The sequence below is a fragment of the Arachis hypogaea genome, chromosome 10 (genome assembly GCF_003086295.3).
Source record: "Arachis hypogaea cultivar Tifrunner chromosome 10, arahy.Tifrunner.gnm2.J5K5, whole genome shotgun sequence".
In the NCBI taxonomy this organism is placed as follows: domain Eukaryota; kingdom Viridiplantae; phylum Streptophyta; class Magnoliopsida; order Fabales; family Fabaceae; genus Arachis; species Arachis hypogaea.
The window spans coordinates 4,177,241-4,249,329 of NC_092045.1; the positions used below are offsets into that span (position 1 = coordinate 4,177,241).

At 32.0% G+C, this 72,089-nt stretch overlaps 7 protein-coding genes across 22 annotated transcripts; 3 read left to right on the top strand and 4 right to left on the bottom strand.

Moving 5' to 3' along the window:
* Positions 1–3,816: 3,816 nt before the first annotated feature.
* LOC112717205 (probably inactive leucine-rich repeat receptor-like protein kinase At5g48380) lies at positions 3,817–6,426 on the bottom strand. The gene is made up of 2 exons (XM_025769300.3): positions 5,490–6,426; positions 3,817–4,753 (listed from the first exon to the last, which is right to left on the bottom strand). Exons 1-2 carry the CDS (start codon positions 6,387–6,389, stop codon positions 3,854–3,856), a joined length of 1,800 nt encoding a protein of 599 aa, XP_025625085.2. The 5' UTR covers positions 6,390–6,426; the 3' UTR covers positions 3,817–3,853.
* Positions 6,427–19,291: 12,865 nt separating this feature from the next.
* On the bottom strand, positions 19,292–20,340 carry LOC112714739 (pathogenesis-related protein 1-like). The gene has a single exon (XM_025766396.3). The coding sequence runs from the start codon at positions 20,082–20,084 to the stop codon at positions 19,575–19,577; it is 510 nt and encodes a 169-aa protein (XP_025622181.1). The 5' UTR covers positions 20,085–20,340; the 3' UTR covers positions 19,292–19,574.
* A 1,557-nt stretch (positions 20,341–21,897) lies between these two features.
* On the top strand, positions 21,898–28,383 carry LOC112714740 (uncharacterized). Of its 16 annotated transcripts, none has more exons than XM_072204464.1 (15): positions 21,905–22,203; positions 22,519–22,732; positions 22,835–23,550; positions 23,636–23,715; positions 23,872–23,918; positions 24,038–24,161; positions 24,978–25,113; positions 25,384–25,479; positions 25,614–25,708; positions 27,078–27,120; positions 27,260–27,364; positions 27,466–27,552; positions 27,720–27,773; positions 27,894–27,975; positions 28,063–28,383. In XM_072204464.1, the coding sequence occupies exons 5-13, from the start codon at positions 23,879–23,881 to the stop codon at positions 27,723–27,725; spliced, it is 732 nt and encodes a 243-aa protein (XP_072060565.1). In that variant the 5' UTR covers positions 21,905–22,203; positions 22,519–22,732; positions 22,835–23,550; positions 23,636–23,715; positions 23,872–23,878; the 3' UTR covers positions 27,726–27,773; positions 27,894–27,975; positions 28,063–28,383. The 16 variants fall into 16 exon arrangements, with proteins under 16 accessions (XP_072060556.1, XP_072060555.1, XP_072060554.1 ...); XM_072204465.1 differs by having other exon boundaries at positions 21,929–22,203; positions 22,841–23,550; XM_072204457.1 differs by having other exon boundaries at positions 21,930–22,203; positions 23,846–23,918.
* A 3,461-nt stretch (positions 28,384–31,844) lies between these two features.
* On the bottom strand, positions 31,845–32,586 carry LOC112714742 (pathogenesis-related protein 1). Its single transcript, XM_025766409.3, has one exon. The coding sequence runs from the start codon at positions 32,496–32,498 to the stop codon at positions 31,989–31,991; it is 510 nt and encodes a 169-aa protein (XP_025622194.1). The 5' UTR covers positions 32,499–32,586; the 3' UTR covers positions 31,845–31,988.
* Positions 32,587–49,516: 16,930 nt separating this feature from the next.
* On the top strand, positions 49,517–50,268 carry LOC112718136 (pathogenesis-related protein 1A-like). The gene has a single exon (XM_025770033.3). It carries the CDS (start codon positions 49,566–49,568, stop codon positions 50,058–50,060), a length of 495 nt encoding a protein of 164 aa, XP_025625818.1. The 5' UTR covers positions 49,517–49,565; the 3' UTR covers positions 50,061–50,268.
* Positions 50,269–57,683: 7,415 nt separating this feature from the next.
* On the top strand, positions 57,684–58,133 carry LOC140175543 (pathogenesis-related protein 1A-like). Its single transcript, XM_072204048.1, has one exon. The coding sequence runs from the start codon at positions 57,684–57,686 to the stop codon at positions 58,131–58,133; it is 450 nt and encodes a 149-aa protein (XP_072060149.1).
* A 6,779-nt stretch (positions 58,134–64,912) lies between these two features.
* On the bottom strand, positions 64,913–67,999 carry LOC140175544 (uncharacterized). The gene is made up of 3 exons (XM_072204049.1): positions 66,899–67,999; positions 65,480–66,793; positions 64,913–65,314 (listed from the first exon to the last, which is right to left on the bottom strand). Exons 1-3 carry the CDS (start codon positions 67,997–67,999, stop codon positions 64,913–64,915), a joined length of 2,817 nt encoding a protein of 938 aa, XP_072060150.1.
* Between the last annotated feature and the right edge of the window lie 4,090 nt (positions 68,000–72,089).

A 72,089-nucleotide genomic window follows, 5' to 3' on the forward strand; every position in this document is an offset into this window, starting at 1 on the left:
CCAATTTTCGAAAATTTCTTTTTCATTCTTTTTACAGTCTAAGTCGAGCATTCTTTCTCCTTCCATTTCCTGGATTTTAGGAACGTATTTTGATGGTATTTTTGTATATTTTGAATCTTTATTTATAAACCCTTTTTTAAAGGCATAATTATCAAAACTTGTTTCCCATTTAAATTGAGATTGATTATCCTTAGATGTTCCAGCTTCATTTTTTACTTGTATTGGAATTGCTGGTTCTTCGTCACTTGAATAATCTAGAATGTGTTCTTCATTTTTTATGTTTTCAGAATTTACTAATTCTTCTTCTATTTGAAAACCACGTTCCATAATATTATTTTCTTGAGCCATTTTTAATTGTTTAAAAAGCATTGTAACTTCTTCTAATTTTTCTTCAATATTCATAATTTCAATGGTGGTTTTATTTTTAAGTCTGTTATGTTGATTATATTTTGAAATTTTTCTTCTTTGGGATTCTCTTTTTCCTTATTTCTTTGAAATTTTATGGATACTAATATTTCTTCAAGCATATCTACTATAGAATTTAATTGTGGGTTAAAAGTATGATGAAGATGTGGGGAATCATTTCCATGGTAGCATTTTTTAGAAATTCCATGTGAACAATAAGTTTTTTCAGGTTTTTGAAGTCCTTCAATAAAACTTATAGTAAAATAAAGATTTTGAGAAAAATCATTTTGTATTGATTTTAAGAATTCAGTATCATTACAATTAACATTGGTTAAAATCATTAATTTTTGATCTATTAGTTTTGATAATTTAATTATTTCTTCTCTTAAATCTTCTAATTTACTTTTTTCTATTAGGTGACGCTTTTCTATGTGAAGAGTTACGGTTTTAAGTTAAAAGTGTGATTTTAGAATGTGTGGTTTAGATTTTGCCACATAAACACATCTTTAAAACAACATCTTTACCATATATTTCTCCTAATAATAATAGACTAGCAGCGTTAGTATAGGACCATGCAATTGGAATTCTGCAATTGCAATCAGTAGGTCCCACATATTTTTAATTTATGTTTAATGAGATTTATTAAATATTTAAATTTGCTAGTGATTACAATTAAAAACGGAAAGTTATTTATGCATAAAAATACAAAGAATCTTTTAAAAAAGTTATAAAATTTTAAATAAATTTTACTATACCATTTATAGCTAATAAAAACTTACAAATAGAAATTATTAGTTTTTTTTATCCCTGTTAATGATAACGAAATGTAAACTCTTTAAAATAAATATATTATATATAAACGATATACTTATTATCAAATTCTAAGAAAAATATACACTAAATAATTTATTTTAGAGACATAAAAATATACGAAAAATAAAATATATTTATTATCATATTTTATAAATAAAAATATATAATTTTTTAATTAGGGCTAACACTATATACATTATCTACAGGTACATAATCCTACCAAATTCGATTAGTAAAGTTGTTTATTCGATCTGCTGCGAATAAGATATAATGCAAGTAGAATTTATTTGTAGGTAGGATCAAATGCGAGTTCATAGTATATCCTACCCTCTTCTATCCGTACTTCTCATATATTAGATAATATATATTTAAATTTAAAAATTATATATGTAGTGAATGATTATTAAACCCACAAATTTTTTCTTGTACAAACTTAAGAGAATTACTAAGTTAATAATTTAAATTATTAATTTAATATATTTATTATTTAAAGAATAATGCTGTGAGAACTTAAAATTAAAAAAAGAGTGATGAGACATTTATTTTTATTTGAGCTATTTTAATTTTATTAAGAATTTAATGATCATATTATTCGTAATTTTATTTTAATTTTTTTAACATTTTATTATTTTTATTTTTAATTTTAATTTTAATTTAATTTTTTATTTTTTTATTAATATGTATGAAATATGAAATGATTAAATTTTATATTTGTTTAAAAAAAATTTATTTTTCTGCGAATAGGGTCAGGTAGGATAGGATTGAAAACTTTAGAATGCAGGTAAGATTAGAGTTAAGTTTTAAGAAAGTTTTTAACTCGCGGATAGAGTTAGGGTAGAGTTTGAATATAATTAGGGTAGAGTCTAAATCCTATTCTATTATATCCATTGATAGTCCTACTTCTAATATATATGTATTTTTTTTAATTAGCATAATATTTTTTTTAAATTTATAGTGATGAATGAATTAAAACACTAAAGTCTTCTTTGATTAAAAAAGATTATTAAGAACTACAAATAATTAAAAATTAATTAAAATTTAAGGATTTTCATCATCCATTTTCTTTTACTTTTTTTTACTAAAAAATAATATTCTCAAAAAGACCTAATGTTGACAAATAAAAATATTATCTCTCAAATTCGATCACAACATGTTATATTATCCAAAAGTCTTCTTAATTAGATAAATGTAAAAATAAGATACACTTAATTTTTTAAACAATAAAAAATTCAAATGCATTTGTATGAAAAAGCCCTTTTTTTCACAAAATAATAAAATAATTTAAATATAATCTACTATTCTCTTCCTTCATTTCAAATTCATTATTTCTTTTTATTTTATTGTGGTTGGAAATTAAATGTCTTTCTTTAATACTAGAAATATTTTTGTCTTTCTTTTCTGATTGATTACATTTTCAATAATTTAAAAATTAACTCGGTCCAATATTTTCATCAATTAATCCTCAATCAGGTTCCAAAACTCAAACTAATTAAATAGTTATTATCTGTTAATAAAGTCACCAAATCATATTAATTCACACTATTCATTATGAATCTATATATTCCTAGGCTGCAGATTTTATGTCTAATAGACTACAACTTTCAATCAATAACTGTCAAGATGAATGACGATAAAATGATGAACATTAGCTACATAATCAACACGTGATTCTATATGTGTAGAATCATATGACTATCTATAGAATACATGTTTCATTTATTTACTAGATAATCTGCCTCTGATCATTCATAATAACTTGGGGTCAAATTCTAAAAGCTTGTAAATGGCTGAATGAAATGACTCACTAATCAAGTATATATGCTGGCTAAACCTTCTTCATTTATATAGCAAAACTTCTTGCAATAACCCATCAAAATAGAGGTGGCAACACTACTCGAACCCGCGGGTATCCACCCCACCCCTATCCGTTCGGGGTGGGTAATTACCCGCACCCGCACCGGAGCAGATTTTAGCGGAGTGGTTTTTTGGGCAGGACGGGACGGGGCCGGATTTAGGTTAAATCCGCCCTACCCGCCCCGATATATATAATAGATATATAAATATATATATTTTTAATATATAATATATGTAATATATATAAAATAATTAGTAAAATGATTAATAATATTGTATCATATTTAAATTTTTACTTTAATTTATATTATGAATGTAAATAATAGTTATATAATTTTTAAAATTTTATTTTATTTTTTGGATTTAATAATTATTGAGGCGGGTAGGGACGGGACGGGTACCCACAGGGACGGGTTAGGATTTAACATTTTACTACCCGCGGATAGAAGTAGGGCGGGTTCGATGCAGGTTTTTGTTGAGCGGAACGGGGTCGGGTAGAGCAAAAACCCGCCCCGTTGCCACCCCTATATCAAAACACATCCAATCATCCATAAATTCATGTTTTGTAAAATATGTTTTGTTCTTTTTTCTAACTGGTGTGAAACTTTTGCATATATTACTATAGTTATTAAATTTGATGGGAAATAATTTTAAATTAAAAGTACTTATATACATCCTATGGTTAATTTTGTTTTATATCATATAAGATAGGATAAAATATAAAATATATACTACAATTCACCAAATCAAATACAGTCTATTATATCGTTGCTGCATAGGTTCAACCTTTCCACAAGGCTGTAATAGTTCTATACACATCATCCATCTTTGGCCTCTGTTCCATAGAAGGTTTAACACATTTGCATGCAACTTCTAGGAGGCCATGAATTTTATCATCAAACCCTTTCCCAGTTATGCATTTGTCAGTGGCATAATAAAAATCACTAGGATCAGTGAACAACCTATTGCTAATATAGCTCCTCAAAGAGCTATTATCAACACCAATGTCATCATCATAATTAGTAGAACAAGAATCACTACTTATGCTTAATTTTTGTCCTGTTATAAGCTCAAAAAGGATTATTCCAAAGTCATAGATATCCTTCTCAAAAGAACCCTTCACCCCAATGACTTCATCAACCAGAAACAGTCTCATCCTTGCATGATTCTTTTGGTTCATGATGAACTTTGCTTTGCCGAAATTCGAAATTTTTGGCTCGAAATTCTTGTCTAGCAAGACACATTCAGAAGATAGATTGAGGTGTATGATCTTGCACTTTTTGTGAAGCCAAGATAATCCCCTTGCTATCCCAATTGCAATGTGAATCCTCTCAGGCCATTCCAATTGAGAATTATGTAACCAGTGACATAATGTTCCATTTGAGATGTAGCTATAGACTAGTATCCTCTCCTTCTTCTCTATGCAGAATCCAAGCAGAGAGGCTATGTTTCGGTGCATGTGTCTCCCTGGAATCATTGTTTCAAGCAAGAATTGTCTCTTGTACTTGTCAGAATAATAGAATCTCTTCACTGCTATCAAACAGTTATTTGAAACCTCTGCCTTATACATTATCCCTGTTGTTCCTAACCCCATGATGTTGTTTGAGCTAAAGTAGTTAGTTGCTTTGCAAAGCTCCATGAAGCTCATTCTTGGTATCAATCTCTCCAACAATCTACAGAGCTGTAAATCATGAAATAGTAATATACTATATTAAACTACTCTTCTATATTAGCCCATGACAACAATAAAGAAGTCTTATGGTCCACAAATTCAGCCTAACAGAATACATAAATTCAGTTCTAATTTCAGTCTTTATTATTTTATCTTATCTTATCTTTATGTTATCTTCTCTTCTTATCTTATCTTTACTTTTATCTTTCATAAGACAATACTCTATATATATTTAGTTTTACCTTCATAATTTACAACACATGTTCAATTCAATCAATCAATAATCAATAAAAATTATTTCTTTGCTTTCCCTATTCTTTCACAATTTTATCATACTATACTATTAGATCCTACAATAGTGCATTTTTTTTTATTATGGTAGTTATTATAATTTTTTAATAAAAAATATTATTATATTAAAGTAAATTTTGATAAAAGTGATATGTTTTAAAGGTATTATCAATATATTTTTTATTTATAAGAACATTTTCTGAATTATAAATATTATTTTTTATTTTAAAATTTATATTTTATTATAAATATTATTATGATAAAAGTGATACTGAGTATATAATTGTTAGAATAATATCTTTTTTAACGGTATTAACACTTAAGGGTATAATTAAAACATATTTAAATTTTGAAATATAAAGATAAAATTGAAACAAATTGATATTTTAAAATTTTTAAAAAATATTGGGATAAAATAAATAAAGAAAAAATAAACAAAGCAAGAGAGAGAAACCTCTTTATTTCCTTCCTCTTGCAAAGCCAGTGGAAGCAATTGAGCTACATTAGTGGTATGCTTTTGGTTGTTCTGTTCTTTTCTCAAGGGATATATGGTGTTACTCTTCCTACTACTCTTTTTGAATTCATTCCAAGGTTGAGTATAGTCCATGAAAGTTACTATGACAGAAGTTGCTGAACAAACAAAAGCAATAACAAAACTATACCAAAAGGGTTTACCAAATAAGCTCTCTTCATCACAGCTTTCCAATGTTGTTCCCCCACAGAGTCCATTATTATTGACATAGCTCAAGGTAACATTAACATTATTGTTCACAAACACAGGCACTGGCCCTGATAACAAATTGTTTGCAACACTGAACACTGTGATCCTTGGAAGAAAGCCAAGTTCTTTTGGGATTGTTCCATTTAACTGGTTACCATCAAGTCTAAGGGTATTCAAGTAAGACAAGTTTGCAATAGCCTTTGGGATTTCACCATAAAAGTTGTTGTTTGATAGGTCAAGTGAGGTTAGATATGGAAGCTTACTTGAAATATCAGGTGGGATATTCCCAAAGAGCTTGTTGTGTGAAAGGTTCAGATTCTGCAGCCATGAGAAATTCTCAATGCAATGAGGAAATTGGCCTTCTAACCCCATGTTAGAAAGCTTGATACTTATTACTTTTTCTTCATCAATACCACTGGTCATGCATTCAATACCAGTGAATGATGAGCACAAATCTATGGTGTTGATATTGAAATTGAAATCCCATATTTGATTAGATGAGTCCGATGAGTTGTTGATTTCTCTTAGGCAATTGATGTCACCTAATTCAGCTCCATAAACAATCATGAAGAAACAGAATAATGACCACAAGAATATATGAATTGGAACAAAACTCAACATAATTTTGAGCATGGCAAAAACCAAATGAAAATGGACAAAATTGAAAGATAATGTTGGATATGATGATACTAAAGAGGGAGAGAGAATGCGCTGAAATTTTCAATTTTCATTGTGCTCGTTATTACTTAATTAATTCATAGTCAATTTTGTTGAGTTACTAGATCTTCAAACGTAGCAATAGTTGATCAAAGAGGTAACGAAATTTCGCAGAGACACAATCCGTTCCCAAGTTTCGCATAGAACGTAGATATTTCCAATTCTGCTGACCATAATAATAACAAAATTTTATGTGGTCACAGTCACAGTTAATTTGACGAAAAATATTAATTTCATTCATTGATTTTCCTCATCACTATTATTATATTAATCTAGATAAATGCCGTGCAAGACAAGGGGAAAGGATTTCGAAATTCAAACAAGCTAAGAATTTTTTTAATTTAAATCTAATTCACTTTGAGTGTGTTATTTAATACAAATCATACAAATCTAAGTATCTTAAGTGAGTTGGCTAGCCAACTAGAAGTTGATTGAATATTGTATTACTATTAATTAATATTTAACTTATAAACAGGGTGATTGATTATGAAATGACCGATCAAATATAATATATAGAGTTAATAGACAAAATCGTCCCGAAAGATATTCTGATCTTCATTTTCGTCATCGAAAGATAAGTTTAATCAAAATTATCCTCGAAAAATTTAAAATTAATCACGTTAGTCCCTTCGTCTATTCTATCACTAACAACGTTAACTTTACTGATGTGACACGTTATTTTTTTTTGTCTTTTTGGTCATCCAAAAACCAGAAACAAAACACTAACTACCCAGAACCCGATCCACCTATATCCGTCCCGAAAATCCCTCCTCAACCCATCTGAAATTATGAGTAGCTTCGAGCCTCTATTTCCGTTCCGCTGCAACACAACCCCCACAATGGTGGTTCTTCAAGATTCACGCTACGCACCGTCTCCAGTAACCACCACCGTCGTCGTCGGAATTTAAGCAAAGATAAGACCTCGTTCTATGAACAAAACCAAACATACAAAAATACAACCAAAGATAAACGAAAAAATTACTAGAATAAAAAACACAAAAACAAAAGCGCATGATCAGTGTACCATGAATGATCACACCACCACACCTGATATGCTCCAAAAGAGGTACAATCTTTAGACACAACAGCTTCAGAAAATGAAAATTTCACACGATATAAAGTAGTAGTAATAAAAGGGAGCTACAACGATGAAACATACCAGTGTGGTAAAGAAGTGAGATATAAGCTTAAGCACCAAGAGTATTTGTTAAATAACTCTAACGAAAGCGACAGAGAAAAGAAAAACCGTTTTCACAGAGACGACCTCCAAAATCCAAACTCTAAAGTAAGTCAGATCTCTCTCCAAATGTGAAAGACTTAATCTAAACCGATAGTAGAGAGAGGCAGCAGCTGTGGAGCAGGGGTTCTAAGACGCTTGATAGGTAGCGGAAGTTGCGTTGCAGCGAGATGGAAATGGAGACTTGAAGCTACTCAGATGGTTGAAGAGGGATTTTCAGGGTGGGTCGGGTTATGGGTAGTTAGCTAGAGTTCTGTTTTTGTTTTTTGGGTTTAACAGCCCATGATTAAAAAGAAAAAAAAAACTAATGTGTCAGGTCAGCAAAGTTAATGTTGTTAGTGATAGAATAGACGGAGGGACTAATGTGATTAATTTTAAATCTTTCGAGGACGATTTTGATTAAATTTATCTTTTGGAGATGAAAATGAAGATCGGAATATTTTTCGGGGACGATTTTGACTATTAACTCATAATATATACTTGTACACGATGATGAATGCTTTAATATATTTGATTAGTGCTAATTGCAAACTTTTTATTTATTTATTTTTCATTTTCACAATACATTACACAGAAAGATACACAGGACAAAATGTCTTTAACAAACTAACACCACCACAGTTTAAACCAAAATCATCATTAAAAAAACTGCAAGATTAACATATCTACCGTAGTAGCTAGAAAGTACAAATTAATTCATTATACCCAAAATATTTATTCATTATTTATTTAATTTTTTAAAGTAAAGATATTGATAAAATATTAAAGACTAAATACTTATTTTTTCATTTGACCAATAACAACACTTTTAATAGGGGGGTTTATTTGGAATGTTGGCAAGAGGACTATAGTAAAAAATAACAAGAGTGCCTTCATTATTGCGACATTTAAAAAGACAAAAAGATACTTATTTCTATCATTAGTGCAAGAGTTGGAGTTGTAATCAAAATAATTTTTTTACGGAAAAAGTCTAAGGCATCAATTATATAACAAGTCAATTAAATCAACTTCTTTTTATTTTAAAATTTAATTTGAGAAACTAAGATGGTGAGATGTTTTCTTTTTTTATAATAAATCTTGTTGAGTTTAAAAATATAAATAACAAAATTAACGATGACAAACATGTTGAATTTGGGTTAATAATCCAAGTGAGTTTGATGATATTTATTGCATGTCTAAATTATTTTTGTTATAGTCTAAATATATGAAATAAAATGATCAACAAAGCAGCTGAATGAAAAATGATTCGTTAACTCAGTTCATTATCTTCCAAAGAAAAAGAAAACAATCCTAAATTAAACTTCAGAAAAGTTCATTTCGGGTAATGCTCACACAAAAAAGAGTATTCTAACACCAAAGGAAGAAAGAAAAAAGGAAATCAAGGAAGCCATGTCAAATTAAGATCAACAAATTAAGTTAAGCAAAATCAAAGATTAAAGGTAATTAGTTTCTTTTAACATGTTAATTGCTTATTTTTTTTCTGTACTACTATTTCGAGTAAAATAAAAAAAGTGGTGGCAAAAATTTTTTTATTGTGAATCAATGGTTGAAAATGTTTTTCATAAATTTAAGGGTTTGAATTTTGCTAAGCTCTTTAAAAAAAAATAAATAATGTTGCTGCTGTGTCTGCTACGGTGCTTAGCCTTGATTCAAAATTTTTAATTTTTGGGGCTAATTGAAGAAAGAAGAAGGAAGATTTCAGCTAGTTCAAGATTCAAGAAGTTTGACTTTTTCAAAAAAATTCTAACCGTGACTCAAGGAAGATACAAAAAGAAAAAATAATTTTTATTTGAAGACAAGGTAGGGGAGAGAACTCGAGAGAGAAGAGTGAAAACCTCACAAAGAGTTTGAAGTTTTGGAAGCATTGCACCTACACTAAAGGGACACTCCGCCAAGATGAAGAACAATGTTTTGAGTTCTAAAGTTGGGTTTAGTGCATATAGTCAAGGCTGTGAATCATCATCTCCTTCATGGTTTAGTGTTTATATTTCTGTTTCAATGTTATATCTTTCTTTGTATTCAATAAGAGGTAAATGGCAAGAAAAAAGGCATTGAGAAAAAACCATTAAAAAAAAGGCTGAGAGAAACACTTGGAGAGAAAAGTCGAGAGTAATTTCAGATTTCTTTTGGTTGAATTTATGTTGTGTCATGTACCTGAAAGGTATTTTTTGCCAAGTTTAGTAAGTACTTAGTGTGTTGAGTCTAAGTAGTTATATAGCCAAGTCAAGTTTATGTTAAAGTTTGATGTGTTTCTGATAGAATTACGTTGAGTCTTTGGGATTAGTGTATGCAATACTTAGAAAGATAGTGAAAATTTTACCAATATTGTGGTGGAGATTGAATGTAGGTTGCATTACACTAGATAACTGAATCAGGATATATGACTATGTCATTTTCTTTTTTCCTGCTTTAATTCTGTTTTTTTCAAAATTCATGAGACAAAACGAAATTGTTTCTTGCATAATCCAATACACAGATCAAACAAAAACTAAATTATAAATTCTGATTTGAGACTTTATTAATCAAGTTTTTAAGAAAGTCATAGATTTAACTATTTTTCTCTAGGCCATCAAAAAATTTTAAACTTTGTTTTTCAATTAATTAATCGGAGTTAGTTTCACTCTTAATTAATTTTCTAGTAGAACTGTTGTTTATGTCCACCCAAAAAGACACCACATCTGCTCCACTTGGCGATCCTAGATTATATGCAACGTTTCGGCCAAATTTGCGAGGTTTCTGATGTGTAATTCCCCTTTGCAGTTTGCAATATTTGAAAAATTATAGCATATAAATTTGTTTATACAGATTAATAGATTATGTGACAAGTGGCACTATGATGCTTGAAAGGGAACAGGTTTGGCAGAGATCATAACACTTGTCGGGCTTGCAGGAGGAGCCACGACTTAGAGGAAGATAACCAGCTGCTTGCAAGGGAGCTACAAGAAAAACACCCATTCAGGTACACTTGAAAAGTGTAGTCAAAAGTGAAAAAAAAATGATGCTTTAGGTTACGGCTACGCTTTTTGGACTACGGCTATGCTTTTTGTGGTGATTCCTATTCGGCCGTTGTCTATTCTCAAAGGCTACGCTTTCCTGCACCAAGAGCTACGCTTTTGGTATTTGGGAATAGGCTACGCTTTTCAAGTGATGCTGTCCAAGACCAAAGGCTACGCTTTTCAGCTTTCATTTTTCCAGAATAGGCTACGCTTTTCAACTTTACTGCATCACTTGTAAAGTATAGCCACATTGTATACAATAGCTACTTTTTATAAGCATAGCCTTAGGTCTCTTTTTTTTGTATACTATAGCTACTGTATATAAGTGTAGCCTTAGATCCCTCATTATTTTTTTTCTAAAACCTAATATTTAGTAATATGATTATATATATAATCCTACTTTTTTTAATTAAATTAGTCAAAAATTATAAAATAAAAATAAATACATAATAATACCATACAATATTCTTTAAATAATAAAAATTATCCTTTAACAAAATATATTTATAATGAACTAAAAATATTGAAATGATCATAAATGAATATTCATACATCTCACACTAAATTAAACATATCCATATCAAAATATACATTAGACCACTTAAAATTTACTACTAATAAACTATAAATAAATAAAAATCAGGAAAATGTAAAGTAAAACCATGATTACTGTGAGATACAAGTTGTAACAATGCAACCAATAACTATAGAAAAATCCTGTGTTGCAGGGCCAATGTGTAATGGCACTACTGTGCCAGGTTTAACCAATAATTCCTTAAATTCATCACTGCTACGTCTCAAGCTCTCTATTTCTTCCACTGGCCATTGAAGCAAATTAGTTCCAGTCTTCTTGTCATACAATACTGTTCACGAAATAGTCTGATTCCAGCACCCAAAACACAAACATTTGTGGATTAGAAACAAAACAAAAGTTGAAAACAAAACACAAACATGTTGGAAACTTTGCATGGTTTTTTTCAGACCAAAGTTGGAAACTTTTTTCTCTTATTTTTGCATTAAGCTCTTCCTTAGTAACCTCCATGTTCACAAGGCAAAAGGGTCATTCACTTCATATTGAAAAATGACTATTATTTTAATATTTGGTTATTGACCGTTTTTTTATGGAATTTCTTTTTTTATTTTTTTTATTTTTTTTGATCATATGGTGGGTGGCTAATTAAATAGGCTTCTTTCTTAGTTCTTTTTATTTAGTTAGATTAAATTTTATTTTGAAAAAAAAATATTATATTAGATGTGTATTTAATCTTTTGTTATTTTTTATGAAATTCTAAGAATACATACAAATTTTATTATTTAAAATAAAATAATAACAAATTATTTTATTTTAAATTAAGAATGTTAAGCTTAAAGAATTAAAGAGGCTTTAACGAATTCTCTTTTAAAAATATATATATTTTTTATATTAGTTATTCAATACAAAATAAGCATTTAAAAAAAAAGATCCAATGACAATTAATTTTATGCTGAATAAATAACTTTTATTAAAATAAAATGTATTAAAATATTAATTAGTTGATTGGCTCTTATGTATATTTTATTTTGATTTAATAATGATAATAATAATATAAATAATAATAACAATAAAAAAACAGATAGTAATAATGTTAAGAAACAAAAAGTAATGAGATAGTAACATTATATTTTTGAAAGAGCATAAATGAAAGAGTAATAAATTATTTTAGAAAAATTAGTACAATTAAGCTTTTATGTTGTCTCATCCAAAAGAACAGATATAATCAAATAATTATATAAAAATATTTTATATTGTCAGTACATTGAAATTAAACTATAATTTGTATCTTAAAGTGTAAGATAAAAATACATATCAAATCAAATTTAATAAAAAATAAAATATTATTGATGCATTATAAATTAATGAACTTATTTAGTTGAAGTTTATATAAATGAGTTTTTTTACTCAAATTTATTATTATTATGTTTTCTCTAATTATATAGTTTGAGGTATAGATTATCATCATCGTCCTTCTTCGTATTGGAGGAAGTGTAACTATAGATCTCTTCTGAACTCTTTGAATCAGATCCCTCCTCTTCACTGCTAAATCAAAGCTAAAGTCCATGTTCAATAACATATCAACTCAATCACCTGGCCGGCCACGGTACAAAGAAAGCGCATCAATATGATACACCACTAAATAAATCCAACTACAGTCACGGTTCCAACATTTATATCACAGCATCAATGAAATGACACACCAGATTACAGTACATCACACCACAAGTGACCACACCTACTCAACAATCATATCATACACTATCATTTTCTCTTATCATTCTTTATACATGTATAACTATTATCGTCTCACAGTCAGTTCGTCACTATTATATTGTCTTATTTTATTTCCTTTCTTTGTTTTCTTCGTCTATTCACCTTAACCGCAATTAACTATCACCATGCTATTATTATTATTCTTTTAGACTTTTTAATTTTTATTTTTATTATTCTTTTTTCTTACTATTCTCTATATACATATATATCTATCATTGTCTCAAGACTACTATTATATTGGCTTGTTCTTTCTTCTTTCTTCTTTTTTTAATTCTTTTTTTACCTTCTCTTTTCTAATCCCAATTAATTATCACTATGTATTAATTTATAATTATTACACTAAAAAATGAACACTACTTTAAAAATAAATTAAAAGAATATCATAATTAGGAATCATCTACGTTCCTATAAATGTAACGAAAGAGTAAATTTAACTTCCTCTACTATGAGTAATTTTTTTAATCTTTATTTTTATCTTTATAATAATACAAATAAAAAGCTTTTATGCTAACATGGCACTCATATATTGAATTTGGGAATTATTTTCTTAGATGTCGTCTTAAAAATTTTTGAAATTTTATTTACAAATTAATAAATAATAAATTATTTGGTTAGATTATTAGATATTAACAAGAATTTAGTTTTTGAGTTTATTAGCAAAATTGTTAAAAATTTAATTTTTATTTTTAATATTATTAAACTAATTTAAAATGCTGACATGATGCTCATATGTTGAGTTTGAGAATTATTTGCTTAGGTGTTGTCATTATAATTTTTTCAAACTTTATTTATAAATTAATAAATAATTTGGTTAGATTAATAGATATTAACAAGAATTTAGTTTTTTAATTTACTCGCTCGCAGGTAGTTAGATATTTAATTTTTAATATTATTGAACTAATTAAAAAAAAGTTATTTATAAATTATTAATAAATTAGTACCGTAAATAAACTTTAAAGTATTGATTAAGAAAAACAATTTTTAATAGGTTTAATTTAATAAATTATTGTGTGCATTTTTTCTAAAACAGTATAAACTAAAATCTCTCATGTTTTAGCAAAAGTTTAAAATTAATTGAATTAATTTTAAAAAAATATTTAATTGAACTTAAATGTCCTTAAGTAAAGATGGATTTCACTCTTTTTTGTTCGTGTTAACAAAATCAAGAGTAAAGTATTGTTTTTGTCTCAAATGTTTAGGATAAATTCTAAAGTTGTCCCTAACATTTCAATCGTCCTATTTAAGTTCCTAACATTTTAAAATTGACTCAATATTGTTCTACCGTTAGAGATCCATTAACAGAATTGACGGCAGAACAAAATTGAGACGATTTTAAAACATTAGGGATTTAAATAAGAGGGAAACTTTGGGGACAAAAATGATACATAGAAATAAATTTTAATTTTATCCTTCAATAATATCAATTTTTTATTATACATAGTATTCAATTATTTTTTAATCAGATATAAGTAAATTACAATTAATCACATTACTTTCATTATAAATAAATTAATTTTTTTATAATTTTACACTTAAAGTAATGTATTTTTTTATAAATAAATAACTTTTACACTTTTATTCTAAATAATGTAATTTTACTTTGATTACTTAATCACATTACTTATATTTTCTTTATAATTTTACACTTTCATTCTAAATAAATTAATCTTTTTATTATTTTACACTTAAAGTAATGTAATTTTTTTATAAATAAATAAATTTTATGCTTTCATTATATTCTAAATAATGTAATTTTACGTTTATTACTTATAATTGTTTTTATAATTTTACACTTTCATTCTAATCATTATATTATTTATTTAGAGTGAAAGTATAAAATTTATTTATTTATAAAAAATTATATTACTTTAAGTGTCAAATTATAAAAAAATAAATTTATTTATAAGGAAAATAATGTGATTAAGTGTAATTTATTTAGATGCGATTAAAAAATAATTAAATACTATGTACAGTAAAAAATTGATATTATTGAAAGACAAAATTAAAATTTATTTCTATGTATTATTTTTGTCCCCAACGTTTTCGTCCTATTTAAGTCCCTAACATTTTAAAATCGTTTCAATTTTATCCCGCTGTCAATTCTATTAACAGATCCCTAATGACAGGATAACATTAAGTCAATTTTAAAATGTTAAGGACTTAAATAGGATGATTGAAATGTTAGGGATAACTTTAAAACTTACCCCAAACATTAAAGACAAAAACGATACTATAATCCAAAATAAAAAACACTTCAGATCCATTTTTGTTTTTTTTGAGATACACAGTATAGCCACTATCCAAGCCCTGCCAGGACCCTGCATCTGCTAGTACCATGTGTTGATATGCTATTGAGGCATATAAAATATCTATAAATCTGCACCAAATAGTATTTTGAGCATTCTTATGAATTTTGAGATAGTCTTTGGAGAATTTTTGAGCCATTAATAACAATGGCACCACACTTACAAAACTTATTACGAGTGCCAAAGTTTTCAACAACCTTTCCATTTTCTTAAATTTTTCTTTGTTCCTGTGCAAAAAAATTTCTTCGTCAACATTTTACCATTTTTCAACCGGTTATAAGGGACACGAAGATCATTTTTCTTGGTGGCTGAGCACTGCTTCGATAATTTTCAACTTTTAGGGCACACTGAGTTCCTTATCCAAATAGTTAGGAACTGGAACAAATATTTACTCTAATCATAAAGATCAAGAACCGTAGTAAAAAGTGCAAACTTATATTAAATTCTTACATATATTGGTATTGTAGAGTGCTAACAGGTTTTATTTATTTAGTGATGATAAAGTGTGTTGAGGGAGATAATTGACGAATTAATAAGGAATGGATCTTTTTAAGTGTTAAAAAAATTTGAGAGTATAAAGTGTGATCTTTAATCCTTTATTATTCTCTCTCTCATATTTATTTTTGGTCCCACTTATAAAATTAAGGAAAAGTATATAGAACCAACTAATAATCAGTCAAGAATAGAACAACATAATTAATTATAATTAGTTTTATTAATTTATAATTTAATTTGTTTTTTAAATTATTGTTGCGCTAGTGATAGGAGAGAATCACAGAACAGATGCTTTGATCATTCATTAGTTAGTTCCATATAATTAATTATGTTTTATTAATGCGTTACACATGAAACATAGAAATCATATCCAAAATCATCCAATTTACAAGAAAAAGAAACATCCGTATACTTATCAATAGCAACATCCGGTTAAAGTCACCGGTGCCTCTGATTTATCAGTTGGCTGATTTTTGGCTTATATAGAATTGATTCCCTAACATTATTGTAAAATTAGTGAGGTGAGATCACACTTTAAAAAAAAATTGAGAGGATCGATTTCCGAATTAATAGGGGCGCTCATTTGGAATGTTGCCTTTAGGGCTATAATAACAAGTAAAAAGGGTTCCTTGATTATTCAAGCATTTGTTTCCAGAACATCCTACAGAAGTAGTTGTACGCCAAACAACCTGTGTATAGTAAAGACATTGATTTTTGTCATCAATGCAAGAATTTGTTTTGTAGTCGTAATATCTTTCTTGATTCACAAAGAAAGTCACAGCATCTTTTCCGGTTCGATCTAATTCTGATGAATACTTGAAGCGTACAATGTTTTGGCCATATTTAGATTTCGTAAATCTAATGCTATTGCAACGTGAAATGTATTTATACACGTATCTCATAGCATGTCTTGCCAGCTTCCGGTCCCACTTTAGTGGCTCTACACCAATTTTTGCACGTGCATCGTTGTGAACTCTAAGATACTCATTCCATGAAGAATTTTGAGCAGCCACTAAAAACCATGAAATCACATTTACAAAACTTATTACTACCATCCAAAATTTCAACAACCTTTTCATTCTGTTAATTTCTTTTTTTTTTTTTTTTGAGGATTGTAAAATTAAAGGCAATTTCTTAGTGTTGCAGGGAAGGGGGTATATATATAGATAGATATACGGTTATATTAGAAAGACAAAAAACAGCTAAAATTTATTTTATTATTAATAAATATTAAATAAAATAAATTCTGATTGATTTTAGTTAATTTTTTTAATTAAATATTTCCAATATATACATATAGCCTTAACAGATAACCGAGAAGGTAACAAGTGAAATAATAATAATATCATGTTATATATATTGTCTTTTGGTTCTCATTAGTGTGAAAGCTGGTTTGTTTAATATTTCAAAGTTTACTAATATATATGCGATGCAGCTAGTATATTTAGGCCTGGTTTAATAATTTTTTATTTTTGGAACTACTTGTATTTTTTAAGAGTATAAATACGTTTATTCTTTGTATTTGATTGTTACAACGTGCTTAAGTAACTTATAATACGACGAGGATGCGATAAAAAAAAAAATAACGACAATAAAATTGCCACTAATTTTATTATGAAAAATGAATAAAACCATTAACATATATGAAATTAAACTAATTTTTAAAAATATCTTGACTGTATTTTTGTTTTTTACACCTCTTTTTTCTTTTACCTAAATTAAATATATTGTAACATGTTTTTGTTTTCAATTGCTTATGATTTTATTTAGTCATTGTATGTGAAATTTTTACGGTTATATTTTCAATTAGTAGGCGATTTGCATATATGATTGAACTCGTTAGACAGTGATGATGAAAAACATCGCAGCTTTATTAGGAACTTTTAATGTTGATCGTATCCGGAAAATTAAGATATGATTATTGATCCGATGATCATTCATTTTAAAATAATCAAATAAATCCTTCATTTTTAGAATCGTTAATTTTCATTAGTCTAAAAATTATTAGATGTATTAATGTTGTTGATGTATACAATTAAGTGTTAAAAAAGGAACATCAGCATCAAAAATGAACTTCAAAACGAGTTTGGTGTGAATTAGAAAAAAGTGAGGCGGAAAGAAAAGAGAGGAAGCGATCGAAATGAGAGGATGAGTGAATAAGAAAAGAGAGAAACAGAGCTTGAAATGGCATCATCTTATTGCCATTAGCTAGATCCTAAATCCTAAATGATGTCGTTTAGTTAAGTGCTAACTTATCATTTAATTGTATACCTCAATGACGTTAAAATTATGTTTGATAATTTTTGAATTAACAGAAACTTACGATTCTAAAAGTAAAAAACTTATTTAGTCATTTCAAAAAAATAAAAGACTAATTTAATAAGAATTAAAAATTTCGGAGACCATTTAAACATTACCCCTCTATATATATTATGTGATGTAACTGACACCTACCCATTTAAAGCTTCAAATGCTCTAAAAATATTCCACCCTACAAATTTATAAGCTTCAATTGGCTGCTAACTGTTTAATTCAATTTTCATTTCTTCTTCAATTATTTCTCTCTTCAATCTATATTTCACATTATCATAAGTTCATTAAATTTCTTAAGTATTCCTTTTTCTCTAGGTATAATTTGGGAGAATATCAAATCTAATTCATATTATTATGTGTATTATTAGGTGGCTAATACTTTTTTTTCTTTCTAAACAAATTTATTTTTTTGAAATAACACTAAAACCACTCTTATTAGATGGTGAATATTTTTTTATATTTTTTTTGTTTTTAAACTAACATTAGTCATTTTTTTTGTACTGAAAGTGTTGTCCTAGCATTTCTCCTTTCTATTACTAAGCATACTCTAAATATTACTTGTTAATTACACTTAATCAGTAGGCTAGTAGTATTTTAATTTAATCCTGGGTTTTGTGGCCCAGCGCTTCCAGAGAATCGCCGCAAAATCATATAACTACCCCCTAATAGGCGACGCTTAACAAACTGCTAGAATTCTGTTTAGCGGCGGTTTGAAATCACCGTAAATCACTCCAAAAACTGCCGCTATTTCCCGTTTCCTTTATAGTACCAGTGAATGATGAGCACAAATCTATGGTGTTGATATTGGAATTGAAATCCCATAATTGATTAGATGACTCCATGAGTTGTTGATTTCTCTTAGGCAATTGATGTCACCTAATTAAGCTCTGTAAACGATCATGATGAAACAGAACAATGACCACAAGAATATACGAATTGGAACAAAAGTCAACATGATTTTGGGCATGGCAAAAACCAAATAAAAAATGAACAAAATTGAAAGATTATGTTGGATATGATGATACTAAAGAGGGAGAGAGAATGCGCTGAAATTTTCAATTTTCATGGTGCTTGTTGTTACTTGCTTAATTAATTCATAGTCAATTTTGTTGAGTCACTTAGATCTTCAAGCGTAGCAATAGTGGATCAAAGAGGCAATGAAATTTCGCAGAAACTCAATCCATTCCCAAGTTTCGCAGTTCGCATAGAACCTAGATATTTCCCTATCCTGATGACAATAATAACAACCAATTTTATCACCTGATTTTAGTATACAACCGATAGTTTTTTAAGCGGTGGAAACTCAGGTGCAGTGGACTTCACGTGAAGTTGATACTTGAGAGCCATTATATTCACGTGAAGTCGATTTCACCTGAGTTTTCACCTTTTTAAGTATACAACCGTTATTAACTTGAGGAAAAAATTAATAAGAGAAGATGAGCACTACTAGTAAGGCCTTTGGTGAACATAATTTCCTGGAGGATGGTAGTTACAAGTAATGAAAGTGCCTCCATTATCGCAATTCACTTTGGCACATCCAAGCCGAATAGTGTTACTCCAAACAACTTGAGTGTAGTGACGGCACTCTCCGCCAACACATGAGTTTAAATCGTAGTCATACTTGTCTTTCTCATCCGCCCACATTGCCACTGCTTCGCTGCCTGCAAGATCACCACTGCTCCATGCAATGTTCTCGCCGTAACCCTCGTCGCCGCCACCGGAGTGAATCATTTCGCAGTCCCCTTGGCGTTCCGATGCGTAGTTCTCGGCGAACGCCGCAACGTCGTCGTCCCAAGCCAAATCGGCTACACCTGCCTCTGATCTTGCTGCGTTGTGAGCATCAAGATAGTCTTGCGGTGAATCTTGAGCATAGGCGGTTATATCGGCCACAATGCCTAACCCTAAAACACAGAGGAGAGGAATAAATGAAATCTTGTGTAAGCAAGAATTAACCATTTGGATTTGATGAAAAATGCTGGAGATGTTGCCAGGTATTTATAGGAAATCTTAGCTTGCAAGTTGAAAGTGGGCATGGCTGCACTCCTTGTTGATTATCTTGCGAATCTGTACGAAAATATCTAACTGCCATATATGCAAGTTGATGTATGCTGCCTACTCTATTCGCCAACATGAGATGAAGAAAAGAAAGATGGTACTTGACACTATGAACGTTGTGGAAAACTTATTATTATTAGCGCACGTTACACCAATTAGATACTCTTCTTGTGCTCATAAAGTTGAGCTTCACTTGTACAATGGGTACCATACTTCCAAACATTTTATAAAAAAAATTAGTAGATCTATATCAAAAACTATAACTCCTACTTTTTTTATGTACGTGTTTTGTTAGGTAGACAATAATTTTTGTGAACAATGAACTCTAAAATTAATTCAATAAATTAAAAAAAATACTCCATTTCTAAATTATCTTCTAAATTCTAGCATTACGATAACCATCTGCACACCTAATGAATTGAATATCCGACATATTCATTATTTACATTGTTTAGTATTTTGATTGTTTACCTATACTTTTCTTTTTTTATTTATTCTATTTTTCTTTTTTCTTTTTTAATTTAAAATGTTTAGACATTTTCTCCCACAAAATGTATTGGAAAAAAGTATTCAAACACTCATGCCAGGTTGAAAAAAATTTATGTGCAACTTAGAAAAAGTAGATCTTATTTCTTTGGTTACTGGGATAAAATTGAGAGTAAATTTTATCTTCAGTTATGAATAATATAAGATAATCTTGAGTTATAACGTAAATTTTGACAGTTCTTTCAAGTTATGTATCTCAAACTACAGTGGAGTTATAATATAATATCCAGAACATGTACTTATTAGCTCACTTTACTTTAAGTGAAGATATTGCTCAACCTTATTGTCACGCATTTTCTCACACTTCCTTTGAACGTGGTTCCTATACATAATATCAGAGACCTGTTAAATATACAAGTAGTGTAGCACTATGGAATTTAATTTGGGAAGGTAGGCGCACCGATTACACCAATTTACGGTCACTTTAGTTTGTATGATCAATTATTCTTTGTCTCATCATATATGTGTTGGACGAGACTAACCAATCAATGTGAGCTTAGGTGCCAAAATGCAAGCTTTCACATCCATGTGTGGTATGACAGTAACAAGTTGAAAGTGAAAGGGCACATTGCAACACTCTCAAATTCATCAATGCCACTCTCTCCACTTTTCTCACCACTCTTAGCTTGTCGTTTTCTGCATTTCACTTGTGCATTTTATTTTTGTTTTTATTTTCTAAAGATAAGATGTTTTTATAAATTTGAAGAAAAAAATTACCATAAAAGATCAATCAATCTCGCTACGTAACTAATAGAAATTCTACAAACTTTTACCAACTCTTGTTTGTAGTTGTATTTAATAAAAATATTTTTGTAATTATGTATGTCTAATAAAAATATCTTTTTTTATGATTGTATCTAATAAAAATATATTTATAAACATATCTCTTTAATACTAATTGTAATTGAAATATAATAAATAATTATTATCACTACTAGAAAATTAGTTATTACAGACGTATATTTTCGACGGATTTTATCCTACGGAAATACAGACAGAATTTCAGAAAGATTTTTTTGTCAAAAACTAAAATAAATAAATCAGCATAAATTACAGACAGAAAAGAGAATCCGTCGGTAATTTTATCGAAAAAATTCATTTTTTTGTGAAAAATAGTTACAGACGGAAAATCCGTCTGTAATTTAAAATTTTCCGTCGGAAATATTGAGTTAAACGTCCCAGTCTTATCGAGTTCCATTCACACCACACATTATCAAACGAGCTTCTCCTCTCTCCGTCAAGCGTGAACAAGCTACTTCTTCTCTACGCCGCTGACGCCGCCGCTCGCATCGCACAAGCTCCTTCGGCGCCGCTCGCATCACACCAGGTGCCACTCGCATTGCACGAGCCCCTCCGGCGCCGCTGGCATCGCGTTGCTCCCTTCGTCACCATCGTCGCAGAGCCCTCTCCGCTACTCTCGTCGCACGTCTGCTCCCTTCATCGCCGTCGTCGCAGTGCTCTCTCTGCCACATAGGTTATCTTTTCAACAACTTTTGTATCCAAGTATTCAAGTATCCATGTTTTATGTGACATATATTCCTAGCTAGGTTTTTCAATCTGTGATATCTTGATCTGATCTATGAATTTTCTTTTCTTTTCTTTTGTTGACATAATCTTTTCTTATTCCAACTCATAAACCACTTCAAATTTTCCTAAATCATAAAAACCTACCAAAATCTGAACTAGAATTAACCCATAGAAGGTGAAATCAGAGCCTAACAGCAATGGTGCAGGTTCTAGTAGTGGTGGTACAGGTTTATGAGTTTATATTCTAGTAGTGGTGGTGCAGCTTCTAATAGTGGTCATCATCAACATCAACATCATCATCATCAAGTAGTTGAAGAGGTTTCAATGCAAAGGGTGAAGAAGGAGGAGGTTAATGCAAAGATATCAGCATGGCAGAACTGAATTTGTGCAGAGAGTTTGGAATTGAATTATTTATTTAATTTGTTGAAATTGCTTCTTGTTGTGTTCTGTACCCCACTCAATTGGCTACGTTCCAGGTGCTTCTTACTTCCTCTTCTCGCTCCTCTTTCCATTTTTACTTTGCATTTTTTCCTTCCTTTGTTTTGTTGGATTGAGAATTTTCTATTTTCGGGAATTAGCTCCAGATTTTGAGGATGAAGAGGATGGGGAAGAAGAAGGATAGATTTTAGTTCCTGTGCCGGATTCTAGTTTCAACGAAGATGATTTGTATCCTTCTCCAATTTTTGGTTGCTAAACAATTTTTAACATAGAACTGAAAAAAATGAAAATAAAAAATTCTGTAGATGAAATAGTGAAATTATATTGATCTGCCACCCTGAATGATACCAAAATCAATCACATATGATTGTGTTTTACATTTTTTATCCATTTGATTTATTTCTGTACTTTGTTTTCAGAAATTCTATATTGAAGCTATGAAAACTGAAAAGATTAGATGACGTATGATATTTTCATCCCGTTTGATTTTATTGGTGTATGTCCCTTAATCTAGTTCTCTTTATATTTGATGAATCTATGAGTTTGAAATAAATTGGACTTTTAGATGCTTGTCTGGCCATGTTAGCATCTGGAGGTTAGTGATACTGATATGCCACTTGCCTCCATTGGCATTGTTGTTGGTTGTGAGAATTTCATGCATATGTTTTGGTTCTAATATTCTTCATTTTCTGGTTAAAAGGGATGTCACTTGATCTGGTCTTGTGGTCATATTGATGTTGATTTCATGAGAACAAAACTTTTGCTTTGATTATTTGTTTGATACTAACTCTATTTGTACCACTATCTTATTTTCTTGCAACGGTGCTGCTGATTTATTTCCACAAGAACTTGAGATGTAAGTTAAAAGTTGTGAATATTATTTCCACATTTCTGTAGATGATTGCTGCAAGTTTCTCATTTACTGAGCAATGGTTGAACAGGCAACAAGAGTTTAAGCAGCAGCAGCAACCTGTGGTAGACAGAATAGTGGCATTTGAGGGGAGAAATTTATTATCTGATGGTAATAGTTTTCTTTCTTGCTTCAATACTTCAAATCCCACCATAAGCCACAAAGAGATTTTTTTATGTATTATTTTTAAACTAAATTTAGAGGAAAAAAAGGAGAATTTAGAGTCACATGAACCTTTCAGCTCTCTTATAAAGATATTGGAAACAGAATTTGAATGTCTTCCTGGCTACATGAAGGGTCTAGCGACATGGGAGGTGAGGTTCTTTGTGTCTAACTAGATGTTCTTTACAATTTACATGGATTATTCTTCTTTAGTGTTATCACCAAACTATTAGTTTCTTATTGATTTATATCTTCTTTTATTACTTTGTAGGAAGAGATAAAGAGATAGAAAGGGAGCAAATCCGACAAGGAATTGATGAGTTTGGAATATTGTATTCTGAATTAAGTGATTCTAACCGATCTGAAAGCAGTAATGGTTCTTTTGCATTCCCTGTGTAAGTAAAACCATATGCTACCATATTTAAAAATGTATTGTATAATGTAAATTGTAAAATAAGATAGTGTCATAAAATATAAAAATGGGTAGGTTGTTTATGCAGTTTATCAATGATTCAAAAGTGAGTGATTCTCAAAGTTATTCTCTTATTTGTTTTGGAAAATTTCAGGTTAAAATTGGAAATGGATGGGAAGCCCTATAAATATGCCTAAGTCGAAAGATATTTGTTAAAAGAAGCAAAAGATCCAATTTATTCAATTTCAGTGCACATTAGTTTGTTCCCTTCAAGTTATATTATCTTTCTTGTCTCTATCATTATATTTTTGTTTTTGTCTTCTGCTGTGGATGTTATTTTGACCTGACTTTTTGTGTTTACATTTTGATGTTGTCTCAGATACTTGCAATTCCTGCTATTCCTTTAACAATGTCAGCAGGACTTCTTTTTGGGTCTGTTAATTGTGTTGTTATTGTTGTTGGAGGAACATGCTTGAGAGATTGTCTCGCTTCAGTATTGTTATGCTTGCCATCTGTTTGATGAATTTCCTGACAGAGATGGAAAAGAGCGGAATTTATTTTCTGTGTTTTCTTTTCCTAATTCACAAGATTTAAGTACTTTTTCTCTTGGATTGCTTATGAAATTGGGTATAAACTTTCTCATGTTTTGCATTTGTGATTGGTAGTATTTTTTTGGAAGTATGTTTTTTTCTTTTTTTTTGGAAATATTAAGCTATTTTCTGAGTGAGGAAGAAAAACAAAAGAATTGACTTTTGACTTATGAGATTTTATTTTCTTAATATGTCGGTGGCATTCCTAGCATAAGATGGTCTGGTGTAGATGGGGAGGATAATGTTCTTGTGATGGATTTGCTTGGGCTTAGTCTTGAGGATCCCTTTGTGTATTGTGGAAGGAAGTTCTCATTGAAGACAGTATTGATGTTGGCTGATCAAATGGTGACCTTGCTTTGCTTTCACTTCTTTTATTTTATTTTTTGGTTATAAGGGTAACCACTGTGCCAGAAAATTAACTACTTACCTGTTTTATTTTTGTTCATTTTTTTCCAGATGAAACAGATGAATTGTTTTAGCACTCTTTATCTGCTATACAGTTCTGCTGAAAATTTTGTCATGTGCATCACTATTATAAATCTTGTTGTGTGTTATGTGTTCTGATGCTAAGAGCGCGTTTGGTATTGACTCTTTCTTAATTTTGTTGGGATGCAGATGACTAGAATAGAATATGTGCATTCCAAAGGTTTTCTACATAGAGATATAAAGCCTGACAACTTCCTCATGGGACTTGGTCGGAAAGCAAACCAGGTAGCTACGCGGTTATTGCTGCAACGCTGTTTCGCGTTAGTTAGGTTTTAGCAATTGAGTGGCACTTTTGTTCTTCAGCTCTTTGTTAGTGTTAAGGCACCATGCATGCATAATGAAATTGTTCTACTTGTCAGGTTTACATAATTGATTTTGGCTTGCAAAACGATATTAGGACTCTACAACCAATCGCCACATCCCTTACAGGCTTGCAATACACATCTTGGGATTGGTAAGTCTGACGTCAGAAGTTATTTAACTGCTTCATTGCAAATAAGCTGAATTAACTACTTTTTTAATTATAGGTTCTTTTTTAGTATTATGGCAAGATTCTGCTACTAGTAATATCTTTCCTCCCTGCTACTTCCATTTGTAACTACTTTAATTACTTTAAGGATCATATGGTATAAATAAAAATATGATGGTTGGTGTTACTAATTCTTCATTGGTTGAAAGCTATCCTATAAAGTATATAAAAAAAAGTAGATGCTAGTCAAAATTAAAGGCATTATATATAAAATAATTCTAAGCAAAGCAAATAGTTATCTATTAAGAGTAGATGTTTGTTAGTTAACTATATAATCATCATCAATTAAAACATCATGCTTATTTTTCTCATTTTCTGTCCGTTAAAGGGGTTAAAACATCAATATTGGCATGAATATTTTTGGTTATGGAGCTCAAGGGGTTTATATGTACTCTGGATCTAAAATTCACAACTTCCAATCCAAAATTCTTGTCCTGTTTTTGTTCTTTTTGTATTCAGCTTCATTCTTTTCTTTGTTTCAACTATATGATCCGTAAATGAAGGATGAAACTTTTGAGAGCAAGAATGTCTAAATATATGAGTGGAAATCAGAATTGAATTTTCCCTAATGAGGGTTTTCAATGTTGAGATTCTGCATATATGGAATAAATTCTGCTAAAGAAAGTGGTGGTTTGTTGTGATTTTGTTTTTGGAAGTTCGAGATTAACAAGAGTATATACTAAATTCTCAACTAGGGGACCACAGCCTCACTTAACTTGTTTCTCTATCAAAATGAACAACTATACATCACTTTTGACAGAAGAATATATTTCTATGAACTTGTATTCTTTTTTTATCATTTATGCAGCTGAGACGCAAGTGTTGCAGGATCTATCTTAGTTTCTTCCTTGTTTCTATTTCCCTTAAAATTGTATTCTACATCTATCGGTCATGAAAAGGATGAGGGGATGGCACCGTTTTCTTTTCGGTCTTCCTCTAATTTTATTGCTTACTCATCTATTTTTTGGTGGGTAATAATCACTTTTTATGGTTTAATGATATATGTAATGATATATTGATATTTACAATTTCCTTTTGCTGATTTTTGCATGCTTACAAGTCAAGATTATATTCACTACCTTCATATCATTTATCACTCTGTCTAATATTTGTTCTAACCATCAAGCAAAAGTCTATATAGAAATGGTCTAAATCCAATTCCAAATAAGATACCTAAATCCTTATCCGCATGGGAGAAAGTATCATCCTCTTTGTTATTTTGATCTTTTTAAAGCAGTGCATAGTTTTCCTGGTTGAAGTTGACATGATTTATTATTTTGTTTTATCTTCCTAGGTGTTTTGGCTGTCATTATCTACTTGTTGCCAAGTCGGCAATTGTAAGTAGAAAATTTTCTGTACTTTATTTCTCTTTCTTTAACTGTTTTCATTTTCCACTTAGAGTTCATTAATCTCTTCTTCTTTTTCTCTTGTTTTATCTTCTTTCTGTGAATTTGGTTGCGTTTGTTTCCTTTTTAGACTTGTGGATCATATTTTACTTCAGTCACGTATGTGGAGCATTGGTGTGAAGAGCACTTTAAAGGTGTGACAGTTGGAGGCCCAAATTTCTCTCATAATGAAATGGTAAGTTGTACTGAACATTTTGATGAATGGGGTGCACACACACAATAATCATGCTTGCAACTATTTTACATGTTTCTCGCTGATTGCTTTGTGCACATCAGTTGCCAGGTCATATTGAGATACTTGTCTCCGCCGTCACAAGAATTAATGAACCAGATAGCTTATATGGAATTCTTCAATCTCACAAGGTAAGTCAACATCATCTTTTGATTTTGTAGTTGCATCTCTTAGCTTGGTGAATAATATATCACCCTCAAACATTACTTAGCTTTTCTGATTCTTCCTGTAAATACTAGAACTGAGTTTCACTTTTGAGAACTCATTATAATTTGGCTTCTTCCTGAATGTGAATCAGCATTGACAGTCTTAAATCGTGATCTTGGAATTTTCTCGGCTTTCAAATTTTCAGGTTAGCCCACTCAATGATATTGATAAATAGTAAATACATACCTATTGTTTATTAGATTTTAGAATGCTGATACTCAATAATGTACATCAATTAATAAAATAATACTATTATAAATTGCAGTGTCAAAGCAACTATTAATAGGTATAAGAAATCATGTTCAGATTCATCTGGTGCTGGATCTGCTTCCAAGATTAATGCTCAGGTATATGTATAGAACATATTATTTTATATATATTCCATGATAGCCATAATTATCATTATATTAGTTAAATTACATTATATTTTGCAGTATTACCAGCAAAAAGTAGAAAAATTGTGTGCCCAAATTAGTAACCTGCAGAATAACAAATTTTGAAAGCTATTGGGAGTTTGAGACAGATATTTCAGCATTTCAATCAAAAATACAAAGATTCAATAAATTTCGGTCTAGATCCATCAAACTTGCCTCCATGAAGCAAAGAAGCAGTGTTAAGGATGATGTTGAATTGAAGAATTAGAATATGTAAATTTCGGTCTAGATTCAACAAACTTGACTCCTACATGTCTCTTTTTATATTTCTTGATTTGGTTACAGAATTACAATGCAAACATTAATATTTTAATTTGTTTATGACTTGTTTGTTTATAGTACTTTTTTTTAGTTCGATAATACGATAAATTTGTTTATTTTTTGAAATATTATAAATATTTGAATATAAATTAGATAAAAAATTGTATTAAATTTATATATATTTTGTATGAAAACAAGTTTATTTTGTAATTAGAAAAATAAAAAAATTCTATTTTACCTTACAGACGGATTTACAGACAGATTTTCTGTCTGTAAGATGATTTTCCGAAGTTCAAATTACACACGAAAAATCTGTCGAAAAATCGGTCTATAATTACAGACGAAAAATTCGTTTGTAATTACAGACGAAAAATCTGTCTGAAAATCCGTCTGTAATTACAGACAGAAAATTCGTCTGAAAATCTGTCTGTAAATTACAGATGAAAAATCCGTCGGAAAGTTCGTCGCCTTCGAAAAATGGATGCAGAATTTACAGAAGAAAAATCCATCGGTAACTGGTAAAAATCCGTCTGTAATTTTCCGACGGAAAAAAATCCGTTAGTAAATAATTTCCGACGAGACTTTTACAGAAGGACAAAATACGTCGGTAATTTCGTCGGTAACCAAAAAAATCTGTCTGTAATAAAGACTAAATCCGTCTATAAATCTGTCTGTATTAATCCATTTTCTAGTTGTGTATTAATAATAAATTAACAAATAATATTTTAATATCCTATATTTTTCCAAGATCAATAATAAGTTAATAACATAGAAATAGGCATATACAATCAAGTAATTAATTGTGGTTGAATTTTCAGCAGCTATGATTCATGCTAGAAGCCGCCCAACTACTTAATTGGCTAATGCTGTATATTAATCCATTTATATAAAGAATTAGACTTTGTGCACCACATCTAGAAATCAACAAGTAGAAAAAGAACACTTGGAACTTAATTAAGGGAAATTAACTATTTAACTCTGGTTATTAAATGATATAATCTAATCCTTATTTTGACGACTTCAGTTCAAATTTGAGTCCGTCAATACTAATAATACCTCTACTTATACCATAACATATTTTTCCAATAAGTAATCAGCACCGATTTTTCAGTAAGCTTATTTTCCTCCATTGGTTTGTTTGAATTTTTTGTTGTATAGACTTTTTTTTATATATTTATCTTATGCTAATTTTTTTTAATAATAATTAAACCCTAAATCTTTCGATAAAAAAATGTTCCAATATTGTTATGATATTATTTTTTTAATTTTAAAATAATAAAAAATATAAATAGTTATATATATTCTTTCTTTGTTTAGATATATAGTTTGCGATTGCTTTTCCAATAAAATCTCACTTTTAATTACGAAACAAAATTCTAAAAATGTTTCTTTTTTTAACGCAGTTTTTTTAACGTTGTTTAATAAAGTAGATGTTTGATATCAAGGGTAGAACTAGCCTGCCAAAGACCTTAAGCCTAACCAGGAAAAAAAAATCCAAACCCAATAAAATGTTATAAGTGAGATTTGAATTAATTTTATTTAAGAAATTATTATTGATTAATGAATTATCACTTATTTATCAAATCTTTTTAATAAATATATGAAAAAATTTATATCTTATTCAATTTTAGACTTATTTAAATTTTAATTTAATTTAAATTATTTATTTATTAATTAACAGACTTGTTAATAGATTTTAGTTTAGACTAAATTTTTGAACATGTTAAATTCAGCATCTAAACAAGGTTTTAACTTTTAATAAACCTACGGCCAAGATTACACTGCAATAATACAGACTTAGCTTTTTAAAATCTGGTCTGATCTGAATCTATTTTTATTCCTCAGTTGATAAATGCATCTTTTTCTCTTCATTTTTTTATTTTATTAATATTTTTTTGCCATTGTTCAATTATTTGTTTGTGCAGTATACTTAAATGTTTATGGTCATATTATATTAGAAGTAATATTTAATTTTGGTCTCTAAAATTTTGAGCGCTCATTAAAATATATAATTTATGACTTTTGAAAATAACTAAATTAATTCATAAATCTACAAATAGTGAATAAATATTCAATTGTCTCTAGTTCAACTTTCATTAACACAATGCTAAAATAAAATACAAAATGATCAAATAAATGTGCCAAATTAATTATTTAAGATATCTATTTAATCATACTAAAATTTTAGCCATGTCATTTTAATGCTAAAGATATAATAATGCTGATATTTTAATATTCCATATTAGTACTATATTAAATGCAGTTAAATTAAGCTAAAAATAAAAGAAATTTACTATTTGTAAATTCAGAATTAATTTAATTATTTTTAAAAGTCCAAAACTATTTTAATGATCCATAGAAATCTAGAGATTAAAGTACTGGCCTATACCTCTATTGCGTATAACACCTCTCGTTTAAAAATAATATGAAATGGGTTTACGTAAACTCTAGATAATATAGATGCAAATTCCCTTAATTATTACCATTAGAAATTAATGATACTTGCTGCTTAGAAGAACTACGTTTGCTGAGTCTTTTTTTTTTCCGTCTCTAAACTATCTTGCTAAACAAATATGCATATATATTCAGTTCATAGATCATATATATCATCGTATTCTACAAATCTATGCCATGAGAAGAAACCTATAAAAATAAGTATTTATGAGAAGCCGTGAGAAAATAGCGCGATGACTTAGAGAAAAAAAAAATTAGATGTATACTAAAATTAATTATTAAAATTAATTGTATATTAAAAATAAATTAAAATATATGTATTTATATATAATATATATAGTTAATTTTTGTCATTAATTTTAATATACAAATAGTATTTTTATAGAAAAAATATAACCTACAACTTAAAAATCAATGGTAGCTTATTTTAGTGTCTAATTAGAGGTGAATAAAATAAAATATAACAATTATTATTATTATTATTATTTCTATTTAAAAATATGCAAATATATTCAGTTGATATAATATATCATCGTATACTCCAAATCTATGCCATGAGAAGAAACCTATATATAAATATAAGTATTTATTAGAAGCCACGAGAAAATAGAGCGATGACTTAGAGAAAAAAATAAAAAATAATATTAAATATATATTAAAATCAGTTATCAAAATTAAATATATATTAATATAAAATATATATATTAAAATACAAAGTATACATTAAAAATAAATTAAATAATATATATATTTATACATAAATGTATATAACTAATTTTTGTAACTAATTTTGAGGTATAAATTATTTATTTTTTAAAATTTAATTTTTAATCAAATTTTTTAAAATTTATTATTATTTAATTAATTTAAATTTAAATACTCATTTTTACATATTAATTACTTAAAAAATAAAGAAAAATATTTATTTTTTATTTTTTCTCTTTCTTAAAAATTAAATAAAATACAATATTTAAAGAATATTTAATTGCATTGAAAAAATATAACCTACAACTTAAAAATCAATGGTAGTATAATTTAATGTCTAATTAGAAGTGAATAAATTAAAATAAAATATAACAAACATCATTATTATTATTATTATTAATGTTTCCTTATTTCTATTTAAAATTATATATTAAGCAGTTGCTAGCAACTGCTTAATGGAAAGTAGTGGAAACAAGCGATAATATAACATGTATGTATGCAATCAGCTAGTAAGGTTTTCGGCCAATAATATTGCCACGTGGAGCATAGTTACAACTTATAACTGTTCCTCCATTCTTACACCTCTCTTTGGCACACCCAAGATGAATCGAGCTGCGCCAAACCACCTGAGTATAGTGGCCGCAAACCTTGCCGGAGTCACAAGAATTAGAGTTGTAGTGATAGTATTGCTTCTCCGCCACCCACAAGTTCACCGCGGCGGTGCCCGTAAGATCGCCGCTACTCCCTGCAAGGTTCTCTCCATAAGGACCCCCAGAGTGCACCAAGTTACAACTTTCTTTGAGTTTGTTAGTATAGTTTTGTGCAAAAGAAGCAAGGGTTGTATTCCATGTCATTGGACCAACCCCAACTTTGGAACGGGCATTGTTGTGAGCGTTGATGTAGTCTTGGGGTGCGTTTTGTGCATAACAAACTTGTGATGATAATAATAATAATATGGTTAGGGTTATGGCAGCCATGAGAGGAAGCGTTGTTGATGAGATCTTAGTCACACCCATGTTGTGATATTATTTCAAGATCAATATATTTTCTTATAGTATACTAATATATGCATATATTATTTGTGTTCTAGGGTATATATATATATATATATATATGAAGGGGTTTGATGAAAATGTTGGACTTAATATTGTGATTTATTTATAGTGATTTTCACGTGGAAACTAATGAACACTAGTAGAATTTTCAAAATGGTAGTGTATACGGAGAGGACTTAGGAAAACTAACGTGAAAATTAATCAACTAATTATTTAGAAATTCTGGTACCTATCCAGCTGTTCGGTCGTTTAAACCAGTTGCAAGTTACGAACTATTTATTGTAAAAAAATTATTAACTAGTTGGTCATGGCTGCCACGTATACCTCATCATCATCATCATGAATTAACGTTTGAGTATTGAATGGAATTTGTATGTTTGACTTCAAAGGAAAAAAATGTATATGAATAACCAGTTAAGTGATTTTCCTTTTTTTTTTTTTTTTCTTCCAAGAAGAAAGATCTTGCATCAATTTTTGTAAATGATGATCAAAATAAGTGCGATAAACTTTCACCATATGCAAGTTATTTAATTATGTCTTGTCTATAAGTGAAAAATATTATGAATTTGACATTTCTAATTGAGTAAGTAGTAATTTAGAGCCCGAAGCTCATTTTTAATATTTTTAAAAAATAAATTCAAATAAAATTAAAATTTGTATTAGAATTAATACGTAAATTAAAATAAAATTAAAGTCTTAGAAAGGCAGTATTATTTTGATTGAATTTAATTTTAATACATTAATAATATAAAATATTTTATTCTATCGTATAAGGAATTACTCAGATAATAAAGATGTTTGAAATATTTTTTTAAAATATTTTTTAGTAATTAAAATTTAACACATATAATCAATTAAACCGTATTATTTTTATCAAAATTAGGTAAGATAAATTAATTTTACCAAAAAAATAATAAATCAAATGTTAATCTGATCTAAATTAATATTATTTTTTATAAAAAATAACTACAATATCTTTATTATAAAAAATGACTAAAGTATTCTAATTATATATATATATATATATATATATATATATATATATTAATTTTGGGAATTTTAGATTCTAGTAATTTATTTCTCTGCCGTTATAGGATTAGGATTTAGAGTTTCAAAAAAAAAATATATATATATATATATATAATATGAGTATTTTAGTCATTTTTTTATAATAAGGGTATTGTAGTTATTTTTTATAAAAAATAATATTAATTTAGACTAGTTCAAGATTTGAGTCACCATTTTTTCGGTCAAATTAATTTGTCTGATCTAATTTTGACAAAAATAATACGATTTAATCGATTATATGTATTAAATTTTAACTACTAAGACTATCTTTAAAAAAAAAGACATTTTAAACGTTTTTATCTGACTGATTCTATCGTGCAATTACATTCATTTTATCTTTGGATAACCATTCATACGATCAATGTAAAAAATAATTATTTTTACTGATATGGTGTTACGTAATTATATATATATATATATATATATATAATTACTTTACACCAACAGTGCATCAAAATTAAATTCTAAAAAATAAATAAAAAATTTATTATTTATATAAATATTTTGATAAAATAATTAAAATTAATATAAAATTAAAATTAAATTAAAAATAAATATTAAATAACTAATTTTATATTTAATTTTAAACTATTATTTATAATATATAATCTCACAAATATCAATATTTTGTCGGATTGGAATAATATTAGTTATTCTTAGAATATATATATATATATATATATATATATATATATATATATATATATATATATATGAAAAATCTTTCTTACACGTAAACCCCAATCCACCCGATTTTTCATTAAGGAATGGCTTTGGGCGGTGGCTCATGAATACTTACAGATATTTACTATGCTTCGTATGCGTTGTACTTGAATGTGGAGTATAGTAAAGGGACCGATTAATTAAATTAAGTTACTGTTATCGATGTATGTTAGCATATATGCTATTTTAATTCTCGTACTGACTTAATCAAAATTTCCATGTTATTCGTAAAAATCTCCGGATGATCTTATTACTTTTCTTAAATAGCGACTTAGTATATAAGGATGACTATTCAAGTTGGAAGAAAAATACCCAAAATGATAAAATGATAAGAGTAATAGCCAAATATATAGGAACTTAGCATCCATGGTTACGGATGCAGATTATTGAAGAATGCAGAGAGTGGAAGACTTCCATAGTTGACTTGCACTAGTCAGCCGCAAATCACGGGAGTAACTAAATTAAACTAGACAATTTTATCTAGAAGTTAATATTATTTATTTTATATTTAACACTTGCTTGAATAATCCACCAAAAACAAATTGATTTTATGGCATTTGAAATGTGAAACGATATTAGACACTTTTGTTTTATTGAATTCTTACTATTCCTTAATTTTATTTTCAAAATTTTATTATATACTGTACCTATTGAATTACCTATTAGTTCAGAAGGTGTTAGTTATGCATTTATGCTATTAATTTTCACGGTAATACTAAAAAGACAAAAAAATAACCAGAATTCATCTTATTTAATATTTTTAATTATTATAATAATTAATAAATATTAAATAAGTTTTAGTTATTTTTGGTTAATATTTTTTTATTATTAAACATTTTCATAGTTTTTATCTGTTATATTTAAAATTCAATGTAATTCAACAAAAACCGAATCCTCTTAAAGATATAATTGAGTAATTTTTAACTAACCCTTTTATAAATAAGGGGTTAACTATCTTCTATGACAAGTTTTATAATTATTAAAAAAATTACAAATTAAATTAAGATAACTAATACTAATTAACTATTTTTTAGAAAACCAAACTATTCAAGCATGGTAAAATTATTGTTACAAATTATAAGTGTTTTTAAAGAAGACTAATTTTACAATTTTTTCCAAATTTTTGAACCATCCAATTTCTGAATGTTTCAGCCAATCAAAAAAAAAAAAGTTGAAAAGAAAGGTTAAAAAATTAAAAAGAAAAACCAAAATGAAAGGAGGAAAAATTCATGGAAACTCCGTGTGCGTGATTTTGTTGCAGCACTCATGTGTGCAACATCATTTTGAATAGAAATATCAAATATGAAGAAACTAAGTTGGTTATTCTCTCAAGAGACAAACCAAGAGTTGAGAAAAGAGACTTTGAATCAAGACATAACAATAGAATTGGCCAAAATTTGTAGGTCGCTGAATGCAACTAATATGATGATACCGGATAATTATAGAATTGGGTGTTTTAAAAAAATTGAAAAAAAATTAAAAACATTTATAATTTACAAAAATAATTTTTTTATAGTTGAGTGATTTGATTTTTTAAACTTAAGTTAAAGAATCGGTTAATGTTAATTATAATGACTCAAATGAATTTTTTTAATAATCATCAAATATATTATAAAAGATATCTAACCTCTTATTTATGAGAAAATTTGCTAGAAATCACTATATAATTGTGATTTAATTATAAAATTTTTTTGCAAATAATTATTAATAATAATGGGTACTAATAATGTCCTCTCTTTTGTCCTCTAGTAAATTAAATCAATGCATGCATTATTTATTTAAGTGCATCAAATGGCAACTGCAATAGTATTTATTTATTTATAAAAAATAAAATCCTTCATGATGAGGAACAAAAGCATTTTTCTTAAAAAAAAAAAATTGCGGTTCTACCTCGTTACCTTCAATTCTTCAAAGGTGCACCTCAAAAAACCTTTGAAATTGTTGGCCCATGACACCACATTTAGGCCAATAATTCTCTTATAAATACTAATTCAACAATGCTAGGAACCAACTCTATATAAGTCAAGAATCAGCCAACTGGTAAACCAGTGACTTTAACCAGATGTTGTTACTGATAGGCACATGGATGTTTTTTTTTCTTGTAAATTAGATGGTTTTGGATATGATTTCTATGTTTCATGTGTTACGCATTAATAAAACATAATTAACTATATGAAACTAACTAATGAATGATCAAAGCATCTGTTCTGTGATTCTCTCCTAACACTATCGTATCTTCCCTCATGTTTTGAACATGGTCAATAATAATTTAACAAACAAATTAAATTATAAATTAATAAAACTAATTATAATTAATTATATTGTTCTATTCTTGGCTGATTATTAGTTGGTTCCATATACTTTTCCATACTAATTATATACGATAACACATATAATTAATCGCCTTTAATTTTTTTCAATTAAAGAACAAAACTAAAAATGAAGATATTGAGGCTAGTAATAAATTTTGTGTGTGTAATCTCTTGTAATCTCTTATTTTGAGTGTTTAAACTTAAATGGATTTAAATTAGACTACTCATTCAATTCAATCTAAATCGAAAATCGATTAAAACCACACTAATTTAAATTTGATTAGATTCTATTTTTTATAAATAATATGAATCGAATCAAATTTCAGATCTATTTATCAAAACCGATTAAATCCAATCTAAACCGCATAATATACTATAATATCATTACTTTATTATTATATTTATAATTTAACTTATAATATATTTAATTCGTTATATTTTTATATTATCCTGTCTTATTATTATTTAATAAATAATTTATGTTTAAAATATTATTTATTTATTTATTTATTTTAACTAATTTATAATTTTATTTTTATTATTAAATTATTGTTAATTTTTTAAAATATTATTAAAATTTGTTATGTTATTATTAATTATTTAAAATTTGATGTTGAGACTTGTTATATATTTTTAATTTTTTTAATTTATAAAATTATAAATTCAATTCCATCCAAATCATTTAAAATTAGATCAAATCGGATCAATTTTTTTATATTTAGTTTAAATCGCACCGCAATCGCTCCTAAACTCCTAATTTGTTAGCTCAAAATTCTCCAAAAACTATCTTGAGAGTTGAGACTCACAACGTTATACGTTTGTCTGTGAGACAGATTGCGCAGCAGCTTTTGAGCTAGTGACTGGTTGACAAGTTCTACTCTGACATTTTGAAAAAGAAGTGATACAACTGATCTTTGACTTGAAGTTAAGAAGGGATTGAGATATTCGTTTTGAGCTTATCCCGAGAGAAACTAATGTCGTGGCAGATCGATTGGCAAAAATGAAATCTGGAGATAGCGGAACTGATGAGGTTCACCTTTGGCACCAGCCATCAGAGATGGTTTATCCTCTCTTATTATTAAGAACCTAATTTTTTTTCTGCTCTTTTATTTTTTCTCTTAGTTGTTCACCAAAAAAATCAGTAAAATGAAACTCGCAGATAGAATCATATGCACGCGCGCACTTGATTAAGTACATTGGGGATTGCAAGTCAAAGCTATCGCCCGTTGATATTGGTCCTTATGGTGTGAGCTATTGAGTGTTGTTGACACAGAGGAGCCGTTTATAGAGATTACTGGAGCATATGCTGTGGGTGTATGGTGGCACAAAAAAAGTACTATGACGAAAAATCCAACTCATGCGTTGGTGCCTTAGTGGGAATTGCCGTTTATACAGTACTTGCCAGCGTGGCATTTGTTAGTTAGATTAACTAAGTTAATACGCATAGCTAGATCGGTGATATATATATACTCCGACGACTCATGTAACTTACCTCTAACCTAACAAAATTTATTTACATAACACGCATATAAAATTAAAAAAATATTATGGTAAAAATATAAATGATATATATTTATAAATATTTTAATTTATGGTTCTTTAGAATACCACGTAAAGATTAGTGTGTGAGTCTTTATTAGTAAACTACTAAATTTTTTTTTAGACTGTGATTTTATAACTATCATTAGTCTTTTTCAAACCATGGTTTATTTTTAAAATTAATATTTTTATTTATTTTATATTTAAATTAATATTAATCAATTTTTATTTTTTATTAAAAAATTGATTTTTTTATTTCACCTACTGAAAAAATAAATGGAACTAACTTAAGAAATATATAAAAACAAAATAATAATATTATTCTTATACCAAATACTTTTGATATTTATGTTAAAATAATTAATTATGATTTAGAAAAATAAAGAGTTCATGTAATGATTATCACAAAATATTTTAAAATAATGTATATTATAGAAAATACATACGCCTTAAAACTTAGAATGTTTTATATAAATAAAATAAATATTTATTTATTAATATATATAATTCTTGAATATATCAATTATGGATAATAAATGTATAAATTTTAAACGATATGTATTTAAAATAAGTAAAATTTGAAATTAACCAGATTTTAATTTCACCTATAATGTATAGTTAGGATTATGGAGATACGAATATATTAACTAACTAAACGAAATGTAACACAACATCAAAGCATTGATTTTTTGAGATTGGTGTTATATTTTTTGAGTTTATTTTAAAAAAAATATTTTTTATTGTTGAGATGGTTTAATTATGGAATAAATTATCATTTGTACCCATGAAAGTTTAACACGCTGACAAATGTACCCATAAAAAAACGAAAAATAACTTTGTACCCACAAAAGATAGATTTTTATAGACAAATCTATCTAAACCCTAAAAAATTATTTAAAATTTTTAAATTGCCCTCTATTCCTCTACATGATCTTCATCCCCCACAATAGGCTCAATCCTGAACCCATTGGCTTGCTACCACCATAGCCATCAATATCATCACCACTTCCGCCGCCATTATACTCAACCCCATCTTCATCATCGTTGTCTTCAATCTCATGCACCTCAACAACATCATTATCGTCCCCCTCGTCTTCATCTATCTCCTCCCCAACAACATCATCATCGTCCCCTTCGTCTTCATCTATTTCCTCCCGAGACTCATTCTCCTCTTCATCAATTATGGAAAAAAATTTAAACTTTTAAAAAAATCAGGCACCCCACAAATCAGTAACACAAAAAATCAAAGTGAAGGAGAAAAGGATCCACAATTGAGGAACGCAGATATAAACGTGTTGGTAATATTTATTTCTCAAATAAATGTTCTAATTTTAACAGTATCTCTCTCTCTTTCTCTGAATACAATTATTTAATTAAGTTAAGCAAACGAAGCACCCATCTTTGTACAAAAGAGGGAGAGAATAAAAACAACATAGAGACAGAAGACATGCCTACTTTTGATACCTTCAGCATCGACTCCGATCACCACCAAAACCACGCCGACAAAGAAAACTTCTCCGGATACAGCGGCTACTCCAGCTTCTTCAGCAGCAATGTCTCCATCGTTGACCACACTTCTCCGTCTGCTTCACCAGACATCTTCGGTTTCAGCGATCTGGATCTAAGCTACTCTCAGTCTCCCTTCGAACTGGTGCATGTAGCAGAAAATGGTAACGACAACGGCTACCATGATGACAGCGTTTTCGTCTCAGATGAACCAGTGCTTCCAGCGCCTACAGAGATGGGACGCCCTTCGTGAGTGGCGCCAGTGAGAAGCGAAAAATGATGAAATATTTTGGGAATTCAGAAGATTCAAAAAACCTTAATAAGGATGGGGTTGTTGATGTTGATGATGAGAGGAGAAAGAGGCTATTGAGAAAGAGGCAGAAACATCTAGAAGGGAGAACGGTGGGTCGATGATGTTGATGGCTATGGTGGTAGCAAGGAATGAGAGCGGTGGTAGGGACGCAGAGTTTGGAATTGGGGAAGAGAAGATGGGGAATAAAATTATAAATTAAAATTAGATTATATTTAAAAGGCAAATTGAAAATTTTGAATAATTTTTTAAGATTTGGATATATTTGTCTGTAAAAATCTATCTTTTATGGATATAAAGTCACTTTCGTTTTTTGTGGATACATTTGTCAGCGTTTTAAACTTTTATGGGTACAAATGATAATTTATTCTTTAATTATATTACAATAATTTTAAGTAAAATAGATTAGAATAAAAACAAAATAATTTAAGGTATTTTAGCTAGGTTAGTTAGTGTTCCGAAGTGTTATCTAAAAATTAAATTTATTTTGGACCTAGACGTGAGAGTTTCGACTTGTTCACCGAAAAGGCAGTTTATCCAACGTTCTCGCTTAGATGGTAGTGGAAAAATGCCTATAAAAAATTTTGATGCCTAAGTCAACAAAATTTTATGCAGGTTTTAAGTCAAGGGACTGCAGGTTGTGGCAGACTCGTACCTTATGTGAGTCCCTTAAAACCTACATAAACTTTTTGTTGACTTAGGCACCAAAATTTCTTGTAGGCATTTTTCACTATCGTCCAGGTGAGGACGTCAGATAAATCGCCATTTCAGTGAATAAGTCAAAACTCTCACCCAAGGTTGTCAAACTCGCGAATCTAAGTAAACTCGTGGAACTGACCTAGACTCGACTCGCGAGTTAACTCATAGACTCGTACGAGTTCACCTATTATGAAGTTTATATATATCATACATAATGTATATTTACTCAATTCTAACCCCTCAAAATTAATAATATCAATCTTAAAGCACATAATAAATTAAAATAATAGCATACATTATAACAAATACTTTAAAATACACATTCAAATCCTCTATAATTATTCTTATACAAATACAACATAGAACACACAAAATTAAAAATTCTAAATCTGTAATACTAAATCTTTAATTGAACATTGAACAATATCAAATAATCAAATTAACTCTAATCAAAATAATTAATTACTAATCAGTCATGAATGGATGAACCATCTCGCCATCTAACATAAACGATAAGTAATAGGCTAAAATTAGAAGTAATAAAATTTAAAAAGCAAAAAAAAAAAAACAAAATCAAGAAGCAATGGCTCAGAAAATGACAAAAGGCATACAAAAAATAGAGGATACAGAAGAAAAGAAGGGGCAAAGTCCCAACAACAACAGATCGAAGATAAGGGTGCAGCAGGCAGCGGTGGTGAGGGTGCAGCAGCAACACAAAACGACAGCGACAAATAGTCATAGATTTTACGACGGTGCAAACCAAAACAGAGATAGGACTATAGGAGAAGTAGTCGAACTCATGAACGGTGATAACACCATGGAGTTGCGGATAGTGGAGATGTGAAGAAATACAAAGTAGAGGGCAATATAGGTAAAATTCACAAAAACAATGGCACAAATCAGAGTAGAGGTAGTAGACGTAGGCAAACAACGGCAGTTCGACGGGAAACGGCAACTGCAGCAGAACATGGAGAAAGTGAGACTTGAGAGAAACGATGCAGATGAGTGAGTTGCGAGTGAGGTTTCTTTCATTATTTGGGAGTGTTATCGTAACCCTAATAAAAAAAGTATTTTTTGGTTTTAAAATGACATTTTTTTTAGCAAAAAGTGAGTTTTTTTTTTACATTTTTTGGATCTCTTGTCTAAGTCCAAATTAATTTTGTTTTTAGGTAACACTTCGGAATACTAACGAAACTAAAATGCCTCAAAATTGTTTTGTTTTTATTCTGATCTATTTAACTTAAAATTATTGTAATATAACTAAATAATAAAAAATATTTTTTTCTAAAATAAACTCAAAATATAATACCAATCCCAAAAATTCAGTGTCTCGATGATGTGTTACATCTCGTTTAGTCAGTTGATATTTTTCGTATCTTCATAGTCTTAATTATACATTACAAGTGAAATTAAAATCTGGTCAATTTTAAATCTTACTTATTTCAGATGCACATCGTCTAAAATTTGTGTATTTATTATGCATAATCAATGTATTCAAGAATTATATATATTGGTAAATAAATATTTATTTTATTTATATAAAACATTCTAAATTTTAAGGTGTATACATTTTTTATAGTATACATTATTTTGATATTAATATTTTGTGATAATTATTACACGAACTCTTTTTATTTTACTAAAACATAATTAGTTAATAATAATCTTACTTTAACATAAATATCAAAAGTATTTTCTATAAGAATAATATTATTATTTTGTTTTTATATTTTTCATAAGTTACTTCCATTTATTTTTTCAGCCTTTTTAAGGCGAAATGAAAAATCAAATTTTTTAATAAAAAATAAAAATTAATTAATACTAATTTAAATATAAAATAAATAAAAATATTAATTTTAAAAATAGACCATGGTGTAAGACTAATGACAGTTATAAAGTCACGGTTTAATAAAAAAAAAAATAAAGTATCGTTTTTGTCCCCAACATTTGGGATAAGTCCTATTTGTATCCCTAACATTTAAATCGTCCTATTTGTATTCCTAACGTTTATAAAAGTGATTCAGTGTTATCCTACTATCAATTATACTAACAAATCAGATTATATTTTTCTATTATTCTTACTTGAATATATTCATTCTCAATTAGGTCTCACTTGGATGTGTTCGATTTTAATATTATGCCCACTATTTGTGTTTAGATTCAATTATGTCCCTAGAAAAGTGAATTATATAAATGTTGTAGGAATTAGTTTCAACTTTTGATGAGCTATTTTTCGGAGTGGATCATCGATTCTATTCCAGACATTTGTATTCTAACTTCAAGAAGACATTTTTAAAACTCAAACTAAAGCGTTCATGATGTCTAATTGACGGCAAAATAACATTGAATCACTTTTACAAACGCTAGAGATACAAATATGATGATGTAAATGTTAGGGACACAAATAGAATTTACCCCAAATATTGAGAAAAAAAAACGATACTTTACTCAAAAAAAATTAGTAACTTACTAATAGAGACACACACTAGTCTCTTGACACGTGGTGCTTCAAAAAATCACAAATTAAAATATTTGTAAATATGTATCATTTGCATCTTTACCATAACACTCCCCATAAAATTATTGTATCCTGAATTTTTCTTCTTCTTCCTCTTCTTCCTTTTTTTCTCATTCTTTTTTGTGTTTCTCTTTATTTTTTTTCACGTGTTTTATTTCTATCGTTGTTTTTTATTACTTTTGTTATTGTTGTATTTTTTTCTACTCCTATTTTTATTGATTTTGCAAGATTATGTAATTTTTTTGTTTGATTTTTTTATCCAAAAAAAATGATGAGAATATAAAATAAGAAAATGAAAAAGAAGAAGCAGTAAAAGATGAAAAGGAGGAGGAAGAAAAAGAGTTTTAAATTATGCAGAACTTATCAGCACACATAGACCGAAAATTCTTAAATAATACACTCAAATATCTTTGTGTTATACCCAAATATCTTCGTGTTACACCCAAATTTGCTACAAATATAGAAAAATATTTTTTCTAATACTGCATTTTTTCTTCTTTTTTTTTCTTATTTCTTTCTTTCTTTTAGTTGAATGAATGTAAGTTCATCCTCTTCTAAGTAATTTTGTACCATTATGTGTTTTTTTCTCTTCTTTGTTTGATTTTTTTTGTTTTTATTCTTGTTAAGAGAGTAAAACAAGAAAAAAACTTAAGGTAAAACAAAAAGAAAAAGATGAATAAGAAAAAAAAAAGAAAAAGATGGTGATGATGAACTGATGTTGATAGAAAAAAAAAGAAGAAGAAGCAGCGGAAGATGAGGAGGAGAAAGAGGAAGAGTTTTAAATTATACAGAACTTATCAGCATATATACATCAAAAATTCTTAAACAATACACTCAAATATCTTCGTGTTACACCCAAATATCTTCGTGTTACACCCAAATTTACTGCAAATACAGAAAAATATTTCCTCTAACATTGCATTTTTCTTCTTCTTCTTCTTTTTCTTATTTCTTTCTTTCTTTTAGTTGAATGAATGTAAGTTCATCTTCTTCTTTTTTGTTTGATTTTTTTTGTTTTTATTTTTGTTAAGAGAGTAAAACAAGAAGAAATTTGAGAAGGTAAAAGAAAAAGAAAAAGATGAATAAGAAAAAAAGAAGAAAAAGATGATGATGATGATAAAAAAAAAAGAAGTAGCACAAGATGAGGAGGAGAAAGATGAAGAGTTTTGAATTATACAGAACTTATCAGCACACATATACCAAAAATTCTTAAATAATACACTCAAATATCTTCATGTACACCCAAATATTTTCGTATTACACTAAAATTTGCTGCAGATACAGAAAAAATATTTTCTTTAATGCAGAACTTTTACATTACATTCAATTCAAACCATCAACGATGAACAACAATTTTCACAAACAAAACAACATTATTCACCTGCAGAATCATAAACTACTAACGAAAATATTAAATAGAATCGAACCACATCTCAACCACTTGATTGGATTTAAAATAATAACAATTTTGTTCTGGTTCAATTAACAATTTGAACTTGATAAATTGTTCATTATTTTCAACAACGAGGTAACTGATGATGAGAGAGAAAGAGAAAAAGGAAGAAGGAGAAAAATTTTCAATGAAAAAAAGGAGGAGGAAGAGGTGGTGGTGTTGGTGACGACAATAACGAAAGAAGAAGAACGTACAGCAAAAAAAAAAAGAAGAACGTACAATAACGACATAAAAAGACCGTGCGTACATGAATATAAATGACTTGTATAGTATAGACTTGTATCGAAAAATAATTTATACGTGGAGAATATTTCATATAATTAACAATAATTGTAGTTGAGATTCATCATTATTGATAATGAGTAGAAAGAGCCAGCTCAGCTTTCTCTAGGTTTCCATTATCTCTCTGCCGTCATGCATGAATATAATTCATGCATTATTGCATGCTCCAGAACATGAATCCTTAACAAATAGAATATATTTATATATAGTTACAAAGACTTGCTGAGTTATAACTTTTATAAAATATAATTTGACAAAAATAATGAAATATCACTACAACATTGTTGACAGATACCACGAATATTTTATCGGAGAGTGTGGTAATTTGGATAGACGCTATAATATTACATAAATTTAACGACAGTTTTTATTAAATCGCTGTAAAATGGTTGTTTTATGGCGATTGGTCTGACGGATGTGTAGTCGTTACTACTTTTGTATTGATTTAGCGGCAATTTATAAGTCACTACCATAAAATTACAATGCTCGAATATGTTTTTACTTTTTGAATTTATAGTACAATTTCAAAAAAAAATGTTGCGACAAAAAATATCAAAAATGACTTTAAACAAAATAATTTAAAATAATATTTAAAATTTTTCTATCATGTGAACAAATGTAGTAATTAAATTTGCTCGTTTAATTTAAGATCTTTTAAATTTGTGTTTAAATATAAATTTAAAAAAAAATATTGCTGTCTATCATTACTTCGTAAAAATAAAACAAAGTTCAATTAAACATCAAGGAAGGCTTCTTTCAAATTGCACCTTATGTAACCCGAATAAATATTTAATATTATAATCCTAACCATTAAAATATGATAAATCAACCCAATTTTTAAAATCAAAGATTAGCAAGTCCATTATATCATCAATTACTAGTGCTTTATTTAGATCACACTTCTCTTGAAATATCGTATTGACTTAGCAAAAAATATTCTATTATAAATCTACATACTTTACGTGCTAAAGAATTTGATAAATTATCTTTAAACTATGATTTTTTGTTCATATCGAAGCCTCTATATGCAACTTGTACTTCATCTTTTTTTCATTGTCCATGTAAAGTTTCATTGTCTTCTTCCAAAGTTTTATTTAGATCGAAATGCATGGCAATGTCAGTTTCAAGAGATGCGACCTCAATAAAATTGTGACGGGTCTCAATCTTTGTTCCATTTAAAATATTATTATTAATTATTTTGTCTGAATCTTCACCTAAATCTAAAAATTTTACATACATAAAACAATGTAAGTCTTCTCAAATTATAATAAGAACTCCGAAGTTTAATTAGATGTTAATTTAGGAAAAAAGATATATTAAAATGTTAAGACATCTTTTAAATACCAAACAAAATAAACAAGTATCATTTGCCTTAATAATTTCGGAGCGCATTTGTTTTCGTTAAAAAGTTATGTAAGATACAATTTTATTATCTTCATTTTTTTTTTAGCCGTGTCCTATCTTAAAGAAATTCGAGAATCGTCGCTAATCATTTTGCAATGATAAAAAATGATCACTATCTGACTTAAAAATTGTCGCTACCGGCTGAGATTTTTGTAGTGAATTAAAAATAGTTCAAAATTTATTTTCTATATTTTTAGCCATCTCAAAATCTCACAAAAATGCTTCATCTTCAAACACTATGCAATAGATAGAGATTTAGCTTATATATATATGATGTTAATCTTTTGCTTAATGATGAATAATGAAAATCACTATAGCTAGGTTTATTTAGTGAACCAAGCCCAAGTCCGTTAGTTTTGCTTGATTGGTCACGTTAGATGAAACATGAAAAAGTATAGATAGATAATAAAAATATTAAATAATGTAAATAATGGATATATTGAATGTTCAGTTCAATAAATGCAAATGATTATGTTCATTTTTTTTAATTAAATAGTTATTTTTTTATTCGATTTATTCATACACAATTAACAATAGTTAGATGTTTAATTCATTAGATATGCAAATAGTTATCCTAATGTTAAGATTTAAAAAGTAATTTAGGGTATAATATTTTTTTATTTTATTGAATCAATTGTAGAGTCTATTATTTATATTATTTATAAAAATTATTGCCTATTTAACAAAATCGAGTATGTATTTGACTCTTTGATTCGGTGGGTCACATGCCTTAATTTTAATATGAAAGGGCAGGTTCATTGGTTTTACTTAAATAATTAGATCTTTGGATATCTATATCATTTCACTGCTCTAATAATTAATATTAATAATAATGGTACAATATTCTCTCTTTTGTCCTCAAGTAATAAATTAAATAAATGTATCCAATCAAGTGCATCAAATGGCAACTACGTTAGTATTTATTTGAAAAAATCCTCGTTGATGAACAACAAAAATATTTTTCTTAAAAAAGAAGTGCTACTTAGTTGCCTTCAAAGGTGCATACACAACATTATTTAGGCTACTAATTCTCTTAAAAATACCAATCATATACTACTATACAAATAACTCAATCGCCTCTGATTTCTTTTCAATCAGAGAACAAAACAAAAAATGAAGATATCATTGGTGGGGCTAATAATAATAAGTTTCATGTGTGCACTACTCCCTGAGTGTTTAGCTCAAAATTATCCAGAAGACTATCTTAAAATTCTCAACGCTGCACGTGCAGAAGTTGGAGTTAAACCACTATAGTGGGACTCACAACTAGAATCATATGCATACGCGCACTTGAGTAAGCACATTGGGGATTGCATGCATGCCGACTCTATCGTATGGTCCTTATGGTGAGTGTGTGGTTGGACCAGAAAAAACATTACGACGAAAAATCCAACTCATGCGTTGGTGGTTTTTGCTTTTGCTATATTCAGAGTGTTTGGCATCACACTACTTATGTAGGTTGTGCTAGAGTCAAATGCAACAATGGATTCCACATGGTTTCTTGTAACTATAACCCTCCAGCATTAAAATTTCCTGGTGAACGCACCCTACTAATTAATTAATTAATTAATAAGTACCAACGTTCTGTGGACTATGGAGTAATAATCTGTGGTACAATCTTTTTCATATCATAATTATATAAATTCTGAGGCTTTAATTAGTGCCAATATACACGAATTTGGGTATAAATTTGTGACTCTGTTGTGTTAGTGTGTGCACCGTACATATTGTTATTGTCACAAGTGTGAGGGGTGTTGAAATTAGTCCCACATTAAAGAAATTAAAGAAGAGTGAGGCATTTATAAGATAAGAGACCCATTAATTTGACACCTTAACGTTTTGAATTGGATGTAGTGTTTTTTCATCTTATATTTTTTTATTTGACTCTTTCTCAAAATCAAAAAATAAAAAAGAAAAGAGTAAATATAAAGAACAAATAGTTAGAAACCTAAAAGAACATTTACTCAAAAAGATAAAGAACATTCACTCAAGAAAAATGTCTGCACTTAATTAATACTACTTTTTCTCAAAAAGTTGGAAAAAGCTTGACTCTTTCAAGAGAGAAGCAAAAGGATTAAGATCATAATACATCAAATTCTTAAGCCAAGCAATAACACAAATATGTTTCATCTTTGACTGCTTGATAGAGATTCGGCAAATAGATTCTTTGAAAAGAAAGAAAAATGTTATTTCAATGATTTTCGAAAAATGTTAGTTTTGCAACTTAATCATGCATCATCGTACGATCTATCGAATAGAAGATATATAGTTTTTCTTGTGGAATCATTTTTCTAAAAATTTAAATTAATAAAAGAAGACACTCTAATATATTCTCTCATACAAAATTTTTATATAATTTTTTATTGGTTTTGTATTAATCTTTTTTAATTAATAAAAATTAAACTCTAAATTTGAAGTTATAAAAATCCTGAATACCATATCATGAATTTCCTTCAAAGACTTGTAGAGATTCAACACTTTAGTTATGATGTTAATCTTTTTCTACTATATTTAGGATAAAACTTAACGAGACATACATTGTATTATGGATGAAATATTTGTAGTTTCAAAGATTTGCTTAATGATGAATGATGAAAATCACCATGTTTATTTACTTGATTGGTCACGCGATAGATGAAGTATTCGAACTCTCGACCAAAAACTCATTTTGGTTCACTAAAAATCGAACTCTTAACCTTTCGGATCTAGCACTCTACTATTATGTCATGATATCACTTATCCCAAAAGGAAAAGTCTAAGGGACTATCAGTTTTATTGAATTTTGGCCAGCATGTAACCAACAGAGGAAGGTGAGCCATTGGATGAAATCTCACACCAATCTCACACCATCAAATCATCATTGATGGCTAATTGATGACTAACAATCACAAAAATTGCTGGCCCCTTAGCATTGCTCATCCCAAAAACTTCAGTTGATGGGAAAAAGTAACACTAATGGTTATATCTCTAATACTTCATAAACCTCCATTGTGCACATTATACAAATATTTCATTGTCTCCTCATACTTTTTCATTATATATATATATTAGCGGTGCTCACTAGTTACCTTCAAGGTGCACATCAAAACAAGCTTTGAAATTGTTGACCCTTGATGCAACATTTAGGCCAATAATTCTCTTATAAATACGAGTCATATACTACACAAATATCACAATCGTCTTTAATTTTTGCAATCAAAGAACAATATTAAAAATGAAGATATTATTAGTGTGGCTAATGATAAGTTTAGTGTGTGTACTCCCTTGGTGTTTATCAGCACAAAATTCTCCAGAAGATTATCTTGAAGCTCACAACACAGCACGTGCAGAAGTTGGGGTTAAACCACTAAAATGGGACGGGAGACTAGAATCATATGCATACCTGCACCTGAGTCAGAAAACCGAGCATTGCATACCGTTTCAATCGGATGGTCCTTATGGTGAGAACACAGTGAGTGGTGTTAAAGCAACGGGAGCATTCAGAAAGCTTACTGGAGTACAAGCTGTGGGCGTATGGGTGGCACAGAAACAATACTATGACGAAAAATCCAACTCATGCATTGGAGGTTACTGTGGTCACTATATGCAGGTTGTTTGGCGTGACACTACTCATGTTGGTTGCGCTAGGGTCCAATGCGACAATGGAGCCTACATGGTTTCTTGTAACTATAGCCCTCCAGGAAATTTGCGTGATCAACGACCCTACTAATTAATAAGTACCAACATCTTATGGACTATGGAGTAGTATAATAATCTGCTATATATTATAGGGCTTTAATTATTAGTGCAAATATACAAGAATTTAGGTATAAGTTTGTGAGCCTGTGTTAGTGTTTTCCGTGAGGAATCTTTTCATGTAATATTTTTATGTTTGGCTGGATGCGTTTAAAAGGTTAAAAATGCCTGCATTTAATTAATACTATTTTTTTTAGAAAGTTAAAAACAGCATGACTCTTTTAAGAAAGGAGCAAAAGGACTAAGACCATAATTCACATCTCAAATTTATAAGACAAGCAATCACACAAAAGTAAATTTCTACATCCAAATCATAATTCTAATCAAGTTTACAAAAATAAATCTCTTATGTATATATTTAAAAGTTTTCTAAACCATACAAAAAATGTTTGCACTAAATTAGTACTATTTTGTTTTGGAATATTAAAGATAGATATAATAATTATTTATATGTCTTTTTTTATTAATTTAAAATTTTGATATAAATAATATTATAATAAAAAATTCAAAAAAATATATATAAATAATTATATTTGTAATATATTTTCTCGTATAAAATCTCTTTATGGTTTATGAAAAAAATTTTATATGAATTTTTCAACGAAAATCACTATAGGTTATTTAGTGAACTGTTGTGATAAACATAAAGGATATGGATGTCCATGCAAGTGACTCAGTTTTTATGTTACTAATAGAGAATGAAATTAATATGGGTTGAAAACATTCCTCCCATATGCTTATAAATAGGAGGTTAACCTCCGTTGTTAACACACACAATAATAAACAAATACTCTCTCTTTATGTTGCAATCAAATACTCTTCTCTTTATATTTCTTCTACAATTCTTTCTCTTCTTTTATTTTATTAGTATTTTAAATTCTCTTTTCTATTACTCTTTACATATTATATTAATAGCAATATTAATCATCTTTATTATATTGAGATAGTAACAATAAACATATGCGATTTTCTCTCTTTATTTTTAATACTTCTTTCTATCTTTATATATATATATATATATATATATATATATATATATATATATATATATATATACACATTACGACATATAATATTATTATATATATATAAATTATTATTGAGCTAATTATTTTAATACTAGAGTCTTCTATTTATACATCTTTATTTTATATATATCTTTTATTTTACAACACGTTATCAGCACGAGACTCTGATCAAATTCCTAGAAAGACTCAGGTAACAAATTTTCATTATGTCGAAACTTTCTTATCTTGAATTCAATGCTCTTGATATATCTGGAAACAATTATTTATCATGGATACTAGATGCTGAAATCCATCTTGATTCAATGGATCTTGGAGATACCATTAAGGCTGAAAATAATGCATCCCAGAAGGATAAAGCTAAAGCCATGATTTTCCTTCGTCGTCATCTTGACGAAGGATTGAAAAATGAATATCTTACATTAAAAGATCCTGCAGATCTTTGGAAAGACCTTGAAGAAAGGTATAATCATCAGAAAACGGTGATACTTCCTCAAGCCCGATATGAATGGACGCATTTGCGTTTACAAGATTTTAAATCTATAAATGAATATAATTCTGTAATGTTTTGAATCACCTCACGAATGAAATTGTGTGGGAAAAAAATAACTGATCATGATATGTTGGAGAAAACTTTCTCAATCTTCCATGCCTCGAATGTGCTCCTGCAGCAGCAGTATCGAGAGAAAGGGTTTAAAAAATATTCTGAGTTAATTTCTTGCCTTCTTGTTGCTGAACGCAACAATGAGTTGTTATTAAAAAATCATGAAGCGCGCCCAACTGGCGCTGCCCCATTTCTTGAAGTAAATGTGGCAAATTACCCCAGAAGAGGTAAATGGCAAGGTTTTAATAATAAGAAAAATTATGGAAGGAAAAAGAATTATGTTCAAAAGAGAGGATCTCACCTGAAGTGGGATAAAGAAAGGAATATCGGGCAGAATAAATCAACCGAGGAGAAGTATTTCCGCTGTAGTGGAAAGGGCCATTGGTCGCGTACCTGTCGTACCCCAAGGCACCTAGTTGATCTTTACCAGGCATCTTTGAAAAAGAACGACAAAGGAAAGGAAACAAATTTTGTTTCAAATGATGCTGAGAACTCCACCACTCATTATGATGTATCTGATTTCTTTGGGGATCCTGAAGGAAATATTGGTCATTTGATTAATGATGGAATAGTTTAATATGTAGGATTGTGATGTATATATGTAAATAAATAATGTAAAGAACTTATTGTTAAGCTTTATTTTCTATGTATTTAAGTTTCAAATGTGATGTACATAAATAATGAAATATTAATGTTTATGAATTTTGAAATTATTAAATGTGTCAAATTTTAAAATAAAATTTCAGTATATGACATTATTTTATGTACAGTGTTTTTTAGGAAAATAATTTTGATCAAGTATTCAATTTAACTGTGCATACTACTCATTTTATTATTATTTGTTTTTGAAGAGAATGGCAAGGATATGTAATGAAGATGTATGCCTTGCGGATAGTGCAAGTTCGCACACTATTCTCAAAAGTGATATATATTTTACCCATCTTGTGCCAAAAGAAAAATATGTTAATACTATTATTGGCTCAGGCAATGTGATTGAGGGCTCCAGAAGAGCTATAATTTTGTTTTCTGGAGGAACAAAATTTATAATAAATAATGCACTGTTATCTACCAAGTCTCGAAGAAACTTGTTGAGCTTTAAAGATATTCGCCGAAATGGATATCATATTGAGACTATGAATGAGGAAAATCATGAGTATTTATGTATCACAACTCATGATTCAAATAAGAAAGTTATATTGGAAAAATTACCCTCACTTTCATCTGGGTTGTATTATACCAAGATTAGTGCAATTGAATCACATGCCATTGTAAACCAGAAGTCTACTAGCCCAAATGAATTCATAACTTGGCACCACCGTTTGGGTCATCCGGGAACAACCATGATGAGAAGAATTATTAAAAACTCTCATGGACATTCACTAAAGAACCAAAAGATTCTTAAAGCTAGTGAATTTTGTTGTGCTGTATGTTCTCAAGGGAAGTTAATTTTAAAGCCATCACCAATAAAGATTGGATTTGAGTCCCCTGAATTCCTAGAAAGGATTCAAGGTGATATATGTGGACCTATTCATCCACCATGTGGATCTTTTAGATATTTTATGGTCTTGATAGACGCATCTTCGAAATGGTCACATGTGTGCTTATTATCTTCTCGTAACCTGGCGTTTGCGAGATTACTGGCTCAAATTATTCGATTAAAAGCACAATTTTCAGAAAATCCAATTAAAGTAATTCGTCTTGATAATGCTGGTGATTTACTTCCCAAGCTTTTGATGCTTATTGTATGGCTAATGGAATAAGTGTTGAACATCCAGTGGCTTATGTTCACACACAAAATGGGTTAGCAGAATCACTTATTAAACGCCTCCAATTGATTGCTAGACCTTTGCTTATGAGAACTAATCTCCCAACCTCGGTTTGGGGGCATGCTATTTTACATGCCGCAGCACTTATTCGTTTGAGGCCAACGAGTTACCATCGGTTCTCTCCTATGCAATTAGCTTTTGGCCAGCAGCCAAATGTCTCCCATTTAAGAATATTTGGGTGTGCGATATATGTTCCCATTGCATCACCTAATCGCACCAAAATGGGACCCCAAAAAAATTGAGAATATATGTTGGATATGATTCTCCCTCTATAGTGAAGTATCTTGAGATACAAACTGGAGATGTATTTAAAGCCCGGTTTGCAGATTGTCATTTTGATGAATCAAAATTTCCAACATTAGGGGGAGAGAATAAGCCTCCTGAAAAGGAACTTAACTGGAATGCATCATCGTTGATGCATTTAGATCCTCGATCAGGGCAATGTGAACTGGAAGTTCAAAAGATTATACATTTGCAAAGAATAGCAAATGAATTGCCTGATGCATTTTCCGATACAAAGAGGATAACCAAATCTTATATACCAGCGGAAAATGCCTCAATTCGAATTGATGTCCCAGTAGGACAAATAGCCACTGAAGCAAATTCATGCCAGAAGCGTGGCAGGGCGAAAAATGCCCCAATTCGAATTGATGTCCCAGTAGGACAAATTGCCACGGAAGCAAATACACGCCAGAAGCGTGGCAGGCCTGTCGGTTCCAAAGATAAAAATCCTCGAAAGAAAAAAGAGGTAAATAATATTCCTGTTGAAAAAGACATAGTAGAGACACCTGCAGTTATCCAAAATTCTGATATAATGCCAGAAGACGTTCAGGTACCTGAAAATTGTGAAAATGACGAGATCTCGATAAATTATGTCTTTACAGGAGAGAAATGGGACCGAAATAAGACAATTGTCAATGAAATATTTGCATATAATGTGGCATTAGATATCATGCATGAAAGTAAGGATCTTGAGCCAAGATCAGTTGAAGAATGTCGACAAAGAAATGATTGCCCAAAATAGGAAGCAGCCATGAAGGCTGAATTAGACTCACTTGCAAAACGTGAAGTCTTTGGACCTGTAGTCCGTACACCAGAAGATGTAAAACCTGTTGGATATAAGTGGGTATTTGTGAGAAAACAAAATGAGAAAAATGAAGTTGTGCGCTATAAAGCCCGACTTGTGGCACAAGGTTTTTCATAAAGGCCCGGTATAGATTATGGAGAAACGTATTCCCCTGTAGTGGATGCAATAACATTGCGTTATTTGGTCAGTTTATCTGCATATCATAAATTGCATATGCATTTAATGGATGTGGTAACAGCCTATTTATACGGCTCATTAGATCGTGATATCTATATGAAAGTCCCTGAATGACTAAAAATATCTAAATCATCCAATGAATATTCACAAGGGTTATACTCAGTCAAATTGCAAAGATCTTTATATGGTCTAAAGCAATCTGGACGAATGTGGTATAATCGTCTTACTGAGTATCTGGCCAAAAACGGATTCAAGAATGATGATATCTGCCCATGTGTTTTCATAAAGAAAACTACATCTGGGTTCATTATAATTGCTGTGTACATTGATGATTTAAATATCATTGGGACTCCTGAAGAGATTCCAACAATTATAAAAACTCTAAAAGAAGAGTTTGGGATGAAAGATCTTGGAAAGACTAGGTTTTGTCTCGGCCTGCAGATCGAGCATATAAGGTGGGATCTTTATTCATCAAACAACATACACAGAAAGGATCTTGAAAAGATTTTATATGGACAAGTCACATCCATTAAGTACACCAATGATCGTAAGATCTTTGGATGTGAAAAAGGATCAATTCCGTCCTAAAGAAGAAAATAAAGATATCCTTGGTCCTGAAGTACCATATCTTAGTGCCATTGGAGCGCTAATGTATCTTGCTAATAATACGCGACCTGACATATCATTCGCGGTGAATTTACTAGCAAGGTATAGTTCCTCTCCAACCAGAAGACATTGGAGTGGAATCAAACAAATTTTTCGATATCTTCATGGAACGGTTGATATGGGATTGTTTTATTCCTATGGATCCAAGTCACAACTAGTTGGCTATGCAGATGCCGGATACCTGTCTGATCCACATAAAGGGAGATCTCAAACAGGATACCTGTTTACATATGGTGGTACAGCTATATCATGGAGGTCCACGAAACAGACGATAGCAGCAACCTCCTCTAATCATGCTGAAATACTGGCGATTCATGAAGCTAGTCGCGAGTGTTTTTGGCTGAGGAGTCTGATTCAATATATTCTGTCATCATGTGGACTGATTGATCATAAGATAGCTCCAACTGTCCTGTTTGAAGATAATACAGCATGCATTGCTCAACTTAAAGGCGGCTACATCAAAGGTGATAGAACAAAGCATATTTCTCCCAAATTCTTCTTCACTCATGATCTTCAAAATCAAGGGACAATTGATATCCAACAGATCCGCTCAAGTGATAATCTGGCAGATTTATTTACAAAGTCGCTCCCAAAATCCTCCTTTGAAAGATTGGTACATGAGATTGGGATGCGCCAATTTCGAGACATTAAATGATGTCGGCATGAGGGGGAGACTGTACTCTTTTTCCCTTGGTTAGGTTTTTTCCCATTGGGTTTTTCTTGACAAGGTTTTTAATGAGGCGGTCTCCGTCACAAAGGATATTGTACTCTTTTTCCTTCACTAAAGTTTTTTTTCCCACTGGGTTTTTCTTTAGTAAGGTTTTAACGAGGCAATAATCCTGAATGGTCATCCAAGGGGGAGTGTTGTGATAAACACAAAGGATATGGATGCCCATGCAAGTGACTCAGTTTTTATGTTACCAATAGAGAATGAAATTAATATGGGTTGAAAACATTCCTCCCATATGCTTATAAATAGGAGGTTAACCTCCGTTGTTAACACACACAATAATAAACAAATACTCTCTCTTTATGTTGCAATCAAATACTCTTCTCTTTATATTTCTTCTTCAATTCTTTCTCTTCTTTTATTTTATTAGTATTTTAAATTATCTTTTCTATTACTCTTTACATATTATATTAATAGCAATATTAATCATCTTTATTATATTGAGATAGTAACAATAAACATATACGATTTTCTCTCTTTATTTTTAATACTTCTTTCTATTTTTATATATATATACACATTACAACATATAATATTATATATATATATATATATATATATATATATATATAAATTATTATTGAACTAATTATTTTAATACTAAAATTTTCTATTTATACATCTTTATTTTATATATATCTTTTATTTTACAACATGAACCAAGCCCATGTCCGTTAGTTATACTTGATTGCTCACTATAAATGAAATATTTGAGACTCTGATTCGGTGGGTCACATCATGCCTTAATTTCAATGTGAAAGGGCAAAGGCTCATTGGTTTTATTTAAATAATTAGATCTTTGGATATATCATTTTAATGCTCTGATAATTAATTAAGGCAACTATTCCCACAAAGATGCTAAAAACATCTTCTCATGATGATCCTTGTTTAAAAAGTGTAACTTATTTATTTTGCAACACTTTAAATAAAAGTAACACTTTTACTTCAAATAAAATAAGCCCGATAATCTATCATCCAATGATCAAAATGATATATCTTCACATGATGACAATCATTAAATCTTCATTGGAGTAGCCACCATTAATTAATATTAATGATGATAACACAAATATTCTCTCTTTTTCCCTCAAGTATATTAAACATATGCATGCATTCAAGTGTATTATTATATCAATTATACTTTTTATACACTAAAATTAACTATTAAAATTATTTATAAATATAAAGTATATATTAAAAATAAATTAAATTATATATATATATATATATATATATATATATATATATATATATATATATATATATATATATATATATATATATATATATATATAGGGGTGCTCTGGTACACATCAAACAAGCTTTGAAATTGTTGTCCCTTGATGCAACATTTAGGCCAATAATTCTCTTATAAATACCAATCATATACTAGACAAATAACACATCGCCTTTAATTTTTGCAATCAGAGAACAATATTAAAAATGAAGATATTATTATTAGTGTGGCTAATAATAAGTTTAATGGGTGTACTCCCTTGGTGTTTATCAGCTCAAAATTTTCCAATAGATTATCTTAAAGCTCACAACACAGCACGTGCAAAAGTTAGGGTTAAACCACTGAAATGGGACAAAAGACTAGAATTATATGCACACCTGCACTTGGGTAAGCAAATTAAGGATTGCATGCCGATTCGATCGAATGGTCCTTTCGGTGAGAACATGGCGAGTGGTGTTATAGCAACGGGAGAGCTTACTGGAGCACAAGCTGTGAGGTCATGGGTGGCACAGAAACAATACTATGACGAAAAATCTAACTCATGCATTGGGGGTACTTGTCATCACTATATACAGGTTGTTTGGGGTAACACTACTCATGTTGGTTGTGCTAGGCTCCAATGCAACAATGGAGCCTACATAGTTTCTTGTAACTATAGTCCTCCAGGAAATTTTCCTCGTGAACGACCATACTAATTAGGTGAATTCTATTTAATCTTTTTTAAATTAAAGGATAAATTATTCTTACTATATGTCTTCTTATTATTAAATAAATTAAAATAAATTGACTTATATCATGACTAATTTTAACTTTTAATCTAACTTAAATTTTGTTAATTTAATTAATTCATCATGATGTAACTTTATTTTACAAATTATAAAAATTATTTAAAAAAGTTTAATTTTTTATTTTTTTAAATAATACATTTATTAATTAATTTCAATCACAAAATATAAAAAATCTAAAAAAATATCAAAAAATAAAGAATAAATAAAAAAATTCAAGAGGCATACAAAATTTAAAATTTTCAAAATTTTCTCTCTTTTGCTTTCATAAAGTTTTTGAAAAAAAATAAAATAAAATTTTAATTTTCTAATGATTTTTAACTATAGTATGATTTTTTTTAATCTTACCTAAATTTTATTAACCTAATCAACTAATTATGATATAACTTTTTTACAAATTATAAAAATAATTAGAGAAGTTTTATTTTATATTTTATTATTTTTTTTTAATTTAAGAAATCAAGAAAGAGCACATTTTAAAAAATTTAAATTGTTGTGCCTTTTGAATTTTTTATTTATTCTTTGTTTTTTGAGATTTTTTTTATTTTACGATTGAAATTATTAATAAATATATAATTTGAGAAAAAATAAAAAATATAAATTTATTTTTTTAATTATTTTTATAATTTATAAAAAAATTACATTATAATTAATTAATTAAATTAATAAAATTTAAATTAGATTAAAGTTAAAGTTAATCCTAATAAATAAATTAATTTTATTTCAGTTAATAATAAGAAGATATGCCGTAAAGAATAACTTATCATAAGAATCGGATAATATTCACTTCCTAATTAATAAATAACAACATCTTATGGTGTATGGAGTAATATATATTGTGAGGCTTTAATTATTAATGCAAATATATTAGTTGGGTATAAGTTGCTGTGAGCCCGTGTTAGTGTTGTTCGTGGGAATTTTTTCATGTAATCTTTCTATGTGTTTAGTTGCACGTGTTTATATTAGAAATATAATTATTAATGTTATTATTTTATCAATTAAAATTTTTGAAATAAATACTTTAGTGACATAAAAAAATGTTAGTTTGCAACTCAATAATGTGTTATCATGAATAGAATCTTTATATATAGTGTACAGAATGCTTCTGATACGATATAGTAGGAGGATCGGGAACCCGCGGGACGAGTCAGATGTTGGATTGTCCAGATGGAGAGGAGGGGAGGTACCTGCAAAGACACTCCGACGCTCAAGTCAGGATGAATCTAAGAGGTATAAGGTGCGAGGAATGAATGATTACCTGGAGGGATCTGGGTCCTCTTATTTATAGGTGATGGTGAATATCTTATCTTTATCTTATCTGGCTAAGATAAGAAGGGGCGTTTAAATTCAAAAGTTGGTTAGGAGCTCTAGAGAGCCGGTGTGGGGCTTTCTAGAGAGATGAAAATGGGTTGACCCGGTAAGCCGGGTTCGGGTTCGGACATGGGTCCGGGATCCGTGGGCCGGATCCGTAACAGTTGCCCCCGTAGCGATGGAGCGAATGACTTCGGTGTGTCGCTAAGAGTTCGAGGCGTTCCTCTACGTCTCTAGTGCTTGGTCGGGTGCTCGTTTGGTGATGAGACCGGCTCCTCGATTTTGTTTAGGTAAAGGATTTCGTTCTGACCGTATCTTTGGTCTTTGACGTGACCTTACCATGCCTATTGCGCCTGTTGCGTTTCTTCGAGGTGTAATTGATTAGTTTTACTTTTCCGAGGGGGCATTTATGGTGGGGGGTTTTCCCTCTTTTGCCCCCATGAGTTTATTCATTGTGCCCAGGGTTATTTGTGTCTTTTTGCTTTTTGAAACCGTTTTGGTTTTTATTCCCTCGTCCGTTTCTTTTCAAAAAGGGAACTCTTCATTTTCTAAAAAACTCCTTGGTGATTTTTCGCTTCCTGGTGTTGCTCTGCTTTGCCTCATTTCCTGTTTTGCTTCGAGTTTTTTCTTCTGAATTTACCAGGTTGGTGTATTCTGTTTTTGCTCTTTCTTTCGTACGCTTGTCTGTGTGTGCTTTTTTCTGTTCTTGCCATGCTTTGTTTTATCTGCTTTTTTGTTTTGTTGTGTAAAGTATTTCTGTCGAGTTTGGGGAAGGGGCTGAGCACCGCCGTTTCCTACTTTGACTGTAGTGGTGTTTAGGTTTTTGTTTTTTAATGTTGTGTGGAGTTGGTAGGCTGATGGTGGTGCTCCTCCCTTTTTAGGTATGCAGCGTCGGCGAAATGAGAGTGTGGGTGCCCCGGTAGCGCCTTCCAGGGGCGTCCCCAATCGCTACGGTTGGGTGACCAGTGATGTATGGGGCGTTCCGTCGCGGATGACGGAGGATGATCTCCAACGGCTCCGCGATCAGGGGGCGATTTGTGGCGGTGGTGAAGAGGAGGGGCGATACGAGCTCGTCCTTCCTGATGCCGACGAGCGTGTTTGCTACTTGAACCTCCGTTCACCCACCGTGCCGGACTGGATGTGGGTTTATGAGTCCATGTTTACTCGGCTCGGTGTGCGGTTCCCGTTCTCGCCTTTTGTTCAGGGTTTGCTTAGCCGGTGTTCCGTGGCACCGTCTCAGCTTCATCCGAACAGCTGGGCGGCTGTTCGGTGTTTTGAGTTGGTGTGCCAGTACCTCGAGCTCCCGGCTTCAGTTCCCGTTTTCCTCTTTCTTTTCTTGTGCACTCTTCCAACCAAGGAGGGGAAGCACAAGAAAGGATATATGTCTTTTCGTGCTCAGCCCCATCGCCGGATCTTCGGGTTGTTTGAAGATTCGTTTCATGGGTTTAAATGGGAGTACTTTAAGGTGCGCCCAGTTCGGGGGCACCACCCGTTTTGGCTTACTTTGGAGGGCGAGCGCCGGTTTCCGACCTATTGGAATTTTGGTGCCGGGCCGTCGGTTTTAACTAAGATCTCCTATGATGATTTGTCTCGGGAGGATAAGGATATTGCCAAAGTTTTGTGGCATTTGTTTGGTGAACGCCCGTTAAATCCTCGAGACGTTATGGGGGATCCTGAGGCGTGTCGGACATATATTGGTGTGTTTCGCTTCCCTTTTTTTTTTTAATAGCTCTTTTCTTGTTTCTTCTTTTTAGTTGAGATGGCTGGTGGGCTGACTACATTGGCGAGGTTGAAGGCAGCGTTGGCTCGGGAGGAGGGGTCGTCGTCTCCTTCTCCGGCTCCGACTCCGGCCGCAGATTCTCAGGCTGTTCCTCAGGAGGTGGTTTCCTCGGGGGTGCACACTGGCGTTGAAGCACCTCCCGGATCGCCGGAAGTCGTTGTGCTGGCGGCTACCGAGGCTTCTCGGAAGAGGAGTAGGGCGGAGGAGCCGGGTAGTGAAACTTTTGAAGAGGAGGGCTTGGTCCCTAGTGTGATGGACCGGCGTTTTGATGCTACGGGTTTTATTGATCAGCACTTAATGCCTGGAACGGAGTCATTTTTTGATGGTTGTGACGTCTCGTTTCAGGCTGAGTCGGTTTATCGTGCTCTTCTTCGTTCTGCCGCGGTTGTTCGGAAGGCCGAGCCTGTGATGGCCCAAGTGGGTTTGTTGGAAAAGAAACTTCGGCAGGCCCAAACCGATGTGAGCAAGTTGAAGGAAGAGCTTGAGACTGCAAAGACTGCAAAGGAGAAGGCGGAGAAGTCATCGGAGGATGCCGGGGCGGAGATCCTCCGTCTTGCCGGTGTTGAGACTTCGCTTCTTTCTCAACTGGCTGAAGAGCGGAAACGTTCTTCAGATGCGAGTTCTCAAGCTGCCTTGCTTCTTGCCGAGTCGGAAACTCTGAAGGCTGAGGTCGAAGCCCTGAAGAAGGAGAAAGCGGCTTTGTTGGCTGATGCTGGGGATGCCGTTGCTGCTACCGAGGAGACGATGAAGGCGCAATTTTTGGTGTTGGCTCCCGGTGTGGATGTGTCTGTGACGGGAGCATTCAAGACCGTCCGTGATGGGCGGATTGTTGACATTTGAATAGTTTCTTTTGTATTTAGTTTTAAACTTTTGTTTGTTTCTGAATGTTTGGATTGGCCGAGGGCCGTGACATTTTGGGGATCGTTTAATGGTATTTTCGGCTTGTCCGGGCCTTTTGTATGATCCGTTTGTGGTTTTAATTTGGCCGTTCGGGCCTTTCTGCAATTTTGTTTTATCGTGACCATTCGTTTGGTCGTTTTTTCGGATATCCGTGCGTTCGGTCCGGAGGGTGATCAGTCCTCCAGCGATGGCCGTGTCTTCGTTCCGTGCTTTTTGAGGAACAGTAGTGGCTTGTAATGGGGATGAGGTGAAAATAACTTGTAAAAAAAGTTTATTTAAATGGTTGGGCCTCGTTAAAGCCCTTCGTGAGGGAAAGAGTACCCGAGTTTCTTAAAAGATAAAATAAAAGAGAAAACGGAAAATAAAAGGAGAACGGAAAAACAAATGGTTCCTTAAAGAACAGGGGGAGACTTATTTAAGTGTAGTATCTTCGTAGGTTGGCGGCGTTCCAAGTTCTCGGCATTTCGCTGCCGTCTAGTCGTTCGAGTTTATATGCTCCTTTTCCGATTACAGCCTTGACTCTGTATGGTCCTTCCCAGTTGGGGGCGAGCTTTCCTTCTCCCGGGGTCGGAATGCCGATATCGTTTCGTCTTAAAACGAGGTCGTTGTCCGAGAATTCTCGTCGGATGACGCCGTGATTGTACCTTAAGCTGATTCTTTGTTTGAGTGCTAATTCTTTGACGTGGGCTATGCTTCTTTCTTCGTCCACGAGGTCCCGTTCTGCCTCTTCGTCGTTACCTCCAACCGTTTTTCTGGGGCTGGGGTCCCCGATTTCTACTGGGATGACTGCTTCTATGCCGTATGTTAATCGGAAGGGCGTTTCTCCCGTGCTTGTTTGTGGTGTCGTTCGGTATGACCACAGGACTGATCCCAACTCGTCTGCCCATAATCCCTTGGCTTCGTCAAGTCGTTTCTTAAGACCTTTAACGATGATCTTGTTGGCGGATTCCACCTGTCCGTTCGTTTGGGGATGTTCCACCGAGCTGAACCGATGAGATATATGCAATCCTTCTAAGAGTTCTCTAAATCTTTTGTCTGTGAATTGGGTTCCGTTGTCGGAGATGATGACCTCGGGGATTCCGAACCGGGTAATGATCTGTCGCCAGACGAATTTCCGGCATTGGGTTGCCGTGATGGAGGCCAGGGGTTCGGCTTCAATCCATTTGGTGTAGTAGTCTATGGCGACGATAAGATATCTGAGCTGGCCAGGTGCCGTGGGGAAGGGACCGACGAGGTCGATTCCCCAGCTGCCGAATGGCCGTTCAGCCGATATAACGCTGAGTTGGTGTGGGGCGGCTTGGTGAATATTGGCATGCTTTTGGCATTTGTCGCAGCTTTTTGTTAGTTGGATGGAATCTCGAATGATCGTGGGCCAGAAATAGCCGGCCCTGATGATTTTTTGGGCTAGCGTTTTTCCTCCGATGTGGTGCCCGCAGCAGCCTTCGTGGATCTCGCGGAGTATGTATTCCGTGTCCCCGGGTTCGACACATTTAAGTAGGGGCTGCGAGAATCCGCGTTTGTATAGTTGTCCCGCGATGATGGTGTAGTTGGCGGCTTCTCTTTTTATTCGCCTCTCCTCTTTAGGATCTGGTGGTAGGATTCCGTCGCGGAGATATTGCCAGATCGGGTATGTCCAAGACTCCTGATTTGATGATGTTAGGTGCGCGTTGATTTCTGTTGATACGGAAGGCGACTTAACGACCTCCTGGATTAGCGATCTGTTGCCGTGTCCTGACTTCGTGCTGGCTAGTTTGGAAAGTAGGTCCGCCCTGGCGTTTCGTTCCCTGGGGACGTGTCGTATGGAGACGTTTTCGAATCCTTCTTTTGATTTATGAACTTTATTGAGGTATTGTTGGAGCAGGGGGTCTCGGGTTTGGTAGCTCCCGTTGATTTGGGAGCACACCACCTGGGAATCGGTGTTAACTTCGAGTACCTTGGCGCCGACTTCCCGGGCTAGGTTTAGGCCTGCCAAGAGGGCCTCGTATTCCGCTTGGTTATTGGATACTGGAAAGTCGTATCTTATCGATTGTTCGATTGTGATCCCGTTTTGGTTTTCAAGTATGATTCCGGCGCCTCCGTGGGTGGAGTTTGATGAGCCATCGACGTGCAGTTTCCACGGTTCGGGTATTGATTTGGTCGGAGTCATTTCAGCGATGAAGTCGGTCAATGCTTGTGCTTTGATGGCATTACGGGGTTCGAACCTGATTTGGAATTGGGATAACTCGATGGACCATGCTAGCATTCTTCCTGCTAGGTCGGGTTTTTGTAATACCTGTTTGACCGTTTGGTCGGTTCGGACCGTTATTGGGTGGGCCTGGAAGTATTGTCGTAGTCGTCGGGATGCCGAGAGGAGTGCGAAAGCCAGTTTTTCTAATCGCGAATAGCGGGCTTCTGTGTCTTGTAGGACTTTGCTTATGAAGTATATGGGTTTTTGTTCTTTTTTCTCGTTTTCCCGGACGAGTGCTGCTGCGATTGTTTCCTCCGTTATGGAGAGGTACAGGTATAGTGTTTCCCCGGTTTGGGGCTTGGCGAGGATTGGAGGTTCCGTTAGGACCCTTTTGAAGTGTTGGAAAGCTTCTTCGCATTCTTTCTCCCATTTGAAGGGGGTTCCTTTTTTCATAAGTTTGAAAAAAGGGGTTGCCTTTTGGGCCGATGCTCCGAGGAAACGGGATAGTGCGGTTAGTCGGCCGGTGAGTTTTTAGATTTCTTTGAGGTTTTTGGGACTTGTCATCTCGAGGACGGCACGGCATTTTTCCGGGTTTGCCTCAACTCCGCGTTGTGTGATCATGAAGCCGAGGAATTTTCCTGCTTCCATTCCAAAGGCACACTTTGTCGGGTTGAGTCGCATTTGGTGTTCTCGCAGGGTGTTCATTATAACCCTGAGGTCGTCGATTAGCTGCTCGCCGGATTCCGTCTTGGCGAGCATATCGTCTATGTAGACTTCAATTTTGTTTCCGTTTAGGCCTCGAAATATTTTGTTAACGAGTCGCTGGTAGGTGGCTCCGGCGTTTTTCAAGCCGAAGGGCATTACTTTATAGCAGTAGGTTCCATCTGGGGTGATAAACGCTGTCTTTTCTTCGTCTGGTCGGTGCATCGGGATCTGGTTATAGCCGGAGTATGCGTCCATGAAGCTGAGGTATCGGTGGCCGGATGCTGCGTCTACTAGTCCGTCAATGTTTGGTAAGGGGAAGGCGTCCTTTGGACATGCTTTGTTGAGATCCGTGTAATCAACGCACATTCGCCATTTCCCGTTAGATTTTTTTACTAGTACGACGTTGGCCAGCCAGGTCGTGTAAGGGAGTTCTCGGATGAAGTTGGCTTCAAGTAGGGCTTTCACTTGTCTTTGGACCTCGGCGGCTCGGTCTGGTGACATTTTCCGTCTTCTTTGCGCTATAGGTTTGGCTAGGGGGTCTACTGCCAGATGGTGAGACATTAGGTCGGGGCTTATTCCCGGCATATCGGCTGGGGTGAATGCGAACAGGTCTTTGTTTTGTTTTAAAAGTTGGGAGAGTTCTTCTTTGAGGTCGTATGGGAGGTTTCTGTTGATGAAAGTATACTCTTCTTTGGTTGGCCCTATCTGTAGTTTTTCCATGTCTCCTTCTGGTTCCGGTCTAGGTTGGCCGTCTAGTCGTGCGTCTAGGTCGGCAAGGAATATTCCCGCTGCGTCCCGGGATTTTTTCCTTAGGGCTAAGCTATTGTTGTCGCATTCGGCGGCGACTTCCCGGTCTCCGTGAATGGTTCCGATGGTGCCGTCGTCGGCCCTGAATTTCATGAGGAGGTATTTGGTGAAGATGACTGCCGAGAAGTCGTTGATTGTTTTTCTTCCGAAAATGACGTTATAGGCTGTGGAGTCTTTTAGGACGACGAATTCGGATAGGATCGTCTTTCTCTGATTGCTTGTTCCTATGGTGATGGGGAGAGTAACCGAGCCGTCTGGTTTGAGGAAGTTATCTCCGAGACCCGTGACGCCGTGGCGATGCGTTTGGAGGTTGTCGTTGCGGAGCCCGAGTTTGTCGAAGGCTCCTCGGAAGAGGATGTTGGAGTCGGCACCCGTGTCCACGAGTATTCGTCTTACTAGTCCTGTTCTGATTCGGGCTGATATGACGAAGGGGGCATCTTCGGCCGAGGTGCCGTGTTGGCAGTCCTCGGGTAAGAAGGTTATCGTGCTGTCGGTAATGGTGACTGGGTCGTGGTTTTTGACGGCCATTACCTTGAGGTCTTTTTTCATTGTTAGTTTTGACTTATTTGGCACGTCCTTGCCCGTGATGACGTTCACTATGATGGTCGGATCTTCTTCGGTGTTTTCCCTGGGCGGTTTTTGAGTTCTTGGGTTGCGTCCTTCTCTTTCTGGTGATTTGTCTCTGTCGGCGCGCCTTGGTTCTCTGATAATTTTGACGAACTCTGGGAGTTTGCCGTCCCGTATGGCCTGCTCAAGGGCGTCTTTAAGATCGTAACAATCATGTGTTTTGTGGCCGTATCCGCGGTGATAGTCGCAGTAGAGGGCTTTGTTTCCTCCTGTCCTTTCCTTGAGTGGTCGGGCCCTGGGGATGATGCCTCGATCTGCTATTTGGTGGTATACCTCCGTAATTGGTGCTGTTAGGGGGGTGTAATTGGAGAATTTTCCTATTCATGGAGGTCGGTGGGTCGGTTTAATGTGGTCTCGTTGGTTTTCTTTGGGTGGTACATTATGACGAGGAGTCGGGTTGCCGTGTTGGTTGGCGACGTGTTGCCGCTTGCTGGCAGCGACGACCTGGCTGACTTCCTCGTCGTTGATGTAATCTTTGGCGACGTTCTGGATTTCGTGCATGGTCCATACCGGTTTGGTGGTGAGATGTTTGCGGAAGTCTTCGTTCATGAGCCCGTTAGTTAGGCAGAGGCTGGCAACGGAGTCCGTGAGTCCGTCGACCGTCAGGCACTCGTCGTTGAAGCGGTCAAGGTATTTTCTTGTGGATTCTTCTTGCTTTTGTGTGACCCCTAATAGGCTGATGGGGTGTTTAGCTTTGGTGATTCGGGTTGTGAACTGGGCCATGAATTTTCTTGTGATGTCGTGGAAGCTAGTTATGGATCCGTTCGGGAGGGCGTTGAACCATTTGATCGCTGGTCCGGCAAGGGTTACTGGGAAGGCTCTGCATCGGACTGCGTCGGATGCCCCTTCTAAGTTCATTCTGGCTTCGAAGGCTGTTAGGTGCTCTTGAGGGTCTTTAGTTCCGTCGTACTTCATGTCGGTTGGTTTGTCAAAACCTCTGGGGAGTTTTGCTCTTAAGATTCCTTCTGTAAAGGGTGTAGCTCCCATTATGGTGTGGTCGCTTCTCGTACGTTTGGTGCTTCGGTATCTCCGGTCTTCGTCTGAATCGTGTTGACGATTTAGATCCCGAGAAGCACTGCGATGGTGTTTTTTGTCGTATCGTCGCTCAGGGGATTTCTCGTGTCGGCGGTTGCGTGAGGTGCTGCGATCATCTCTCCTTTTGTGTTGCCGGGTTGACGATCTGCCGCGGTGGGATCTTGACCTGGAAGTTGCATGGCTTCCGTGCTCGTTATTTCGTTTTTCTCTGTCGTTTAACTTGCCTTCAAGTTCTTGGACCCGGAGACAGAGCTCCTGGATGATTTGCGCCGCTTTGTCTCTGGCTTTCTCAGGATGTTGTGGGTCCGTCGTGACGTGTTCGTTTGCGTGGTGGATGGTGCTTGCTATTTTTGCTTGGTTTGTGGTTTCATGGTGTTCTGAGATCGGACGACGCGGTTGGGAGTCGTCCTGGCTTGATGGGTTATCCTCTAGGATGCCCTCCATCCGGTCTGATTGCCGCAGGTCCCCACAGACGGCGCCAATGTACAGAATGCTTCTGATACGATATAGTAGGAGGATCGGGAACCCGCGGGACGAGTCAGATGTTGGATTGTCCAGATGGAGAGGAGGGGAGGTATCTGCAAAGACACTCCGACGCTCAAGTCAGGATGGATCTAAGAGGTATAAGGTGCGAGGAATGAATGATTACCTGGAGGGATCTGGGTCCTCTTATTTATAGGTGATGGTGAATATCTTATCTTTATCTTATCTGGCTAAGATAAGAAGGGGCGTTTAAATTCAAAAGTTGGTTAGGAGCTCTAGAGAGCCGGTGTGGGGCTTTCTAGAGAGATGAAAATGGGTTGACCCGGTAAGCCGGGTTCGGGTTCGGACATGGGTCCGGGATCCGTGGGCCGGATCCGTAACATATAGTTTCAAAGACTTTGATGAATTAAAAAAAATTCTAATTTAAATTAATGACGATCAAACATTATTAACAGCAAAATTATTAATCTATTTTAATCAATATATGTTAATTAAAATAATTTTTGTTGTGCAGTTTTTTTTATGGGCCGAACAGAAAAGAAAAAATAAAGCAAGTCCATTGGAATAATTTTCTTTCAGCATTAATGTTAAATTATTGAGATCATGGTGGCTAAAACAATGTTTTTGTTAATTGGGCCAGCAATTGTGATACAAGCTCTATTGAAAGTCTTGGTATGAGACCAAATATGATTGGTCCGAAAATGAAAAGAAAAGATAGCAAAGATTGCAATGCTTGCAACGGATACCTACTTTCATCACATGCTGGATTTCAAAATTCATTTAACTTGTATTAATTGTCTTGGAAACATGAGAAAGATTGTCATTAATATGATTGATGGCATTAAGGCTACACGCTACTCAAAGAAGAAAAAGCAACTTCTTTTCAATTAATTTGATTAATTCATTTAATTGCTTTTCTTCCAATTGTTTCTTCTCTCTCATTCTTTCTTTCTTCTCTTTCGGTCATTACACAACAAACCATCGAAGCTAAACCTAGCCACCGAAGAGAGGAAGATGCACGCTACAAGACCATCAAAATGATGGCAAGAAAAAGCAGACAAAAAGTATGCTGTGGCTAAGATTCTCATTCACTTTTGGTAAGATTTTGTGATGAGATCTTGGCTTTCTCTATACCAAAAATGGCTGAAGAAGATTTCGGCCAGCAAGGAGAAGATCTTTGGAGGGATGGCTTGTCTCTGATCTTGCTCAACCACCACAGGAGGTAGCTACAGTGGCTACGTGATGGAAGAGGTAGAGATAAGAGCAGATGAAGCTATCATCATCATGAACCATCAAGGGCCAGGAGTTCATTTTGGAGAGCAAGAAAAGATGAAGGGCTCAGATTGATGAAGATTGGTGACCAAGGAAGGACTAGAGGTAATTGTATGTTGGATTTTGCATGGGTTATCTCTTCTCTCTCTCTCTGGCCAAACCGGTTCTGCTTTGAAGAAGAAGGAGATTAGCTTGGTTTGTTTGGTTTCAACCTTGAAGACTTCTCCCTATAAGTAAGGGTGAACAGTCAGGGTTTGATTCAAGAAGAAAGTGTGAGAGTGCAAGGCACAAAGTTCTCAGAGCTACCTGAGCTAATAGATTTTCTTCTCATTCAATGTATTCTGTTTTGTATTTTTCTGTTTAATTTTATCATGTCTTGAGTCTCATAAAAAAATACAAACAGTGAGGTTTGTATGAAAAAGTCATAGACCAGAAAAAGGCAGAGAATGCAAAATTAAAAGAAAAAGCCATAGATGTCCTTAGAGTTCCTTTGTACATCTGTGTTGTGTTTCATGATTCTGTGGGAATCCCTTTGTAAGTTGGGTTAGCACTTTACAGTTGAAGCTTGGCAGTGACCAAGTCAAGTTCAGGATTGGGTTTAGAATTCTGGACTTGTCCCAGATAGGAAGGGTAGTTCCTAAGGAGAATTAGTGTATGTAATCAAAGTTGATTATAGTGAAATTCCATCATTGTTGTGATGGAGACTAGATGTAGGATACACTACACTTAGCAGCTGAACCAGGATATATCTGGGTGTAATTCTCTTTCTCTTCTACTCTATTTTCTGTTTCTGCTACACAGGAGATAAAACCGCAAAATATCTCGTGCCAAGTGACGAGACAAAAAGAAAATTCTCGTGGCTAGGGACGAGACAAAAATCAAATAAATCTCTAGAAGTTGTTTCAAAGACCAGCAAGTGTTCTGAAGTAAAAAAAGGGACTAAGATTCAACCCCCTTCTCTTATCCACTGAAACCATCAATTGGTATCAGAACTTGGTCTCAAAGAGATCAAACTTTGCAGCTTGGAGAAAAGATCCAGATGGCAGAAAGCAGTAGCTCAAATTTGGTGTCCTACAACCTTATAGAAGGACAGTCAAGCAATAGACATCCCCTTTTCAATGGAAAAAACTATACCTATTGGAAGGAGAGAATGAAGATCTTTTTGCAAGTAGTGGACTATAGACTATGGAAGATTATCCTAGAAGGCCCTCAATTCGCAACCACCACAAGTGCTGAAGGAGTAGTCTCTCTCAAACCCGAAGCAAGCTGGACCGAAGAAGACAAAAAGAAGGTGGAACTCAACACCAAGGCTGTCAACTTACTCAATTGTGCTATTAGCTTCGAGGAATACTGACGGGTATCACGATGCACAACGGCAAAGAAAATCTGGGACAAACTTCAAATCACTCATAAAGGAACCACAATAGTGAAGAAGACTCGGATAGACATGCTGAACAGAGAGTATGAAATATTTGCAATGAAGAAAGGAGAATCTATTGATGAACTGTTCGAATGGTTCAACATCATCATTGTTGGCTTCGATGCTATGGGAATAACACATTCTGATTCTGTGCTTGTGAGGAAAGTTCTAAGATGCCTTACAAAAGAATGAGAAACAAAAGCTTTAATCATTTTTGAAAGTAGTAGTTTAGATTCCATGACATATGATGATTTAAGAGGAAACCTACTTGCTTTTGAAATACTTATTTGAAAAAAGATTCAAAAAAGAAAGGAATTGCTTTTACATCTGTAACTAACTCCTTGGATGATGAATCCAATGATAATTCTTCTGAAAATGAGTTTGTGTTGTTTGCCAAGAAATTTAGGAAAATGATGAAGTCCAAGGAGAGAGGCAAAGGAAGCAGCTTTAGGATACAAAGAAAGGATCTCAACAAGGTTACATGCTACAACTGTAAAGAAACTGGGCATTTCAAGTCAGATTGCCCTAAGTTGAAGAAAGAATAGAAGCCAAAAAGAGGAAAGAAAAAGGGGCTGATGGCATCATGGGAGGACTTGGAAAATGACTCAGATAGTGATGAATCCAAGACTAAGTCACAACCATGTCTCATAGCAGATAACATTGAACAGGTAGTCTTCCATAATCCAAACACTAAAGATCTTCATCTTATGATAGACCACCTTTCTGAAAAAATAAGATATTTTTGCTTGATAACCAAGATCTTGAACAACAAATCACCATCCTTAAAGCTGAAAATGGCTTTCTCAAAGAAAAGCTAAGGGAGGGCGAAACTGCTACTGAACTTGTTGAAGAAAATAAGCAGTTAAAAGCTCAACTTAAAAGCTGTGAAAGTAATCATTCTGTTGTTGCATATGTAAACTGTTTTAAAGAGAATGAAGAATTGCTGAAAAAGATCAAAAACCTTGAAAATGACCTAGCCAAGTTTACTCAAAGTTCTGAAAATTTAAATCAAATTTTGGCTAGTCAAAAACCACTTTTTGATCAAGCTGGCTTGGGATTTCAAAAGACTTTCAAATCTATTGAAAAACCTTGTTTTGGAAATATTGATTCATCTTCTAATGACACAAGGTTCCAAAACCCAACCTACTTTAACAAAACAGCAACTCCAAGGTTCTGTAGACTATGCAACCGAAATGGCCACTTTCCCATTCAATGTTTTTTTGGTGAAAGGATGATTGGTGATAAAGTTTACAAAGTTATTTTTTATTATAATGGATTAGGACATAATAGATGGTTTAACGTGAAAGAATCCAAAAAGATTTGGATACCTAAGGTCACTTGAGCTTGTTTTGTAGGTGT

Bases quoted from the DNA above. Each gene is read 5' to 3' on its own strand.
- LOC112717205 (XM_025769300.3), bottom strand. From the start codon at position 6,389: ATGCTCAAAATTATGTTGAGTTTTGTTCCAATTCATATATTCTTGTGG. The intron at 4,754-5,489 runs GTTTCTCTCTCT...CATGATTTACAG, and splicing joins AAGAGGAAGGAAATAAAGAG to CTCTGTAGATTGTTGGAGAG.
- LOC112714739 (XM_025766396.3), bottom strand. From the start codon at position 20,084: ATGGTTAATTCTTGCTTACACAAGATTTCATTTATTCCTCTCCTCTGT.
- LOC112714740 (XM_072204455.1), top strand. From the start codon at position 23,879: ATGTCTTCCTGGCTACATGAAGGGTCTAGCGACATGGGAG. The intron at 25,709-27,077 runs GTAAGTCTGACG...TTATCTTCCTAG, and splicing joins CAATACACATCTTGGGATTG to GTGTTTTGGCTGTCATTATC. The intron at 27,121-27,259 runs GTAAGTAGAAAA...TTTCCTTTTTAG, and splicing joins TTGTTGCCAAGTCGGCAATT to ACTTGTGGATCATATTTTAC.
- LOC112714742 (XM_025766409.3), bottom strand. From the start codon at position 32,498: ATGGGTGTGACTAAGATCTCATCAACAACGCTTCCTCTCATGGCTGCC.
- LOC112718136 (XM_025770033.3), top strand. From the start codon at position 49,566: ATGAAGATATTATTAGTGTGGCTAATGATAAGTTTAGTGTGTGTACTC.
- LOC140175543 (XM_072204048.1), top strand. From the start codon at position 57,684: ATGGGTGTACTCCCTTGGTGTTTATCAGCTCAAAATTTTCCAATAGAT.
- LOC140175544 (XM_072204049.1), bottom strand. From the start codon at position 67,999: ATGGAGGGCATCCTAGAGGATAACCCATCAAGCCAGGACGACTCCCAA. The intron at 66,794-66,898 runs GTACCACCCAAA...CCAATTACGGAG, and splicing joins ACCCGACTCCTCGTCATAAT to GTATACCACCAAATAGCAGA. The intron at 65,315-65,479 runs GTAAAAAAATCT...GGCTATAACCAG, and splicing joins GGCTGGCCAACGTCGTACTA to ATCCCGATGCACCGACCAGA.